This window comes from Phascolarctos cinereus, unplaced genomic scaffold, assembly GCF_003287225.1.
Source record: "Phascolarctos cinereus isolate Bilbo 61053 unplaced genomic scaffold, phaCin_HiC Scaffold_726;HRSCAF=1367, whole genome shotgun sequence".
Taxonomy (NCBI): Eukaryota; Metazoa; Chordata; class Mammalia; order Diprotodontia; family Phascolarctidae; genus Phascolarctos; species Phascolarctos cinereus.
The window spans coordinates 408866798-408926504 of NW_027556098.1; the positions used below are offsets into that span (position 1 = coordinate 408866798).

General features: G+C 55.7%; 5 protein-coding genes across 12 annotated transcripts; 2 read left to right on the forward strand and 3 right to left on the reverse strand.

Moving 5' to 3' along the window:
• Positions 1–6014: 6014 nt before the first annotated feature.
• NUMBL (NUMB like endocytic adaptor protein) lies at positions 6015–17162 on the reverse strand. Of its 2 annotated transcripts, XM_020979191.2 has the most exons (11): positions 16909–17162; positions 16388–16631; positions 15418–15505; positions 14924–15063; positions 13822–13896; positions 13328–13402; positions 12721–12861; positions 9299–9488; positions 8705–9019; positions 7487–7609; positions 6015–7405 (listed from the first exon to the last, which is right to left on the reverse strand). In XM_020979191.2, exons 2-11 carry the CDS (start codon positions 16583–16585, stop codon positions 6783–6785), a joined length of 1968 nt encoding a protein of 655 aa, XP_020834850.1. In that variant the 5' UTR covers positions 16586–16631; positions 16909–17162; the 3' UTR covers positions 6015–6782. The 2 variants fall into 2 exon arrangements, with proteins under 2 accessions (XP_020834850.1, XP_020834858.1); XM_020979199.2 differs by lacking the exon at positions 16388–16631.
• A 1158-nt stretch (positions 17163–18320) lies between these two features.
• Positions 18321–34256, reverse strand: COQ8B (coenzyme Q8B). 6 transcript variants are annotated; one of them, XM_078145820.1, is made up of 15 exons: positions 34166–34256; positions 33273–33509; positions 33022–33088; positions 30367–30441; positions 29685–29765; positions 29473–29592; positions 29220–29305; positions 28989–29129; positions 28811–28892; positions 28480–28573; positions 26964–27105; positions 26665–26772; positions 26506–26571; positions 19110–19196; positions 18321–19031 (listed from the first exon to the last, which is right to left on the reverse strand). In XM_078145820.1, the coding sequence occupies exons 2-15, from the start codon at positions 33504–33506 to the stop codon at positions 18747–18749; spliced, it is 1668 nt and encodes a 555-aa protein (XP_078001946.1). In that variant the 5' UTR covers positions 33507–33509; positions 34166–34256; the 3' UTR covers positions 18321–18746. The 6 variants fall into 6 exon arrangements, 5 of the variants coding, with proteins under 5 accessions (XP_078001946.1, XP_020834869.1, XP_020834871.1 ...); XM_020979210.2 differs by having other exon boundaries at positions 29473–29595; XR_013482586.1 differs by lacking the exon at positions 18321–19031 and adding an exon at positions 20790–20939 and having other exon boundaries at positions 19109–19196; positions 29473–29595.
• Positions 34257–38801: 4545 nt separating this feature from the next.
• On the forward strand, positions 38802–45525 carry ITPKC (inositol-trisphosphate 3-kinase C). The gene is made up of 7 exons (XM_020972490.2): positions 38802–39494; positions 41667–41766; positions 41998–42211; positions 42483–42687; positions 43203–43304; positions 43666–43737; positions 44190–45525. The coding sequence occupies exons 1-7, from the start codon at positions 38802–38804 to the stop codon at positions 44391–44393; spliced, it is 1590 nt and encodes a 529-aa protein (XP_020828149.2). The 3' UTR covers positions 44394–45525.
• ACTMAP (actin maturation protease) lies at positions 45513–49873 on the reverse strand. Its single transcript, XM_020979238.2, is given in 7 exon segments — positions 45513–46148; positions 46707–46777; positions 46895–47024; positions 47158–47282; positions 48136–48204; positions 49294–49342; positions 49345–49873. Coding segments are annotated over 7 exon segments (1008 nt in total). The 5' UTR covers positions 49475–49873; the 3' UTR covers positions 45513–45714.
• A 228-nt stretch (positions 49874–50101) lies between these two features.
• On the forward strand, positions 50102–57033 carry SNRPA (small nuclear ribonucleoprotein polypeptide A). 2 transcript variants are annotated; one of them, XM_020979245.2, is made up of 8 exons: positions 50102–50200; positions 50528–50700; positions 53152–53247; positions 53408–53580; positions 55201–55377; positions 55692–55865; positions 55963–56051; positions 56666–57033. In XM_020979245.2, exons 3-8 carry the CDS (start codon positions 53175–53177, stop codon positions 56823–56825), a joined length of 846 nt encoding a protein of 281 aa, XP_020834904.1. In that variant the 5' UTR covers positions 50102–50200; positions 50528–50700; positions 53152–53174; the 3' UTR covers positions 56826–57033. The 2 variants fall into 2 exon arrangements, with proteins under 2 accessions (XP_020834904.1, XP_020834911.1); XM_020979252.2 differs by lacking the exon at positions 50528–50700 and having other exon boundaries at positions 50139–50200.
• The last annotated feature ends 2674 nt before the right edge of the window (positions 57034–59707 follow it).

Below are 59707 nucleotides of genomic sequence, written 5' to 3' on the forward strand. Positions count from 1 at the left end.
CTAGCTTTGCTTCTTCATTCTCTTTTACATGAGGCTAAGAAGGTATCATGGAATGGTAGATAGGGCCAACCTCATAGCTGTGAAGTCATACTCAAGTCCTTCCCTTGGTATAAATGACTCTGTGACCTTGGACAAGTCACTTGCAGCTCTCTAAGTCTCTGAGCTGTACAGTGGGTTCACATCTGCACTAGCAGAGGGAGTTTCCTTTACTGATTAAATCATAGGTTTAGACAAAACATTGAGTTAAGGGGAAAGGGGACAAGCATTTATTAAGCTACTACTCTGTGTCAAGTGCTCTATAAACATGATCTCATTCCATCCTCTCACAACAACCCTAGGAGCTAGGTGCTATTTGAATCTCCATTTTACCGGTGAGGAAAAGAGGCAGATGAGGTTAAATGACTAGCACAGGATCACACAGATAGGAAGCCGCTGAGGCTGGATTTAAATAGCTGTCTTTAGGTATTAAAACCTACCTCCCTAGTTTCCCACTTACTGGCGACCTCCAGAGGCTCCTAGATGGGAGAACCAGAAGGGATTCTAGAAGTCACCTTTCATTTTATTGAGGAGGAAAATCCAAAGACACAGTAGAGAAGGGATTTGAATCCAAGATCCCTGACTCATCTAGTGCACCACACAGCCCTGATACATCCTGAGGAGTTAGGACCGGCTCCCTCGTGCTTGTCTCTGCCTATCCCCGTACCCCCGTCAATCTCCCGTGCCCCTTTCCCCGATGGACTTTCAGTTGCTTGCAGCCAGGAAATAGCCAAGTCTCCTCTTTTCCAGGTTAATTATCTCCTGCTCCTTCACAGGACTGAGCATCACTGTGGCTGTGGAGCTGGGAAAGCGAAAGGGGTCTCCGGGCCTCAGAGATTGTCCCCTAGAAGCCTGGGTTCTTCCCATAGCTCTATTCGAGCCGGCCTCGCCGTGGGATTCTGCGCCATGTCCCCTTTCTTCTCGGAGCCTCCTTCCTTGCTGTGTCCGTCCAGGGAGCGAAGGGAGACGGGCCCCGACCCTCAGACTACCCAGCAGGAAGGGCCCCTCCTTTCCAGATGAAATCTACACGGGGAGGCTGGAGGAGAGGGCGGAGGTGGGCAGCGGGGTGAGGTTCTCGGGGCAAACCGAGCCCTCGCCTGCCCACACTAGCCCCAGGCGCCCAGGAAGGTGGGGGCGGGGAGGAGAGCCGCTTCATTGGGAAGAATTAGCTCCTTCCCGGAGAGCTCTTCGAGCGCAGTTCCCTCCCCGCCCCCTCAAAGGGCTTGCTGCTCAACCCAGATCAAAAAAAAGAGAGAGAGAGAGAGAGAGAGAGAGAGAGAGAGAGAGAGAGAGAGAGAGAGAGAGAGAGGAGAGAAGAAGAGAGAGAGAGAGAGAGAGAAGAGAGAGAGAGAGAGAAAGAGAGAGAGAGAGAGAGAGAGAGAGAGAGAGAGAGAGAGAGAGAGAGAGAGAGAGAGAGAGAGAGAGAGAGAGAGAGAGAGAGAGAGAGAAGGGAGAGGGGGAAGAGGGGAGCTAGGCAGGGCAGCGTAGGGCGAGGCTGAGCGGGGCTCTGGTAGCTCGGAGCCCAAGCCACTGTTTCTCTTTTCCCAAGTTATTCTGTAAACGTTTACCAAGCACCTCCTATGCGCCAGGCTCTGTGCTAAACCCCCCCACCTGCCAAGCAGCTTCGCACCTGGCCCAGTTCCGAAGGGGAGGAATGTCCCACCGCATTCCGTGAGGATCTTAACAAAGGACCAGGTCATCAGTGTGAGGCAGTCACACTAAGCTCTTAGGGAACATTAGAAAGGGGAGGGGGTCATGCAGAGCTCCAGTGGGGCCTTAGGAAAGGACAAAGCCATCAGGAGCAGGGGGCGGGTGTCATACCGCATTTGTAGGAGACATTAAGAAATGGTACAGCCACTGGCGGAGATTGTAGCCGCCTGTTTCCAAAAGACATTAATAATGTTAATTAATAATAATAGCACTGAAGGTCTGCAAAATACTTTTACAAATATTTCATTTTGTCCTCACAATAACTCAGGGAGGTGTTATTATCCCCATTTGACAGATAAGGAAACTGAGGCATATGAAATTAAGTTACTTGCTCAGGGTCAAACAGCTACTAAGTGTCTGAGGCTGGATTTGAACTCAGGTCTTGACACCAAGGTCGAGCCCTTAATCCTTTGTGCTACCTAGCTGGCCTCATTAGAAAATGATGAAGCTGGGGCAGCTAGATGGAAGTGAATGGAGCACTGGCCCTGAAGTCAGGAGGACCTGAGTTCAAATCTGGCCTCAGACCAAACACTTGACACTTACTAGATGTGTAACCCTGGGCAAGTCACTTAACCCCAACTGCCTTTTAAAAAAAGAAAGAAAAGAAAATTATGAGGCTAAAGGGATTGGATAAGTGGTGCAGCGGATGGAGTTCTGGGTCTGGAGTCAGGAAGACTCATCTTTCTAAGTTCAAATCTGACCTCACTTGAGCTGGGAAGGAAATGGCAAACCACTCTGGTATCTCTGCCAAGAAAACCCCAAATGGGGTCAACAAAGAGTCTGACTTGACTGAAAAACAACTGAACAGCAAAGAGATTGGGAGTTGGGGGATGGGGAAGGAATGTCACACTAAGGTCTTAGGGAAAGGACTTGACTATAAGGAGAAAAATGTCACACTCCTTTGGAAGTGAGATTTTGGAAAGCAAATGGACCGATCAAATTCATTTCCACTTAGGAAAAGGAAAGAAAGGAAAGACAGGAATCTGGGTATAGGCTTGAGGTGGGCACAGGCAGGGTTGGTCCCTGGACTTCTGGGGCATTGGCTCTCTCCCCCTAATCCCTGTTCCCATCTAGTTTGACTAGTCTAATATCTAGTATTAGATATTATTAGTCTAGTATTAGTCTAATATCTAGATAATCTACCTCCAAATGGTTTAAGACTTTAGGCAAGTTCTTCTGTCTCTGGGTTCTTTCTCCCTTGGTGAGTAAGGGGTTTGAAGAGGAGCCTTTCATCCTCTAAATGGCTCTTCTTCAGATTCACTGTGCTTTGGGAGGCTTCTGTAAACTTCATTTTCCTCATCTGTGTGGACCTTTCCTGACTCTCCCATTTTGTGAACACCTGCTCCCTCTTGAAATCATTTTGCATTTACTTATCTGTAAACACGTTATTTTCCATTGGAGCTAGCATTTGTACGGTGCCTGCTACGTGCCAGACGCTTATATAATCTCATTTGATCCTAACAACAAGCCTGGGAGGCAGGGACCATCACATTTCTCATTTTCAGCTGAGTCTGAGAGAGGTTAAGTGATTTGCCCAACGTCACACAGCCAGGTGTGTATCTGTAGCCAGCATTGAACTCGGGTCTTTCTGACTTTAAGCCTAGCGATTGATTTGTTCTCTGTGCCACTTCACCTAGCTGCCTGTAAGTAGACTATTGGCTCCATGAGGGCAGGGACTTTCTTTTTTCCTTTTTTGTATCTCTAGCATCTACTACCCACCTGGCACATAGGAAGCATTTGGAGCTTAATGAATGCTTATTGAATTAACAGTAAGGTTTCATTATCTCAGGAGTGGTTGGTCAGTCAACAAACATTTATTAATACCTACTATGTGTCAGGCACTGTGGATATCAGTCATGGTGGAGGGCTGGAAAGGGCTTTGGGCCCTCATCCCAGCCCTAATCTTGGGCAGCACTGTCCAAGAAAGAAAAGCTAATGCTGACTGGACTGAGTGTGTGACTGACAGTAAGCAAACCCTCCCTCTCTTATTCCTCGGGGATCAGGCTGCGTGCTCCACCTCCAGGACTGCTGTGGGGAAAGCACCATGTGGGGTAGCAGCGAGGGTGCTGGGCTCTGAGGCACTTCCCAGCTTGGTGACCCTGTACCTCCCACTGTAAAATGGAGAGAATACTTCTCTCGGGGTCCTTATGAAGAAATAGGTCTGCAAGCCTGCAAGCTCTAGAGAAATGTGGATTTATTTTTTCATTAAGGAGCTCTAGAAAGGGGGGGTTGTAATTCAGGGGCATTGGGGTCTTTCCTTCAAGAGCGCAGATTTCTTTGGTACTTGCATAAAATGGGTCTTGAAGCATCTGGAGGAGAAATGGCCACGCCCTCTGGGGCAGAGCCACGGCACTGGAGGGGGGCGCCCACACAATGCGTGCCGGCGTTTTAGGGAATGCCAAAATATTTTGGAAATGGCCGTGGGTAAACAAGCGTCTACCCCAGTCAAGCCCCAGGGAGGGCTCTGCAGGCCAGCATGGCCTTAGCCTCCTCCAGCTAGAGCCTTGAGGCATCTCAGATCTAGCCCAACCCCTACATTTTACAGATGGGGAAACTGAGGCACTGTGAGGTTCAGTGACTCACCCAAGGAGCAAGAGGCAGGGCTGGGGTTTGCTCTGGACTCCAAATGCAGGCTTCTGCCTGCTGTCCCACACTGGACAGGAAAAGAAAAAAAAGGGATAGTTCCTCTCTCCTCCCCCTATACGGTGTTTCCCATAAAGACAGAATGTGGTTTTAGAAACAGTATAGGCAGAGTGCCCCCTGTGATGGCAATTGGCATGTAAACTCCATGTTAGAGTTTGCAAGGCCCTTTCCATGCTCTTATTTAATCCTCACAAAAACTGAGGTCTGGAGGGCAGGCATTGTCATACTCATTTTTTAGATGAGAAAAGTGAGGCTGAGTGGCCCAGGGACAGTGGGTGCTAAGCCTCAGAGGGGAGTGCTCCTGCCTCCAGCTAGAGAACCAGCCTTGGACTTAGGAGGCCCTAGGCTTTCCATCCAGCCTCCAGCACTAGCTGTTTGACCCTGAGAATGCCAATTAACATCAGCCTCAGTTTCTTGGACTGTGAGAGCACCTACCTCCCAGGTTGTTGTGAGGCCCAAATGATAAAGTCCTATGTAAAGTCCTCCTCAAACCACAATCTGTCACTTACGAGGTGACGGACCAGGAGTCACAAGGCCCTCAGAGCCCAGTTTGTCCATTTTGCAAATGAGGAAACTGAGGCAGGGAGGGTAGTTGATTTAGCTGAAGTAAGCCTTGGTGGATAGATCTGAACTCGGGTCCTTTGTCTCCGAGGCTGGTCCTCTAAACACTATACCCCCTCTTCCATACCACTGACCCGACCTCATGAGGGCGTTCTAGCTCTCCAGGGCCAAATGGGGTTAATGTCAAATATTCATAGTCCCGTGGAAAAGCCTAACAGTCCAAAGTGATTTAGAACTGAGAGAGATGGTAGAGACCTTCTCTCATCTAGCTGGGGTTTTTTAGATAAGCAAACTGAGGCTCAGTGAGGCCCTTGGGTCACACAGGGGAGGCTCACTCCATAAATCCGCAGAGGATTTCTTCCCAGGCCCCTCAGAGGAGCAGGGCAGGGATTTGACCCCTCTTTGGAAGGTCTCTTCAGGGCTCTTTCCTAGGTAGCACAGGAGACAGCACCTTGGCTTTCCAGGCAGCAAGGCCCAAGTTCAAATCCAGCCTCAGACCCTTACTAGCTTCTTCTGCCTCAGTTTCCTCATCTGTTAAATGGGGATAATAATGACACCTACCTCCCAGGGTCATGCTGAGGTTGCGGTGAGGTGACATCCACACCTAAGGATTTGGCTCCAGGGCCAACATGAAGCCTTCTCTGATTCTCAGCCCCTTTCTTCCCCTCCTCAATTGCCTCCTGTGTATATTTATTGATTGGTGCACAATGGCCTCCTCTGATAGAATGTAAGCTCTTTGAGGGCAGGGACTGTTTGATACCCCCAGCATCTGACACAGTGTCTAGAGGTGCTTAAAAAATGCTGGTTGTCTGATTGCTCAGATAATATCCTAACCTCCTCCTTTCTACCTCTCCCGGCAGCTCCACCGGGGACTTCTGGGTCTGCACTCAGGCCTTCTTCCACCACGCCATGCACTGTTAAGTAGACCCTCCCAACCTGCTCCATGGAGGCATGGTCCTGGGGTTCCAGGAACCTGGTTCCCTGCCTTTTGACATCTCAACCTTCCTGCCCCTCCCCCCAGGCCTGGACATACACAGACAGGATTCCCCCCCCCTCCCCCAGGCTTCTTTATATTCCTCCTTTATTGGCTCTCATTGTATAATACAAATCTGCAGGTTTAGATAAAAAAAAAATCTGGAGATAAAAGATAGAAAAGTCCAGGCGGTGATGGGCGCAGCCCCTGTGCCCGCCGGGCATCCATTCCCTGCTCCCCTCTTGCCTCAGAGGCGGGCACAGAAGTGAGGTAACTGAGCAGCTTTCCCCGAACCCGCCCAGGCTCTGTGCAGGCCCCATACTCGCTTCACTTCTCCCTCTCCCTCACCCCCAGCCCTGGGCAAGAGGGGGAGGCCTGGATGTCCCCTGGGCATTGGCAGTGGCAGCAGGCTGGGCTGGGGGGGGAGCCCCTTGTCTTGTGCTCAGGCATGGACCCCAGGGGCAGGCATCTTTCCCCTCACACACCATCCCTCCACCCCCAGGCCAGGGGAGCAGACAGAAGAAAATAACTCTTACTTGTGAGGGGGGGACAGGGAGAGGAGAGACACAGCCCCTGTTCCCCCAGGACATCAGAAGAGAAGGAAGGAGGGCAGTGCTAGGCCAATTTTGTGTTCTAAGGGGCAGTGACATGGGTCCATCCCTGAATTACACCCCCCCCTTTGCCACCCAAGACCCGAATATGAACTCTTCCCTTTGGACAAATGTGGGTAGAAGGGAGAGGAGAGGACGAGGGTGGGAGGTTCAGCCCCAGGGAACATGGAGCTGGGCAGATGGAGGGGGGAGATGTACAGAGATACTTGGGCTGGACAGAAGGGTGCCCACAGGCTTAGGCCCCCAGGCTACAGCTCAATCTCAAAAGTCTTATGGAGGTCTCCGGAAAAAGGGTTTGATGGCCGCTCAGACTGGGGCTTCCCCTCCAGTGCTGCCCACTGAGCCTCGAAGCGGTCCGCCTCTGGGGCTGGGGGTGGTCCAGGCTCAGGAGGCCAGGGGGCCCCATTGGGTCGAGGGGGTGGCGGTGGGGGGCAGGGGGCAGCCTTCCCAGCCAGGGCCGAAGGCTGGAGCTGGGTGGCCGAGGGGGCAGCAGCGGAGCAGAAAGCATTGGCAACCATCTGGGAAGGTGTGATGCCCACCACGGGCACCTGGGGCACCGGTTGGTAGCCCAGGCCTGGATAGGTGGGCACAAAGGCAGGCTGCATGTGGGGGGCGGGCAGGAAAACCGCCATGGGGGCAGGCGCAGCGGGGAAGGGCTGGAGAGCCGGCGGCAAGGAGGCGGGTGCAGCAGGGGGCCTGGGCCCTGGCAGCCGCTGCTGCTGCTGCTGCTGCTGCTGCTGCTGCTGCTGCTGCTGCCTTTGAGCCTTCGCCACCTGGGCCACCTCCTCCAACCACCGCTCCGCCTCCGAAGGTGTCCTCTTGTGCCCCGATGGTGGTGCGGGCAGAGCTGGCTCCGTCCAGGTGGAGGTCCCTGGGGAAGGAGGGATGCAGGCAGATGGGCACAACGGGGCAAGGCTCAGGGCCCCCCCCCCCAGGTGACACGAGGCGTTACCTGCAGCTGAGGGCTGGGGCCCCGGCAAAGGGGCACCCGTATTGGCAAAGGAGGAGCTGATCTGTGTGCACAGGGCATTGATGCCGTCGCTGTCACTGGCCCCTGGGGGCTCCATCTCCAGCACTGCCAGGAAGGGACAGAGACAATTAGCTACATATTCAGCCTTTCAACAAGCATCCATCGATCCCCTCTTAGGGGCCAGGCCGTGTGCCGGCTGGGGACACAGAGCCCAGGGCAGAGAGAAGGGGGACCAGGAGGACTCTAAGCACACGACTCCCTGTGTGCCCAAGAGACAGCTGTGCCTCAGTTTCCCCCTTTGTGGAAGGAGGGGGAGCAGCTAGGTGGTGCATTGGATACAGCACTGGCCCTGGAGTCCGGAGGACCTGAGTTAAAATGTGGCCTCAGATCAAACACTTGACACTTACTAGCTGTGTGACCCTGGGCAAGTCACTTAACCCCAATTGCCTAAAAAAATTTTTTTCAAATGGAAAAAAAAAAGAAGAAAGGAGGGGACTAGAAAGGAGCCTCAGTCTGGGAATCAGGAGAGTGAGGTTCTAAGCCCTGCTCTGCCTTTTCTTAGTAGACCATCTACAGCACACCCCTTGCCTGCTCTGACCTCATCTGTGCAAAGAGGGCAGGGTTGGCCTGAAAGCTCTAAGCTTCCCTCCCAGCTCCAACATTCTCTGTTTTGGGGCCCTGATGGCTCTGGGGCCCCATTTTTCTTGGCAGAGATATTGGAGTGGTTTGCCGTTTCCTTCTCCAGCTCATTTTACAGATGAGGAAACTGAGGCAACCAGAGTTAAGTGACTTGCCCAGGGTCATGCAGCTAGGAAGGGTCTGAGGTTGCATTTGAATTCAGGTTTTCCTGACCCCAGGCCTGGTGCTCTGTGCTCTATGGTGCCCCCTAGTGCCTTGACTGGGCATACAGCTCATTTAACTTCTGACCTCAGTTTCCTTATCTGTAAAATTAATGAGACAACCTTTAAGATCTCTCGAAGTCTTTAAGTCTGTGATTCTTCGGCCCTCTGGTCCACCCCTTCCACACCCATGCCTGTCTCCGAGCCCTCCCACCTCCCAGGGGTCCCTCAGCCTCAGCCTCTCCTCTGGCCACCTGGCCATACACCCCACCACTTCCCTGCCCCCCAGCTTCTCTCTCTAACCACTGCCCCCCGTGCCCAGCCAGGTGCCCCATTCTGCTGGGCACAGCCTCCCTCTCACCTGTGCCTTTCACCTGGAAGTCCGTGCGCCGCTGGAGGGTGGAGGGCAACTCATTGAGCCTCAGAGACAGCTGCCTTTTGAAGGGCGAGTTCTTCTGACTGAGGGCAGGGAAGCCCCGGAAGGAGCCCTGGCGCACCAGCTGCTCCAGGGGCGCGTGGCGCCGAGGGATGGCAGCGGCCGCGGGGCCCGGAGGAGCTGGCCCTGGCGCACCTGCTTCTCCCTTCTCCCCGGGTGATGTGGCCGCAGGGGTTGGGGACATGTGACCTGGCTGGGCAGGGCCTGGGGTGGGCACGGCGGGCACGGCGGCTGCCTCCGCTGTCGTGGGCATGAGGCAGAGGGAAGTGAGGTGATCCTCTAGCCAGCACCCCCTGAGACTCTGCTTAGGCAGAACTCTGCCCCTTCCCTTCTCACATGGATACCTTCCCGTCTCTCTCCTCTCCCAACGTTCTCGGGCCTGCAGGGCTCAGCCGCTGCCTTGTCAGGAAGGCCCCCAGCTTCTCTCTCCTGCTGAACTTCTCTGACACTCCTCCCAGGAAGGCCACCCCCCTGGACCTCCCAGTATTCCTGGCTCATTTCCCAGGCCGGGCCACCCACCTTTCTTCTTCTCTGGTAGCTGCCGCTCAGTGGGCCGGCTACCCCCAGTGAGGCGGAAGGAGCCCTCCCGGGCAAAGCTGGTGCGGCTGGCATCAAAGGCAGCTGTGACCCCACACTCCTTCTCCCTCCTCTGCTTCCTCTCCAGGCAGGCAGCAAAGGCACACCCCACAGCGTGGCTCAGCCGCTCACCCTGCAGGGGCCCAGAGAAACAGGGGAGAACCAGGGTCAGGGAGAGGCCAGGGACCCACAATGGCCTCATTGGAGCCAGATGGGACCTCCGTGGCCACCACTGCAGCAAGCTTGGCCACGACCAAGACGCCCCTCTGCAAAATAATAAGCGATAGCCCTGAAGCCTTTCCTGGGAGACTGCTACTGGCCTTAAGGCGGCCTGGGAGACGCCTCCAGTAGTCACCTAGCTTGTCCTTTAGCTATGCCAAGGGCTGCCTCTTCTCTCTGCTCAGCCGTTGCTCCTAGCTCTTCCTTCCCTTCGAGACCAGGCAGAAGCTGAGGCCTTGGGCTTCTTGAACACAGCAGTCTTGGGGGTCCTGCGCCAAGACCCCAGCCTGGACAAACAACCCACATTCTTTCCACTGGTCCTCAGGAGGCCTGGGCTTGGCGCTGGGAGCCCTGCTGGCCGCCCTCCTCTAGATGTCCCCAAGCCTGCCTCGATCCCCTCTAGAATGGGTCCTTCAGCACCGAATGCCAAGCTGCCACAGCCCATTGCTGACTTGGGTGGCATCTGTAGTCTGGGAGAGTCTGCAGTGCTGTCCAACCATACCACAGCCATAGTGGAAAGGGGAAATGGATTATTGGGAAGTCTAATAGAGGACTTTATATTGATTCTTTTTCGGTGCTGAGGGGGCTAAGCAGAAGGTGAAGAGAATGATCCTGGAAGCAGTTTGGCAGAGTGAATAGAGTCTCATTCAGAGGGACCTCCATTCAAATGCCTCCTCCGATGCCTTACCTTTGTGACTTCGGACAAGTCACTGTCCCTCCCTAGACTTCAGTTTCCCTTTCTGTAAAGTGAGAGGATTAGACTCCTGGACCTCCGAGGTTCCTTCTAGCCCTACAGCTATCTGTGCAACCTTGGGTGAGTCCCCTCTTCAGGCCTCAGTTTACCCTATCTGAATAATGAAGGAGATGGACAAGGCCTTGGAAGGACCACTCTGGATCAGGCGTGTCTCAGGGAAAAGTCTAGGGTAGAGGGTCTGTCTGGGACATGCTCAGTGGGGTGATTTAAGGTCTGACATTCAAGGCTTTTTTTTTTTTTGCCTGGCACGCAAGGCCTTCTGCTATCTGTCCCTACTCTATTTCCCATACTGCTTTTTCCTCTACACTGTCTTCCAGTCAATCTGGAATTTTGCTCCCCAAAAGAGCACTGTGTCTTCCTATCTTGGCTCATACGGTTCCTATGGCCTGCCAGAAATGTTACCCGCTCCACATTTCATCCCCCACCCCCCCAACCTCAGCTGGCTGAATCCTTTAAAACGCAACTCAGATACAAGCACAGATCCAGAGCTGGAAGGACCTCACAGGCCACTGAGCCCAACCCCACATTAAGGATGAGGAAACTGAGGTAGCCTGCCCCAGGGTCCCTAGGACTTTGCATACCACTCGTATTTGTCCAGTTACTTCTGCTCATATCTCAGCAGCCCACTAGGCTGTGAGCCCCAAGAGGGCAGGAAGCCTATGGAGACTTTGCATCTCCACCCCAAATCCCCCTAACCCTGGGCCATCTAGTGTGGTCTGCGCCCAGAAAATGCTTAGGCTGGGAGGTGGAGAAGCAGGGACAAGAAGGAGGCAGCCCCTCCCTCATCTGTTAGGTGGGGGCCAGGGAGTAGCATGCAGCCAGCCAAGTCAATGCATCAATGAGGGGGCAGGTCGGGGAGCTCCTGGGGAGAAGAGGGCCCCCAGCTCACATCGATGGGCTTGGAGCCCGTCAGGCACCAAGAGATTAAACATCCAGCCCAATAGATGGTCGAGTTGGGGCTCCCACCCAGGCCTCCCTGCCTCTGAGGCCAGTTTGTATGTGCAGTGATACCATGCTGACATTTGCTGTGATACACACATACACATACACATATACATATAATGCATACGTATATACGTATTATTGTTGTTCAGTTGTTTTTCAGTTGTGTCCAACCCTTCGCGACCCCATTTGGGGTTTTCCTGGCAAAGATCCTGGAGTGGTTTGCCATTTCCCTCTTCACCTCATTTTACAGAGGAGGACACTGAGGTAAACGAGGTTAAGTGACTTGCCTAGGGTCACACAGCCAGTCTGAGGCTGGATTTGAACTCAGGAAGGTGAGTCATTCCTGACTCCAGGCCTGGCACTGTATCCACTGTGCCACCTAGCTGCCCCCTACAAATTTATACATATATATGAAATACATATAATATAGATTCTCTATGTATATATGTATCATGCTGTCTCTATGTTATATTGTATCTCTATATATACACCACTCACTGGTATATTGTATCTATTGCATATGGTATCTATTATAAATAATTGAAAGTGATTAAATGGAGGAGGGGATTGGATTTTGGCAATAGATGGCTCTTGAGTTGAGCTTTGGAGAAGCCAAAGGATCCCAGGAATCGGAGGTGGGGATCGAGAGCCCTCCAGCCACAAGGGAAGGTGTGCTAGCCAAAGGGGAGTTGGCCAGTCTTTTAGCCTGGGCTGACCAGAGGCTGCTGGACCCTCACGGCGGCAGTAAAAGCTGCCCACAAGGTAGGAGGTGGGCTCCCACCTCCGTTTCCAGGCTTAACTCAGAGAATTCTCCTCTGTGACTTCTCCAGGCCAGCTAAAGGAGCCTCGTCACTGTACCCCATACTCAGCACCCCGAACAGCTAGTATGGCATGCACTCTCTCCTCTTGTAATCCCTAGCTTGGGGGGTGGGGGTGGGGGGTGGAACAAACATTTATTAAGCACCTACTGTATTCCAGGCATTATGCTAAGCGCTTTACAAACATCAGCTCACTTGATCCTCATAACAACAGTTGAGGAAACTGAGGCAGATAGAGTCAAAGGACTTACTCAGCATCACACAGCTGGTGTCTGAGGCTGGTCCCACTGTGCTACCTAGTGGCCTCTAAGGCACTGTTCAGGTCCCATCTCCTACCCAATGATGTCTTTTCTGTTCCTGCCCCTTTCCAGTTGTTAGTGCCCTTTTCCTCCAGAGATTATTTTGTGTTATTTTGTATGCTCTGTATTTACTTTTCTGTGTACTCATTGAGTCCCTCAAGGTAGATTGTAAACTACTCAGGGGGCTGTGTTTTCATTTTTGTCCTTGTATCTCCCTCCAGCAGGCAATACAGTGCCTTATACGTAGTAGGTGCTTAATAAATTTCCAGAAATTTCCACTGGGATTCCAGGGGGACCAGGTTGGTCTTTTATGGCTCCAGGGCCACTGACCGAGTCCTTGAGTGCCAGGAAGCAGTGGCATATCCAGCGTCGGGTGGTGCCATCCCTGCAAATGTAGGAGAAGGCTTTGTCTAGGTTTCGGTCGGGGGCACAGAATGAGACTTTCTCGATGGTCTGATCCACCAGCAGGTCCTAGAAGGGAGGACAGAGAAAGGTCGTCAGGGCAGCAGACACAGGGCATTTGAGCAAGAGAGGCCCTTAGAATATATGTTTTTTTAAGAACATCATTTTTTTTTTTTCAGAACAAATGGTACATATTCTCTAGAACAGGAGAAGGCCTTAGAGCAATTTTTTTTAAAAAATATCAGGGCTGGAAGAGACTTTAGCAACTAGAATACAAGCCCTGCATTTTACAAGTAGAGAAATTAAGACCTAGAGGAGGAAAGAGACTTGTCCAAGGTCACAGAGTAAGCTGGGCTGAACTGGACACTGTCCTACTGTCCAAGCCTCTTTCCATTAAGTAGACCAGGTTGCCCAGAGAGATATGAGACACAGGTATCAGCTGGAGAGGCGTGGGGAGGGAATCCTTTCTGGGCATGTAGTATCAGGGCCAGAGAGGAGGATGGGAATAGGAACAGGGTGGGGGGGAGGGGAATACCTTGGTTTTGTCATCCACCACACGTAGCCCATCTGCCGACACCCACAGCACAGATTTCACGGATTTCCTCCCAGTCTGAGGGAAGGAAAGGAAGACTAGGATGAGAAGAATAATTGGGATGGGGGGGGCACTGCTCTCCCAGCCTGGCTCTGGGTCATGAGTACTTACTCTCTCACTTATTAAGTACCTACAGTGTGCCAAGGACTCTGCTAGGCCCTGGGGATAAGGACAAAAGTGAGACAGCCCCTGCCCTCAAAGAGCTTACATTCTGTGGCAGGAGACCACATGTGCACACACACATATACATATATGTATGTATAATGTCTATAGACAGCTCTAAAAAGGAACACAAAACAGATCGAGATAACAATGGTGGGAGGTGGTGCCAGGGGCGGGGCAGGAGTTGGGTGGGTGGGGGGGTAGTGTCAGGGACCAGATGGTGACTGAGCTGTCTTTAAAGAAGCCAGGCATGCTAATCAGGGATTCTCACTCACCGCCTTCAGTTTCTTCACGGCATCTTCACACACGTGCATGCCTCGGGACTCTTCCACCTCTACGTGGCCAAGGTACTAGGGGAGGGAGGAAGAGGGCCAGGATGGTACCTCCAGCACGAACCAACTCGGTTCCTGTCTCCCCAGTCCCCTATCCCCTGCTGGTCCATCCTGTCCCTCTCTATTTTCTCACTGCCTTCCTCTTCACCTCTCCATTCCTCCCCATGCCCTAGCTCTTCACGCACTAGGCTGGGAGCCCGTAAGACCTGGCTTCCAATTCTACCTGAGATTCTAACTAGCTATATGACCCTGGGCGGGTGGATTAACTGCATTCAACCTCAGTTTCCTCATTTGTAAAATGGGGATAATAATAACACCTTCGATCTCAGAAAGCTATTGTGAGGATCACGTGAGATAATGTATATAAAACACTTTGCAAAGCTTAATGAGCTATGCAAATGTCATGTAGAGCAATCATCCCCATCTCTCCATCCCTTCATCCCTCCTGCCTCCATCCCTTCATCCCCATCTCTCCATCCCTTCATCCCTCCTGCCTCCATCCCTTCATCCCCATCTCTCCATCCCTTCATCCCTCCTGCCTCCATCCCTTCATCCCCATCTCTCCATCCCTTCATCCCTCCTGCCTCCATCCCTTCATCCCCATCTCTCCATCCCTCCTGCCTCCATTCCCATCTTCCATCTCTCCTCTCCATTTCTTCATACTTCTCTCCATCCCTTCATCCCCATCTCTTCATTCTCATTCTATTTTCCACCTCTTTTCTCTCCATTTCTTCATTCTTCCTCTCTCCATCCCTTCATCCCAATCTCTCCATCCCATCATCTCCCATCTCCTCAGTCCATTCATCCCCCATCTCTTCATCCCTCATCTTATCCTGGGTTGCAGATTGTCAGAGCTAGCAAGGACCCTGGAGTCATCCAGCCCAATTCCCTTGTTTTATATATGGGGAAACTGAGGTCTAACACAGAGAAGGAATTTGTACACAGGACAGGAACTAGACCATTGCTCTCCCAACTCCTCTGGGAGCCCAGAGCTCTTGCCCAGCAGATGTTCCCGTGGCCCCGCCCTGGTGCCCCCCACTCTCACCCTGACTGGGAAGCTGCACTTGCCCTTCCGAACAGCATCCTCATCGGCCTGCCATTGGTGCGGGCGGGAAGCCTCAGGGACATAGGCTGGCTTCCTGCGCCGTAGGCTCTGACGCAGCTTGTTCATGGTGCCAGCGCCGTCTGGGGGCAAGGAGGGTCCTCAGGGTCAGGGGCCAGGGGTTGGAGCACCAGTGTTGGTGAAATGAGGGGCGGTGATTGTGGGGGGTCTTAGTTCTGGGCATGTGGCTTCCGATGGCTGCATCTGCCCAAGGACCACCGGGGAGGCAGCTGAGGGGCTCAGACACCATATGTATCATTTCTACTGATTGGGCACTAGCCTTCCCCAGGTAGGGTGTGAGCTTTTCCATGGGGGCTCTTCCCTATAGACTTTGCCTCCCTCCCGGCTCCCTCCTAAGACACCTCCCTCAGTCTCCCTGGCTGCCATGGGCTTTCCCCAAGCCCTGCTTCCCATCAGACTCTGTTGCACTCACTCACCGGGCTCCGTCCTGAAGGTTTGGGGGGGCCCCAGGGCCAGGCGAGGAGGGGCTGAGGACAAACGCTGATCGGCCCTCCTGGGCCTTTCCTGCCCAGACACAGGACCAAGATGTGAGGGCCTGGGGTTCGCTTATCTCATGGGGCTCCCCTTGCCTGGAACACACTAACCCCTGCTCCACCTCTGTGACCTTTGGCATAGGCCCCTGGAAGGGACCAAGGAGGCCTGCCCCTGCTGCCTTGGCCTGTCTGACTCCTGCCCTGGTTGCTACAGCAGCAGTTACCAGGGAGACCATTCCCATAGTTAAGAGGCCCCAGGAATGAGGGGGTAAGGGTGTGTGGGGGGGTGCTGTACCCTCCTAGTTACCCCAGTTATCTCTCAGGGACACCCCTTTCCATGGGCCTGGCTGACAGTGGCCCATTTAGTTTTTATCTTAGATAGGGTGTGGGCCCAGAAATGAGCATGGCTCAGCCCCTTAGGGGAAAAGAAGGGGCTGGGAGCTTTGGGGGTACAGAAAGAAAGCCTGGGTCTGTTTCAACTAAGACACACCCTTAGCGAGACAGACACTCTCCCAGAGGGACAGCCACACACAGATTGGGTGACAGAGCTGCAATCCCACAGGCACCCACAGTCCCACACAGACAAGCAGTCACACAAACCCAGCACACAGACACAGTTCGAGGCCTGTAAGCTACAACCACCCTGACACACAGCCTTAGCTATTAGCCACACATGATCGCAGACACACAAACATACAGGCACAGACTCCCGCAGGCAGAATAGAGGCAATCACAGAAATCTACAATGATTGCAGCACAGGATACAAGATCACACGTTATCCCTCACACATAGGCCCAGGGAGAGATCACTAAACCCACAGAGGTACAGATACCATCCCAGCCACACAAGCACATCACTACAGCCATGGAACACACACACACACACACACACACACACACACAACACACACACCCCAGGACGATCACACAGGGCACCCAAGAGCAGGCGGAGACATCCGTCCAGCACAGCTGGCTTCGAGGGCAGGGGGCTAGTGATGCTGAAGGTGACAGGTGACAGGGAGACGTCTCTGGTCCCTCCTGTCCATGGGCCTCCCGGGTCGGGTCGGATCGGATCAGACCGGATTGGGGTGGGGGGGAGGCTGGCCCGCATTGTCCGCGGGTGGGGCCCTTACGGAGTCGCCTCCACAACAGCTGGGCTGAAGCCGAGGACAGCCCGGGTAGGGACAAAGGGGCGGGGGCTGGATGGGGAGGGGGGCCGGGGCGCTGTCTTTGCGAAGCCCCCCTCCCATCCACCGGCCTCCTCGCAGCACCCCAGCCTTCGCGTCTCCCCTTCTCCGAGCCCTCCTTGGGGTCCCTTCATCCCCGGGTCCCCCCATTTCATCCCACTCCATCCCATCTCACTCCATCTCACCCCACCCCACCCCACCCCATCCCATCCCATTCCGGCCCAACCCCACTACGCAGGCCGCTTACTGCGCTCGCTCCGCTCCTCTCGGGGGCTGCCGCCGCACTCCGGGACATCCAGGGGCCCCGGCGCCCCCGCCTCCCGCGGACCCCGGCGGGCCCTGCTTCCCTCCAGCCCCGGCCCGGCCCCGGGACAGCTCTGCAGCAGCGGCGCCGACTGACGGAGTCCGGGCACAGGGACGGAGGCCGGGGGATGGTGGGGGCCGCACACGCACGCGCCTGCTCGGCTCCCGGGAGGATTCCATTGGGGGGGCTACCCCCCCCGCCCCAGCCCCGACTCCCCCTCACAGCGCCCCCTTCGCCCTCAAAACCCCGCCCCCATCCCCGCCCATTGGCCCGCCGCCAGCTCCATATGCAAAAGAAGACCTAGCCCTCCCCGCCGCCACGTCCGACCCAGCCGCCTGGGCACGCCCCGTACCCCCCACGTTGGCCCGCTGCCCGCTCAATCTCCCCAACAGAGCCCACCTCCCCCATACTGGCCCACCGCCCACTCAGTATGTAAAAGACACCGCCCGTTGGCCCAGCGCCTGATCAATATGCAAAACAGTCCCTCCTCCCCCTGCGCTCCTAAACCCCGCCCTGGGCCGCCCCCCGAAAATATTTGTCAGTAACAGTTGCTTCTTCCAGGCCTTGCCCAGCCAATCCCTGGGTTCCGCTCCACTGTGCCCTTTGACTCCAGGACTCCTCGATCGGGAAGTCCACAATAGCTTCTCTTGTCCAGCCTCTAACCCCGAGCTCCCCAACTTGGGGGGGGGGCGGAGACTTGAGGGCACATTTTTAGATGGCGGTGTGGATCAGGGTTCTGGGAATCTTTCTGGCCAAGCCTGATTTTAGGGCCCTCACCTGCTCCTGCAGCCCCTTGGTGCTTGGGGGAACCTTGGTCGTGGGGGAATATGTCTGGAAAAGGCAACTTTGAGCCTTTGGGAGGTGGGTGGGGTTGTTTGCGGCAGCTCCGGGGGGCCCCCCTTATCCTGTGGGCTTGGCAACTGCTGCCAGGCCTCAGCATTAAGATCCATTAGCAGGCTGGCCTGTTCAACCAAGCTAGCTCCCTTTGGCCAACAGCGAGCAGAGAAGGGACCCTGCCTTAGAGGCCTCCCATTACACCCCCAACCCTCTTCCTCTTCTCTAGTCCCCAGGGCCCAGCTGTGCCCCCTGTGTGTCCCCCAGCCCCATCAGAGGAAGCTGGGATATTGGGGGGGGTAGGGGCCAGGCTGTCAGCTGGCAGAGCAGGTGGCCAGCACGTGGGGGGCAGGGAGGTTGTCCCTTTGGCAACAGATGGTTGGGGGCTTGGGCTTTTCAGCACTGGGGGGGGGGGAGGGGCAAGCCTGGCCAGGCCATCTGCACCTGGAGTCCCCACTCCCAGAAGCCTCGCCCATCTTTTCAACCCCACTCCACCCCCAATACCAGAAAATGAGAAGGGGTAGGAGAGAGGGAGGGTGGTTCCCCTTTATTTAGGATATCACTGAATGCACTGCCCATTGGGCCTGAAGACAGCTGGTGGGGGTGGGAGGACCCAGGCATACAGGCCATCTGGAACTCCACTCCCTTAGATGGGGGCTGGGTTGGGGCTCAGAACCGGAGGGAGAGAGGGTGATCAGCTAAGTTCCAGAGGGTATGTGTGTGGGGGAGGCCCCTTAGGGGTTCCCCCTGGCCTGGCTGGAAGTAGCTGGAAGCCCTGTGGACCAGTAGAGACAGATGAGTCTCAGACCTAGTAAGGGGCTCCCTGGACGTTTCTGGGAGCTCTTGGGATGGTCCCAAGGTGAGTCACTGAAGGGACCCTGAGGACTCCTGCATCAGGTCCTTAGGTCCTGGAGTGAGGGCTCGGAGTGATTCCTGGAGGACCAGAACTAGCCTGAGGGTCGGAGAGCCCAGTAATGCTCATAAATCTCGTGGAACAAGTCCCCACAGGGGATGTTAGCCCTGAGTCGGGCACAGGCCAGGAAAGCCCCAGCCAGCTTTCGGTGAAGGGCATAGGTCTCCTCTGGTGGGGGGCACAGCCGATGGCGAAGCATTATGGGGACCAGATCCTGCACTCGGCGTGCCGTATTGCCTGCCCCAAAATCATAGGGGCCAGCACTGGCAAAGGGCTCCCCTAGGATCATGACTGCTTCCACATGGGCCTCCGAAAATGCCTGGGGGAGTACAGAAGTTAGGAAGGCTTTGGGGGGCAAGGCACCTGCCTCACCCCCACCTCTCCCAACTACCCTCACCTTGGTTTCCAAACCTGTCAGGAATTTCAGGTCCTGCGATTTCTTTAGGACCCGAGCCCGGTCACCATCTGCAGCAGCCTTTACCACCTAGGGATTTGGAAAGAATGACCCAAGCTCAGTCAGAGGGGTCAAGACTAGGGCAAGAAGGGGGGGGGGCCTCTGCTGTCTCTGGGCAGATTATACCTGCCTTCTGAGCCCCTCACTCAAGAGACACCCTGGGCCCAGCCAGGGGTCCTTCCTTCAGGAGGGCACTGCCCCTGCTGACCTCCTCTGGCTTCACAGAGGAGAACCTAATCTAGCCATGGCTCCTCTCCCAGTCTTCCCGGCTTTTGGAGGGCTAGGGAGAGGGGAGCAGGGAAGCAGCTCATCTCCAGCCAGATTGCCCAAATTCCAGCCAAGATCAGAGATAAGTGCAAAGTCCTCACTGATCCAGGACAGAGGGCCTTAGAGGTAATCACTCCAACCCCCTCGTATTACAGAGGAGGAACTGAAGGGACCTGGTCAAGGTCATTCAGACAGGAAAGCCTCGGAATGGGGATCTGACTTGAATCTGTACTTGTCCCCCTGCCCCCTTCCAGAGAACCAAAACTGCATTTCAGAGGTGGGGAAGGGCCTCAGTGCCAGACTAGGCACCCATAGGAACCATGTGAGGGTGGGGGAGTGACTATTCTCATCTGTACCCCCTCTCCCTCTCCACAGGCACCCTCGTCAGCCCGCCCCAACCCCAAGCGTCACACTTAGAGCTCATCATTCACCCTCCCACTTTGCTGAGACAATGAAGGCCATCTGACGGGAACTGCCTTCACTGCCCTCCCATGGCCTCCTCCGCACTCCTTGGCTCCCAGCACCCACTACTTCCGTCTGCCCACAGACAGGGTGCATCATCCCTGCTCTGCAGAGGGGCTCATCCCCCGCCAGCCTGGGGCAAGGCACACGCCATTGGGAGACAGGCCCCGCGCTCCAATGTGAGCTCTGCTACTGGGTCGGGGGGGGGTGTGTGAGGAGGGTACCAAGGGAGGCCCCAGGCCCCCTCAACAGTTGTGTTCATTCCTTGGGTAAAGGCAGGGCCAGCACGGCTTGTTACACATGAAGATAACACAGAACAGGAAGGCAGAGGACCTGGGTTCAAATTCCAGCTGGGCTACCCACATATACCAAGTCCTGTCACCTTGCTGTGCCTCAGTTTCCCCATCTATGAAACAAGGAGGCTAGATTAAATGACAGCCTCTGAGGCTCTTTCTAGCCCTGAAGCTGCCATCCTTCTGCCCCATCTCTCTTCCTCTTTATTAACAAAGTTCTGGATGATGTCTACCACTGCAATCTGCACCACCATCCCCACTCTCTACTGCTGCTACTGAGTCATGTCTGACTCTTTGTGACTCCACTGGGGGTTTTCTTGGCAGACATACTGGAGTAGTTTGCCATCTCCTTCTCAAGCTCATTTACAGATGAGGAGACTGAGGCAAACAAGGTGAAGTGACTTGCCCAGGGTCACACAGATAGTAAGTGTCCGAGGGCAGATTTGAACCCTGCAGGCCAGTGCTCTGTGCACCATGGCCTTAACAACCCTTACAACAACTCTCTGCTCAGGCCCCTGCAATTTAATGTGGCTTTCTCCCTGGCTCCTCTACTGGACACCCTCCCCCAGGGCTTCCCAGTAGGTGCTTAACGAGTTCAGACCTTGGTTTCCGGTGGGCCTTCAGGGCAGTGTCCCTTCAGATCCTGGGCTTTGCCCTCTTGACCCTCCCCTTGCCAATTCCTAGGACTTCAGACTCTGCCCTTTCTGCACATGACTCCGGGAGACTCTCCAGCCACGTCCTCCCTCTGCCCCTATGGATGTCCACATAGCAGTTCAAAAACCCGACCTCACCATCTCTGCCCCCAACACCTAAAGGCGAGAGGCTGTCCCATAAAGCATGGCGTAGGGAAGGTGTGGCAGGGAGGATTCCCACCACCTCTGCTCAAGGTGCATGTGGCTCTCCCTCATGGACGACAGGCATGAGGGGCCTGAGGGCGTTCTCCAGGTCCAGGGATCCATGAAGAACAGTTACAGTGTCGAGCCAGGCAAGGACGCCCTCTGCCAGGGGAGGGAAGAACGCTGTGCCAGGGAAGGGGCAGAGCAGCCACGTGCCAAGGGACGAGCTTGGGAGCTGGCTCCAGGCCTCGGCCTCCAAGGTGGCCCTGGCCAGGCCTCCAAGGCCGCAGGTGCCGTCTGACTGTCCCAAAGGAAGGAGCAGAGGAGGACAAGGAGGGCGGTTGGTTTTTTTTTTGGGGGGGTGGGGGGGAATCTGTGCACCTGAAGGCCCAGCACTCTCTCCACTTGGCCACCTGCTGCCAAAACCATTTCTTGGTGATGGAGAGCTCTAAGCTCCTGGGGATTAATAAAGACCCTCTGGAAGCTGGGGCACCTGCAGCTTCCTTTGGAGGGAGGCATGGAGGGCAGAGATGGCAGGTCCGTGTCTGGTGGGAGCTGCTCCCAATCACAGCATCTTCAGGAACAGCAGCAGGCTGAAGCCAGGTGGGGAAGGCCTCAGGGGCCAAAGCGGGGAGGGGATGGTCCGTCCCAGAAGCAAGAGGCAGGAAGCCACTAATGATTCTCACACAAACAAGAGCTCTGCTTTGGGCGCAGGAATCATGGCTAACTTGTGTGGAGGTCAGTCTGGGGAGGGAAGAACCTGGGAGCAGGGAAGCTGGGTAGGAGATGCACTAACTTGAGGTGACAAGGCCAGTGGAAAGAAGGGGGCAGAGGCGAGGGGTGGAGTGATGTCTGCAGCAGCTTGGCCTGAGGTCCTGGGGGTGTGGCACTGGGGCTTAGGGGAAAGAAGAGGATCCACGTGGACTGGGAAGTCACATACCTAGAGATGACGCTGGAAACCCATGGAAGGAGAACGTATCACTGAGAGGAGGGCCCAGGAGAGGGCCCTGGCTTACATTCCCAGGTGGTGCAGGGATGCCCCGGCTCCAGGGTGACGGAGAACAGACCACTGTCCCCTCAGCCCAAAGCACGGCCTTGCTTTTTATAAGCCACGGTCTGGAAGGCCACCAGGCTTTCATCTTCACCGGGTGCTTGCTCCTTCTGGGCAGTGATGCGGATACCACCTGTGCCCCGAAGAGCTCCCAGCCTTTCTGCTGCTGTACACTCTGTGCCCAGATGAATCACCCAATCCGATAAGGCTTCCCATCTTCTCAGACAGATCTTGGATCTCAGATGCTGGAACTCTCTCTTGCATCACCCTCCTATCCCCTGGCATTGCCCCTATTGACTCGCTCTGGCTTCCTAAGAGGGATCCCTGCTCTTGGGAGGCCAGGGAAGCAGCCCATCCCCAGCCAGACTGCCCAAAGTCATCATTAATCTACATTCATTTTACATAGGAGGAAACTGAGGCCGATCAAGCCTAAATACCAGCCTTTGCTTCTCTTACTTACTCATCTGTCTCCCCCCAGCAGAATGTAAGCTTGCGGAAGGCTCTCACGTCCCCAGTGCCCAGCACAGGGCCAGACACACAGCAGCTGCTGAACTGAATGTCCCTAATGGGGGATTCCTGGAGCAAACAGAATTAAAGGGGCCAGAATCTGGAAAGGAAGGGGGTGAGCTAGGGACAAAATATTTGGTACTGCTCCACGATCACCTCCAGATGCCACAGAGAGAAGCCACCATGTGGAGACACCCAGAATTTCAGAGGAGACAAAATCCAAAAAAGATGCCCGCAACAGAACACCTGCCCTCAGATTTCCAGGCCCAGATGCCTACAGGAAAGCTAACAAGCGAGGTGAGCCAGCGATCTGAAAATGGGAGGCAAATGGGACCTTGTCAGTCACTGAGCCCCATGAAAGGACCCCAGGTCTGGGGAGCAGAGCTGAGGAACAGGAGAGGAGGCGGGTAGAGGGAACGTCAGAGAGTGACGGGAAACCCAGGAAAGAGGAGGAGGAACAGGGTGCAGGGCATTTGGGCCCAGAGCCAAGGAGGTAGAAAAGGTAGCTGTGCCACAGACCACCCGGGCAGAAAGGGGAGGCCGAGGCAAGTTCAGCCCAAACCTGGTGCTGAGGCCTGAAAGAGCTGGGACAGGGGACTTCAATCAGCCAAGGATCTGCCAGGGCATTCTTGCCATCAAAAACAAGTCCTGGCCTTGACAATGACTCTGGCCTGGAAAAGGTGGAGGCAGCCTTAGGGAGGATCTGGTTGCTGGGTGGACATGATGGGAACCTGCGGGAGGGTCAGGGGGCGGACCAGGGGAAGGCCGGCTCCACCACACCGTTGTGAGAGAAAATGGGAAGGCAGAGCAGGGGGTGCCTTCTGGACGAGGAGAGTACAAGGTTCAGGGAAGGGATAGGAAGCCCCTCGTGGACCATGACTCTGTGGAGAGATGGCAACCTCTCAGGAACGGACTTCTGGAGACACAAAGGGAAGCAGGTCCAATGAGGCCAGGAGAGCAACGGCTAAAGAGAACCACATGGCCTCATCCGAAACCTACGGGAAAAGTGAGATTTTAAAGAGAAGACGGATTCCCAATAGAAAAGTGGGCCAAGGATGTGAGCAGACGGGCATCCAAAGAAGAGCAAAATCAAACATGCCCTGGGCTTCACTGCTCTTTCAGCAAACCGGCAAAGACGGCACAAGGTGGGAACGTCAGTCGGCGGTGGAGGGGCCGGGGCAAGGTGGGCGCGCCAGTGCATTGCTGGTGGAGCTGTGCCTCGTGAGGTACGACCCTGCTGGAGAGCAGTTTGGAATCATGGAATCAAAGTGACTAACATGTCCATAGGCTTTGACCCAGAGGTTCCTCTGCTAGGTCAAAAACCAGGCGCCACGTATACCACGATGCTGAGACGAGAACTCTTTGGGGTAAATACAGTCAAAGAAAAAGTCAATGCCCGTCGACAGGGGGATGGCTAAATGAACTGGGCTGTGAAGATGATGGACTAGGACGTGAAGTAAGAAGTGCTGAGGAAATGACGCAGAGAAGCCCGGAGACGCTAACATGAACCGCTGCAGAGTGAAGGGAACAGAGCCGCAGAGAGCCAAACGGATTGTTTCCAAATGAGAATGAGTCGGCTCGGCCGCGAAGGCGAGCTCAGAGGAGCACTGCTGGCCCAGCCACCCGTGCCAAAGGCAGGGTGTGAGGATGCGGAATGCTGCAAAGCATTGTTCGCCTACCCCTGAATCTGAAAGAGTTCTGGAAAGAATGCATGAGCCCGCTTGGTGAAGGGGGCGCGGCTCCTTCTCTCCACGCTTGGGATTCAGGAGAGAGCCATAGCCACATGGCTAAGAGAAGCTGCTGAGGGGGCAATGAGAAAGCAAGGTGATGGAGACAGACTGGGAAACACAGATGTTCAGCAGAATTTGGACGAAGCCAAAACACAAGCTTGGGTGGGCTCACCTCCCAAGTCCTGCATGCAAAACAAGAATGACTTGGGCAGACCCAGGACCTGGGGGAGCCCAAAATACCTTGTAACCATGGCCAGCATCCTTGGAGAGTTAGTGGGGTCCAGCGACATTCTGAGTGCGAACAACCTTTGATCACAGAGGATTGGATTTAAAGAGTATAATAATTTCCCCAAACAATATGATAAATCATTTTTCCTACAAAATTGATTTTGAGGACTTTTTTCGCTCTTCTTCCTCCTTCTTTTGGAGGGGGACAGGGGAGTGAAATGATCACAGCCCTGCCTTGGAAGACTGTTTTTTCAGCTGGGTGTAGACAGTGGTAGTCTGGGCACAGGTGATGATTCAGGCCAAAAATGAGCGGTGACTATGAGTGGGAGGAATGGGATGGATGTGAGAGACATGGTGGAGGAAGAATGGACACCATGTGGCACCTGATTGGGTTAGAGGTGAATGAGGGCAAGGAGTCAAAGATGGCCACTGTGAAATTTCAAACTGAGTGAACGTCTGGAAGGAGAGGGTGGGCTTAAGAGGGACGAGCAGGAGGATGAGGCCTCCATTGGGAATGGGACATCCAGATGAAGATGCACTGGAGGAGGGTGCGGGGGCCAGAGCTAGAACCTGAGATCTGGGAACCACCTACGTGGAGCTGAGGAGATCACCAGGAGGGGCACCCTAAGGGTCATGGAGGATGCCCACAGGCACAGACCAGGGCAATGGATCTGGCAAAGGGGATGGAGGAGTGGCTGGGGTAGGGGTGGCCAGGGCTGCAGCGTTTTCTGGGACATGGCAGATTTCTGTGAGTACGAGGGGATAGGCTTCCAGAGGGCTCAAGAGAGGGGAGGCCTGAGCAGGCTGGGAGCAGGAGGGGAGGGGATGAAGTGGATAGAGGGGAAAGTCTGGAGAATGATTTTCTACCAAGGCAAGGAGTCAGCAGAGGAGGCTGGGGTATGCTAGCATTGCGTGGACCAGTAGGGTTCCCACCTTCAAGAACAAGGGGAGGATGGTGGGGAAAGCTAAGGACGACAAGGTGGGAAAAGCAGAGACCCCAGCAGGGATGGCGCTGCTGTCCAGGGTGGCCTGGGCCATGACCAATGGAGTCAGCTTGGAGGGTTCCCTCTCCTGTTGCTTCTGTTTCCTCTGCCGGGAGAAGGATCTTTGGGTGGAAAAGGACAGGATGAAAATGGGCAACAGGGAGTAGGGTCACCAGGCCCACGTCATCTGCACCATCAGGAAATGGAGGAGGTGGCAGATGGGATGGATGAGGCACTGTGGGTGACCTGCGAGAGACCACGGAGAACAGGAGAGGGAGCAGAGGACGGAGAAGAGCAAACACCAACGTGAAAACGGACAAAGGATGGAGACTGCTCGCTACCCTTCAAGTGCCAGAATCATGTAGTGCCAAGGTTGCCTGCGTCATTCTAACACAGAAGATGGCATACGCTTGTGGCTGGCCTGGATGACAGGAGATCCAGGACTGGCTGGGCAGTCACGTGGAACTAAGGAAGTCTGGAGGTCTGGGCTTGGCACAGCCAATCAGCACCTGAATCACGTCTTTGGATAGAGGCAGCAGGGGACCACTAACCCTTGGTGGTGGTGACCTGGGTTCAAATCTCACCTGTTACTTACTACTTATGTGACCCTGGGCAGTTACTTAACCTGTCAGCCTCAGTTTCCTCTTCTGTAAAATCTATTTACTGTTTCCAGTTTTTCTGTCTCTACCTTCTTTGTTGTCTCCCCATTGTGCTGTGAACACACCCAGGGCACATCGGTACCCTGGTATGGGCAGGCTCAGGGGGCCTTGATTTACCAAGGGCAACACCTGGATGCAGGGTTTGGCTCAACATAATAAGACTTTCTAACGATCAGAACTGCCGCCCAGGGAGACGTCAGTGCCCAGGCTGTGCCCCATCCTGGGGGTCTGTGCTAAAGGGCAGACTGACCAAGATGATGCAGGCAGGAAGAACCTGAGGGGTGAAGGGCAGGGAGCCCTCCACCCAAGTACCTGAACCTCACCTCGATGTAGTGGTCTGTGAACTCTGACCCAAACTCCCGGCTTGCCCCAAAGTCCAGCAGGGTCACCTATGGAGGCAGAAGGCAGAAGCAGAGGCCAGGGGTTGATAAATGACACGGGCCCCAGTGCCCCCTTCGTGAGCCAGGTCTTGAGGCACCCACCTTGTGGCTGGAGCGATCATACAGGAAGTTGGCCCAGTTGGGGTCCGTCTGCATGAATCGGAACTCAAAGAGTTCCTGCAGGCAGAGCCGCAGCAGCTCCCGGCAGATCTGGGGGCCAAGATGGGGAGGGGGTGACCCTAGGGATTCTGCCCTCGCCTTGTGGTTACCCCCCCAATCCCTGCCAGACCTGCACAGCCCCTCCTCCCTCAGGGGGTCCCAGAGTTGACTGTTGCCAAGGACCCTAAACGAGACGTCCACAGGCCCACAGGGTTCAATGGGTCTCCCTCGGTCCCCCTTACCTGGTTCCGCACATCTTGGCTCAGGTGCTGGCACTGGTCCAGGGGCACCCCACTGGCGAGCTCCATGGCCAATACCCGACCTGTGCTCAGCTCCTCGATCACGGCGGGCACGTGGAAGAAACAATCCTCTTCCAGGAGCTGCCTGTGGGTCACAGGGACAGAAGGTGGGAAGAGGAAGGGGCCTGCTCTCCTCTGAGATGCTGTGTGACCTGGGCAAGGCCCTCCCTCCCTGGTAAAGTAAGGGTTTAGACAGGAGTCTGGTGATCTCCGGCTCTGCCCGCAGTGACCTGGCAGACAGCCTGGGCTCTACTTCTTAACCCCTGGGTGCCTTACTTCAAGGCCGAGGACTCTCCCAGTCACTCCCTCGGGAGCCAAGGCCTCCTCTCTGGACATAACACTGTGTGTGTCTTAGCTGGCTTCCTCCCGATAGAACGGGAGCTTCTTGAGGCCAGGGCCCAGCACAGTGCTTGGGATTTCCTGGGGTACCAGCCTTGAGGTCACAGTCTTAGACTTGCCCCGGGCATAGGAAGGTGAAATCCAGGCCTTCCTGACCCTGTGCCCAGCTCACAGTAAGCGCTTTGTAAGTGCTGGGTGAAAAAGAGCTCGAGGCCAGCCCCTGCCCACCCCCTCTGCGGGGGGGGGGGTCCTGGGCATGGGGCACTGCAGGGAACATCACGTTTATCCGACACACTGAGAAGCTTGCCTGGTTTTTTCTCGTTCTTCCTTCAAAATCTACTCTTTGTTCTACGTTCTATGATCTGTCCCTCTGGGAAGGAAGATGGGAGGAATACTGGAGAAATTCTGGCTCTCTTACCCACCCAGATGTGTGGACTACACCAGCTCAAGAGTCAGCAGGTCCTGGATTCGAATTCTGCCTCAAGCACCTACTGACTGAGTGACCAAGGTCACCCAGGGTTCTGCCCTTTGGGTGGACTCGTGCCCATCCCAGAGATGGCGTCTCCAGGACCAAATCTGGGATCCTCTGAGTGAATCCCTCCCATGTGACCTCCCATCTCTGGGCTTCCCTCCCCTCCCCTCTAAAACAGTACATGTGCTGGCCCCCTCTCGCAGCCCCCAACCCCAGGAGGCCACAGCCCTCCGCCTGAAGACCGCTGGGGCAGAGGGAGGCTCATGTCCACTTCAGGCCAGCTCTGACCGCCAGGACCCCTCTGCTATTTCTGCCCACTGTTCTCTGGGGTGAAACAGGACGAGACAAGCCCCACAAACGGCTGTGATCACGCCCTTCCTGAGCCTTCTCTCCTCCAATTGTTCCTCAGGTGACACAGACTCAAGGCCCCTCCCGTCCTGGCTGCCCTTCCCTGGGCACTGTCCATAAGTGGGCACAGTGACCCAGACAGACGTGGAACAGATGAGGGGCCTCCTGGTTCTCGGAAGCTCTGGTGCGTGCGTGTGTGCGCAGGCCTCGCCTGCCACCGCCAGCCTGGGCAGTGTGGGGCCACAGTTGGGGAGAGAAGCCTGGTTAGGGCTCAGGCAGCACCCAAAGCCTGCTGCTCACCTGAAGGTGCGGGCACAGGCAGCCTCCCGGCGATAATCACACTCCCACGCCAGCTCCTGCTGCAAGGCCTGGAGACTCTGCTCAGCAAAGAGGCCTGTGAGGAAGGGCATGACAATCAGCCTGTGCCAGGCCTTAAAGGGGTGCAAAGAGCTTTACAACTATGATCTCATTGAGCTGGGAGGGAGGCGGTATCATCACCCCCCATTTTACAGATGAGGAAATGGAGGCTGAGGGTCATGTCAAAGGCAGGACGTGAATCAAGTCTAGAAATTTATCCCCTGGGGGGGCCGAGGATTCCAAGGGCTTCAGGTCCCCCTCCCTCCAGGCTCACCTTCGGGCAAGGATACACTCATCTTCAACACGGCCAGCAGATTCTCCACATCACTCTGGATGCTCTGGGCCACACCTGGGTACTGTGGGGAAGGGGCACATGTACCACTGGGACACTTGACTCTGCTGCAGGCCCAGATGCCTTGGCCCCCCCCCCAACGCCTGGCCCTGTGGCCTACCTGGATCTTCACAGCCACCTCGGTCCCATCTTGCAGGACACCCTGGTGGACCTGACCAATGGAGGCCGCAGCAAAGGGCTTCTCTTCCAGGGAGGCCATCTTGGTCCGCCAGTTCCTGCCCAGTTCTTCCTCCAGGACTCTCTGCAGGTGAGGTGGGCCATGGGGTAGTCCGACAGGCAGCCCTGGCACCACCCCTTGCGAGCTGTCCAAGGCAGCACCCCAGCCACTCACCATCGTCTGCCATTGGGGCATGAAGTCGGCGCTCTGCCGGACCCTCTCAAAGATGCGCTGCAGCTGGGGGCTGATGAAGCTGTTGTCTGGGGATGGCAGGGAGGAGCTTGGGGGGGGGGCCAGCGCTGAAGGGCTCAAGAGTGTGTCCAGGGCCCTGGGGACGGGGCTCAGTGTCCGGGAGGGGGACAGGCTATCTTAGGACTGGGCTAACTGGAGAGGCCTGGGGCTTAGGAGGAGGGCGGGGGGGCCATACCCTGGATGCTTAACATCTGGCCAACCTTGAGCGCTGCTCCTCGAACCGTGCACAGAGTCTTCACTATCCGCTCAGCATTGGCCTCAGAGAGGAAAGGGCTGGGGCCCACAACAGGGCCACCTTCTAGGGAAGGAATGGTGGGCGTGGACGGACGGAGTGCCTGCAGCCAGGGCAGCCCAGCCCTGCCAGGCCCTCCAGGTGTCCTTACTTACCCCCTCGCCGTGCCTGCCCTCCTGACAGCGACATCTTGGCCACTTCAACCAGGGCACCGAGGCTCAGGCCCACTGCTAGTCCTGGGGCAGGAGGCAGAGTTAGGCACTGCCTTGGTCCCCCACCCCCACCACGTCCCTCTCCTTGTCCCGTCTGTCACGCTCGCTTCATCTTTCCCTTCGGCTCTGGCTCTCCCCATCCTGCTTCCCTGCCACCGTCTGTCACAACATGCAATTTCAGAGTGAGAAGGGCCTTGGAAGTCACAAGAAAGCCAGTGAGGGCTCTGTGTGCTGGTCCCGCTGCAGGCCTCCCCAGGTGGCCGGGCCCACTTCTGCGCCACTCTTGCCATTACCCACGAGGCTCTTGGCAGGCATCTTGCGCTCCTCCTGTCTTTCTAGAATGGGCCTCTCAAGCTAGGCTTTTTCCCTGTGTTTCAGTCACAGGCTCAAAGCTTCAAATGGGAAGGGATCTCAGGTGCCATCAAGTCGATCCCTTCAATTCACAGGCAAGGAAACTGAGGCCCAGAAGGTTAAGTGATTCTTCCCAAGTCAGACGGGTCCTAAAGGGCCCAGCCTCCCCCTCGTCCCCCCGGCTTCTCTTTCTGGCTCGATTTCCCATCACCTCCCTTCATGGCCTCTATGGAATCCACCTGCTCTTTCCCCAACTTCACGTTCCGTCTCCCACCTCCATGCCTTTGCATAGGCTGTTCTCCACCCGATAACCATGACCTTCCTTTCAGGCTCAGCACAACGTCCTCTCCTATGGGAAGATGTTGCCGACTCCTCAAACTTCCTTTATCAACTCATTTCTATAGTACTTCCAAATACTTGTTCACAACACATTAGAGCAGTATTTACTGAGCATCCACTGTGTGCCAGGCACGGAGACAAAACCGGAACAGCCCCGCCCTGAAGTCTGCCAGGGGAGCACAACAGCTATGTAACTAAGTCCAAAGCAGTGCCAAAGGGATTTCCAGGAGCAGACTCTAACTGCTGGCAAGGTCCTCGTGAGCCTATGGGAGGGAAGGGCCAAGCTGCGGCTCCTGAGGGCCAGGTGAGGAGAGACGGATTGCCAGGAGCATGTATGTGTGTATGTGCATAGGTCCTGCTTGGGCAAAGGCTTGGAGGTGGGAGATGGGAGGTTCTGTACAGGAATCAGCTAGCTGGCCAAATTGACTGAGAAGGACACAAAAGAAGACTGTAGGGGAAGATGGGAGACAGACTTTGGAAGGCTTGAAACGCCAACCTCAGGGCTTTCTATTTGATCCTGGAGGCAATAGGAAGCCGTGCAGATTTTATTTTGGGGGGCGCAGGAGACAAAGTCAGATTTGTGCTTTGGAAGCCTACGGAGGGTGGACGGGAGCCACTGGAGGCCAGGAGACTGGCCTGGCCCAGGGCAGACATTCTGTGCAGGAGACAGATGTGATGGAAATAGCACTGACATGATTTGGCAACCAACTGGTCAGTGAGAGAGGGCAAGGAGTGGAGGCTGACTCGGGCTGTGAACCTGGGCATCAGGAGGGACGGCAGTGCCCTCAGCAGGCAGACGGATGCTGGGAACGATGGGTGAAGACAATGAGCTCCACCGTGGAGGTGCTGAGTCCTAGGTTTAGCCTGTGGTGGTGAGTGGAGGGGAACTTCCCTCTCCCTGGGCCTGGAGTCAAGAAGATCTGAGTCTAAATCTGGCCTCAGCTACCTACTAGCTGGGGGACTCAGGGTGCATCATTTAACCTCTGCCTTAATTTCCTCAACCGTAAAATGGTAACGATAACAGTGCCCATCAGCCAGAGTTGTAAGGAACAAATGAGGTATCTCTCTGGCGCAGGGCAGGAGCTACACAAACGTGTACTCTCCTCCCCTCAGTCAGGAAGATGGTAATAAGGATGGCCCACACTCAGTTCCCTTTGCTGGATCTTCCTCCTGATCATGCCCTCTGACCCTAGGTGTCCCCCAGCGCTCTGTCCTGGGCCCTCTTCTCTTCTCCCTCCATAGGACTTCACTGAGAGATCTCATCAGCTCCCACGGATTTAATGACCATCTTTCTCTATGCTGATGATTCGCTGATGATTCTCACATCTACCTTCCAGGCCCCAGTGTCTCTGCTGACCCCCAATCTCTCATCTCCAACTGTCTTTCAGACATCTCAAACCACAGGTCCAGTAGACATTTCAAACTCAACATGTCCAAAATGGAACTCATTATCTTTCCCCTTAAATCCTCCCCCTCCCCTAAGGTAATGGGGACAGAGCACCACCCTCCTCCCAGGCCCTCAGGCTCCCAATCTAGGAGTCATCCAGGATTCCTCACTATCTCTACCCCCCTACCACACCCCCCTATCCCCTATCTAATCTGTAGCCAAGGCCTATGGATTTCACCTTTGTAACATCTCTTCAATACACTCCCCCCATATGGCCCCCACCCTGGTGCAGGCCATCATCACCTCACCCCTGGATAAATGCACTAGCTGCTGGGGCTTCTACTGGCCTCAAGGCTCTCACCACTCCAAGCCATCCTCATTTCAGCCACCAAAGGGATTTTCCTGAAGAGCACGTCTGTCTGATCATGTCACCCCCTACTCAACAAACTGCAATGCCTCCCTATTGCCTCCAGGAGCAAATACAAAATGTTCAAAGCCCCTTCCTCCCTTTCCAGTGTTCTTACACCTTACTTTCTATGTTCTCTTCAATCCAGTGACCCTGGCCTCCTGGGAGTTCTATGAACAAGACATTCCCAACTCTTCCTGCCTCCAGGCACTCTGTTTGGCTGGTCCCCCCCCCCCACCGGCCTAGAACACTCCCCCTCCTCCACTCCAGCTACTGACACGAAAGCTTCCTTAAAGTCCCAACTAAAATCTCTCCTCCAGAAAGCCTTCCCCATCCCCTCTTCATTCCAGTGCCTTTCCTTGGTTAACTATCTCCTATTTATACTGGAAGGAGCTTGCTTTGTAGATTTGTTTACATGTTGTCTCCCCTGTTAGACTGTAAGCTCCTTGAGCACAGGGACTGTCTTTTGACTCTTTGTACCAGGGTGCCTTTAAACATAATACTTGTGGACTAGCCTAGCTTGCTTGGCCATTTCTCCTGGCTTGCCTTGTCTCCCTCACGTGATTTCACTGTCACAAATCATGGAAGCTTGGTGTGTGAAGGGACGTGAGAAATAATGGGTTCCAACTTGTGCCTGAACAGTAATGCCTGACATCTCCTGTCCCTTGAACACTTCCAGGGATGGGAACCCTGCTACCTTCTGAGGTGGCAGAGTGTTAGCCCATGACTCTCATGCTTTCATTCTCTTGGCCTGTCTTTCAGACATCTTGCCTCCAGCTGCACAGGGTGGTACCTACCCCCAAAGTTGGCCAGGCGACTGATTCGAGAAGCAGGTACCTTGCGCTCCCGGGCACGCTCACTCAGCTGGAGAAAGAGGGGAATTGGGGGGGTAGTTGACCAGTGAGGCCAGGGGAGGGGGCACTGTGGGAAGGGGCTGGGGCTGAGCCAGTGGGAGACATCAATCAGGAGATAGTACAGGGTACAGTAAGGGGCAAGGCCAGGGGACAGACAGTGTGGGCACAAGGGAGGCCTACAGGGGTGGCATTACCTGGGGCCTTGGCCCCACTCTGGGCCGGGCTGCTTCCCGGGCTCTCCGGATGTCTTCTTCGCTCAGCCCAGAGGCTGCGGCTGGCCCCTCACTGTTCTGAGCCCCGGCACGTGAGGCATTGTGGGGGTGCGAGGGTGAGGCTGGGGGCCACTGACAATTCCCTCTTGAGACAGCAGTGGGGCGCAGAGCCTGGCCCAGTGTCCTAGCCGTGCCTCGGAAGTGTTCAGACCACATGGCCTAGAAGAGACAGGAGAGGAGGGGTCTGAGCTCTCCCCTCAATGTGACTAGGGGCACCTCTCCCTTTCCTCTTCCCTTTTTTGGGCTCAGGGGTCTTTGCCTCCCATCTCCTCTTTCTCTGCCCCCCACTCTACATCTTCCTTCTGCTTTCTTCCCTCTCATATGCTGCCTTCTTTCTCCATTCTCTCTTCTCTTTGCCTTTCTTTTCTCTCTGGGGCTCTTCTCTACTGCCCCTCCCCCTCCTCAGCACCCTTCCTCCCTCCTTTCCCCTCTCCCCCTTCTCTCTCCTCTCTGACCCCCCTCCTCTACCTCGCTGGCCCCTCTCTCCTCTCCCCCTTCTCTCTTCCCTTTGGCCTCCCCTTCCCTCTCTTTAGCCCATCTCTCCTGGCCCCCCCTTCTCTCTCCTCCCTGCCCCTCCCACCTCTCTGCCCTCTCTCTCCTCCCTGCCCCCCCCACCTCTCTGCCCTCTCTCTCCTGGCCCCCTCCCCCTACTCTCTCCTCCCTGGCTCCTCCTCCTCCTCTCTGCTCCCCCTCTCCTCTCTGCCCCTCCCCCTTCTCCCCATCCCCTTTCTCTCTCTGTTTCCCCCTGCCCAGCATTGTTTCCCGCCCCTCATCCCGCCTCTCCTGCCCCCCTTCCTCCGTTGCTAGGCACCCACAGCTCCTTCTATTGCAAGGCCCCCCTTCCTCCAGGGCCCGTCCGTAAATTCAGCACCACCCCCCCAACTTCCGGGAGACCCCGCCCCTCTACTCGAGCCTGGCCAATGACAGGGCGGGAAGCCGCGCTGACTGACGGGAGCCCGAGTCTCTAGAGAGGAGGGTTGGGGTGGGGCGCGCGCGTGTGCTGAGGCGGGGGCGGGGCCAGGGCCAGGGCCTCGGGGCGGGGTTAGGGGCGTGGCTGAGTGTCTCGCTGCTCACGCCCCTTCTCGTCCTCCTCTCCACTCTAACGCCCCCTTCCCACTCTGCACACTTTCCGTCTTCCCCAACAGGCGTCTCACTTCTGTTCCCCAGTCCTGTGCAGGGCCCCCCATCTCTGCTCCCCTCCCCCTTCCTATTCACGATCCCTCACATCTGTTCCCCCTTCCTTTGCACGGTCTCTTACTTCTGTTCCCCTTTCCTTGCAGACCCTTCACTTCTGCTTCCCCCTCCTTTACACGGGTCCTCACATCTGCTCCCCCTTACTTGCAGACCCTCCACTTCTGCTCTCCTGTCGTATCGTCCCCTCCTTCTGCCCCCCTCACCCCGCTTTCCTTCCTCGTCCCGCAGCGCAAGTTTGGAATCAGGGAGACCTGGGTGTCCATCCTGCCTCCATCACGTGATAACCGTGTGACTCTGGGCGAGTCGTTTAACCTTCCTGAGCCCCAGTTTCCCCAGTAAGGATATCTACCTTGGGCAGCAAGGGTTCACCTGCATCCTAGAGTCTTTGACTTAGTTGCCCTTAGGCTCAGAGGAGATGAGGTTAAAATACCGGGCTGTTCTTTATGGGCTCTGTATAAATACGAGTTCTTATTTCTCCCTGACTCATCCTCCTCTCTATTCACTTCACATCCTCAGGCTTAGTTCTACCTGGGCTTCTCTCTTGATTTACTTCCCTCCTCCCTCCCTCCTGCTTATCAGGTTTGAGGAAGCGAGGAGAACCTGGGGGAGGAGGAGGGTGCTGTGCCCTGGATGTTGATAAGAATGAGATGCAGAATCTTGGGGACCTGAGTCAGCCCGGGCATTTTAAGAAATCCGAGGTGGGGGTAGTGGGGAGGAGATTGGGGCCACCAGCTGCGAGGGCCTGGGAGAACTCCAGTTTCCACACACACAGCCCAGGAATGAGCATAGCTGACTCATCCAAGCACCTGTCATTTCTTCCTAGTCCCATTCTCCCTAGGGGGCTAGAAAATGGGGTCCCAGAAACCTCCCTACTTTCAGCCTGTTTCCTTGTGACTCACTCTAGGCTGCACCTGACCCCAACCCCTCCAAGTGACTCAGTTTTAGCTGAAAGTCCTCTCTGTGTTTTCATCATCCCTCACACTTGATTGTAGTGAGTCATCGACCTCTGAGTCAGGTGGTGGGCTGGTGAGAGGTCCTATCTAGGTACAGACATCTGGACCCAGACATCAGGAATCTCCTATTCCAGGGGAATTAGGTGCTTGTCCTTTGTCCCCAGCTCCACCCCCACCGCACACTGTCTTGCCTTTGAAATTACCTCACAGTGACACACACACACACACACACACACACACACACACACACTGTATATGTCTTGTATGAACATTGTTACTCATATGTTGTTACTCCAGCTCTTAACACAATGTCTGATACATAGTAAGGGTTTAATAAATGCTTATTGCTTGAGTAGACTGACTTTTGACCCAGCTGAGGGACCTGTGCATTGGGTGCCTTTAGCCTTTACAAGAATGATCATTAACCTTTGTGCTTAACTTTAAGGCTGATAAATTGCTTTCAACACATTTCACCGGAGGCTGTAAACAGCTCTGTGTGATATTGGCTGCAGGAATTGTTATCCTATGATAACAATGATAATGTTGCAATATTTTTCAGGGTCCATACCAGCTACTTCCCAAATGAGTAAACTGAAGTTGATTTACTCAAGAGCATGACACACTCCATCCATCAGTCTCACAGTGCCAAGGATGACATATACATATGTATGAAGGGACATATAATTTCTCTCCTCCCAGCTACACGACCCAGCTAGAGAATAACAAAAGAGAAGGTGTGTTTCTTACCTAGAAGTTTTGTTAAGTGGCGGTTGGGCGTCCTAGACCTGAAAGCTACTTATTATTAAAACTAAAGAGAATGCTTAAATTGTTATGAAGGAAAGAATGTCACTTTTTAGCATATCCATTTACCTTCCTAACAGCCAATCAATCAATTAGCATTGTTAAGGCCTTGCTTTATCCGAGGGGTTAAAGAGATTGATGTCTTTGAACTCCGGAGGTCCTCCCAGCTTTCTGGGGTGGTCTTAAAGGGATTAAGGAAAGGGAACTAAAGAAAGAGGCTTGTTTTGCACAAGTCAAAGAGGCATCATCCCATGGAAAGAAAAATAGCAAATACAGAACAAAATGGAGCGTCAGTTATGTTCTCCCCAAAATCCGCTTTCGACAAAAACAACAACGATAGCTAGCATTTGTTGGTAAAGTATTTACGTATGTTAACTCGTTAGACCCTCACAACCACCCTGGGGAGGTCGCTCTTTTATTATCTCCATTTTACAGATGAGACTGAGGCTGAGAGGTGGTCACTTTTTCTAGATTAGGACATGGAGGGAGCTCAGAAAGGCTAAGATGAGTAATGTAGAGCACCTGGGTCTTGTAGACCCCGACTCCAGTTTCGGGGCCTCGGCTGCGCCACGCCCCGGATGTTTGGAAGACGCTTGGAGATGCTCCCGGGACTGGCCGGTTTCGGTCTGGGCGGTGGGGGGTGGGGCCAGGGATTTCCTCCCCCTAGTACGTCGCCGTACACGCAGCCTGGGGCGGGGCCCAGGGCTTCCCCGGGGAGGGGCGGGGCCGGGAGGAGGCGGGGCCTCGGTTAACCCCTTGGTCGCCGCGGTCGGGCCGGAAGGAAGCGGCGGCTGCGGAGGGAGGGAAACCCGGAACCGCGGCGCCCGGGGCCGGCCACACCCCCGGCTTTAAAGGGGCCCGAGGAGGATCCCGGGCCGGGCCGGGCCGGCCGGAGCCGAGCGCAGCGGCCTGCGGGAGGGCATGCGACGCTGTCCTTGCCGGGCGCCGCCGGCCACGGAGGCGCGGAGGCGGCGGAGCCGGGGCCCGGGGCCCGAGGGGGGCGGGCTTCCCCCGCCGCGGGATCGGCCGGACGCCGCCGGGGCCCGGGGGACGCTGGACACTGCGGGCGTCCGGGCTGGGCGGGACAGAACTGGGCCCCAAGAAACACTAGACACCGCCGAGGCCCGGGGGACGCTGGACACCGTTGGGGATCCGCGGGACGCTGCAGGCCCCCAGGGGACGCTGGACACGGCCGGGGCCAAGTGGACACCGGACACTACCTTGGCCGGGGATCAGCTGGACGCACAGGCTCTTGAGTCTCAGCTGCACATCGCGGGGACCCAAGATCAGCCAGGCAGAGCCGGGCCCCAGGGGCCACTGGACACCACCAAGGCCCGAGTGGACACTGCTGGGATCCAGGCTCAGCAGAGCAAAGCTGGGCCTCGAGGGCGGCTGGGGATGCTGGTCACTGCTAGGTCCCAGGATCAGCCTGATGGGGCTGAGCCATGGAGACAACCTGACATAGACGTCTCTGAGCCTCAGCTGGACAGAGAAGGCTCTCAGGGATGGCTGGAGGGTGCTGGCCCCTGGAAGCTGCAGGACAGAGCAGACCCGCAGGGAGGGCCCTGTAGAGACAGCCACAGAACAAGGCTAGAGCAAGAGAGCTCTGGGGATCAGCCCAACCAAGACAGCCACCAGATGATACCTGGCAGAGCCGGGTCCTGGGTATGGAAGGATGGAGACAGCCCTCAGGGACAGATGGACAGAGCTGGCCCCTGGGATCACTGGGTAAGGCCAGAAAAAGCTGGTCTTGGGGGAACCACCAGATACTGACGACTATCAAACAGAATGGACTGGTGATCACCATTCCACTGCAGGGCAGCCAGAAAAAGATGCCCCAAAGCCCGAGACTGAGAGAGCAAGCCTGTGGGGACAGTCGGACAAAGATATCCCCCAGGTAAGGCCAGGGAAAGCTGGTCTCTGGGGACAGCTGGACAGACGCTACTCAGAAGCACAGCCAGATGGAACCATCTCCCAGCTCAGTCCAGAGAGAGATGGCTTTTGGGCACTGAACAGAGACAGCCTTCAAGGCTGGCTGGACAGAGATGATCCAGAGAGGGATAACCTTTGGGGTCAGCTGGATGGAGAGGGCCTTGCATCTCGGCCAACTGGTGAGGATCTCCTGGGAAGGCTGGACATTGAGATCACTCTTGGGTGGCCTAAGAGAGACAAGTTGGAGGCACAGTCAGAGAGACAGGACTGCTGGGGACAGTTAGACAGACACTTCTGTGCACCACAGCCGGACAGTGGAGGAGGTCCTCTGGGGAGGCTGGATGGTGGCATTTCCCAGGGACAGCCAGCTAAAGACTGCCTAGCAGTGAGGACTGAGAAAGACAACCTCTGGGGATGGCCGGGCTGTCCAGGCAGACGCAGCCCTGTACCACAGCCAGAGAAACAGGGGAAACAGGTTCGTGATGTCCCCAACGATCAGCCCAGTGGAGATGGGCCTCCCACGGTGCCAGAGAAAGCTGGCTTCTGGGGACAGCTGGGTAAAGATGTCCCCATGGGACATTTGGACAGAGACAGCCCCCAGTTACCCATGGACAGGGATGACTCCCTGGTGAGGGCCGAGAGACCCAGTACCTGGGCACAGCTTCACAGATACAGCTCTGAGCTACCTTCAGGAGGTGGGAGTCTGCTGGAGCAGCTGGACAGCAAGGTCACTCTGGGGCATCCAAGCAGAGATGGCCCCCTGGTGGGGACAGAGCAAGATGGCCTCTGGGGGCCAAGGGACAGAGATGTTGGCACTGTGAGGCAGCTGGACAGAGAAGGCCCTGAGGTGGGGCTCAGTAGAGATGGCCCCATAGGAAGGCCAGAGAGACCTGGTATCTGTGGACACTTGGCCAGAGATGACTGTGAGCCTAGGCTGGTTGCTCTGGACAGTGGCTTGCCCGTGGGGGAGCTGGAGATGGGGAGTCCAGAGGAGGCTCTGGAATTCCTTCTGCTGGAAGAACGGTGCCACTCCCTGCTCTGTAGGGGCCCCCAGAGGCCTGTGCCCCGGGTGATCATCACCTCCGAGCCCGGGACTGGACTGCTGGGCCAAGAGCAAGGAGGCCCTTTGCCCCATCCTGTGGGGTCCCCAGCCAGAGGACCTGGTGGCAGCGGAGGCCTTTCATCTGCTTCTTCCTTTGATGAGTCTGAGGATGATGTGGTCATCGGGGGTGGAGGCAGCAGTGATCCTGAGGAGGGGTCCAGGGTAAATGGAGCCCCGACCACCCCACTTGTCCCTGCTTTCCACACAGCCTTCCCTAGAACAGTCTTACTCTCCTCCCTCATCCTTCCAATCCCATTCTGTCCTCCCTTATCCCTACCAGCCCTGGTCTGTCCTCCCTCACCCCCACTGGTCCTGGTCTACACTCCCTCGTTCCCATTGGCCCTAGTCTGTCCTCCCTCATCCCCACTGACCCTGGTCGGTCCTCCCTCACCCCCACCAACCCTGGTCTGTCCTCCTGCATCCCCATATGTCCTGGTCTTTCTTCTCAAGAAGGGTCTTCACTCAACCTGTTCTTACCCCTTTCCCCGTTCCACATCCCTCAAAAACATGGGGTGGGGCCCCTGGTGAATCAGGGCTCTGCCTGCCCTCGCCAGGCTGGTTTGGAGGAACTGTGGGCCAGGTGTATGAGTGATGGAGGAGGAATTTTTTGGTCAGACACCTGGGGGTTGGGGCAAGCTACCGGGCTCTGTGAGGACAATGCCAGCTGGGGCTGCCCCACTCCCATCTCCTCTCAGAGTGTGTGTGGGGGGGCTTCTTGGAAGAGGGAATGCTGGGAACAAGCTTCAGCTGAAACCCCTCCCCTGCCCCTGCCCCCCTCCACTAGGGCAGGAAGTGCAAAGGAAGTCCAAATTCGTGCATAGGCATGAAGGTACAGGGGCCAGGAGAACGTAAACAGACATGTGAAAAGGACGCGCTGAGACACGCATGTGTGTATAGGAGTCTGGCATGGGTAATCACGTGCTATGTTATGTTACCCTTTGTGTCTCAGACTCACCATCTCTGTCTCTCAGAGTGGGGAAGGACCTTACAGACCCCAGCCCTTTCATGCCAGAGATGGGAACACTGAGGTTCCAAGGGGGAGGGAAATCTCCCAGTGCCATCCAGTGAGTCAGGAAGGAGAGTCCCAGGGGTCCCGTCTCTCAGTCCGGGTTCTTTTGGCATCTGTCCCTTTTGCAGTGGTACAGGCCACTTACATTTGTCCTGGACATCACTCATCTCTTTCCCCACCCCTCCTGCACCCCATGAAACTGTACCTCCAGCAGCCTGGGGCAGGCTTCATTGAAACCTCCCATGTTATGCTCCCTCCCTGTCCCCAGAACAGGCATTGGGGGGCATCCCAGGAACGTGGTTTTCTTCTAGCGTCGCTCCCCACCTTCCCAAGCTCCTTCTAGTCCCCTCCTTCCTTGGTCATCTTCCCTCTCCCTCTTTTGTCTCTACCCCCTCTCATTTTGTCTCCCTCTCTCTTTCTGCCTCCTTTTCTGTCTCCCTATCGGGTCATTCCATCCCTCCCCAGCTCTTTCTTTCTCCTTGAAGTTTTCCCTTTCTCACTGTGCCTTACTGAGAAGGGCTGATCTGACAGTCGCTCGGATCCCTTGAGAGTGGTGAGGAGGTTGTCTTCAGTGGGGCCATCTCTGGAGGGGGGAGGGTTTGCCCCATCCCTCTGGCCTCTTCCCCCCTTTGTCTGTGGGGTCTTCCCTGGAGGGGGGAGGGCTTCCCTCATCCCTCTGGCCTCTTCTCCCCCCTTTGTCTGTGGGGTCTTCCCTGGAGGGGGGAGGGCTTCCCTCATCCCTCTGGCCTCTTCTCCCCCCTTTGTCTGTGGGGTCTTCCCTGGAGGGGGGAGGGCTTCCCTCATCCCTCTGGCCTCTTCTCCCCCCTTTGTCTGTGGGGTCTTCCCTGGAGGGGGGAGGGCTTCCCTCATCCCTCTGGCCTCTTCTCCCCCCTTTGTCTGTGGGGTCTTCCCTGGAGGGGGGAGGGCTTCCCTCATCCCTCTGGCCTCTTCTCCCCCCTTTGTCTGTGGGGTCTTCCCTGGATGGGGGAGGGCTTCCCTCATCCGTCTGGTCTCTTCTCCCCCCTTTGTCTGTGGGGTCTTCCCTGGAGGGGGAAGGGCTTCCCTCATCCCTCTGGCCTCTTCTCCCCCCTTTGTCTGTGGGGCCATCCCTGGAGGGGGGAGGGCTTCCCTCATCCCTCTGGCCTCTTCTCCCCCCTTTGTCTGTGGGGCCATCCCTGGAGGGGGGAGGGCTTCCCTCATCCCTCTGGCCTCTTCCCCTGCCTTTGTCAGTGGGGTCTTCCCGGGAGCGGGCTGGGTCTGCCCCCTTTGTCTGGCCTGGGGAGCTCTCCTTCCCCTGTTAAATGCCCTTCTGCTCTCTCGATCAGAATGTGTCCTGGAGGAAGCTGAAGACGGCTGTGCGCTGTGCACCGTTCGTCGTGTCTTTCAGAAAGCACTATCCCTGGGTCCAGCTGTCGGGACACAAGGGTATGGGCTGGGATTGGGTGTGGGAGGTACAGACCTGCTCTGGCCTCAATTGGCAACTGTCCCTTCTCCACCTTGGAGAGAAAGGGAAACTGAGGCAGGGAGCAGAACTGAGGTGGCTGTGGGCCAGGGCTGCCAAGATTTCTGATCTCTAGGCATGGTGTGGGGAGGAAGGCGGGGGCCTCTCTCTGCCCCAGTTCTGGCCCCTTCAGAGAGTTGCTACTTTGCTTCCAGGGAATTTCCAAGCTGGGGAGGATGGGCGGATCCTGAAAAGGTTCTGCGAGAGCGAACAGCGGAGCCTGGAACGGCTGATGGGCGATGCACTTCGTCCGTTTGTGCCGACCTATTACGGGGTGGTGGAGCAGGACGGAGAAGCCTTCAACCAGATGGAGGACCTGCTGGCTGACTTTAGCACGCCTTCCATCATGGACTGCAAGATGGGCACCAGGTGGGCCTTGGCAGTATTGACAGGGCTGCTGGGTGGGCTCCTTAGCACCAAATCATTCAGGAGAGCACCGGAAAGTGCTGGGGGAACCAGGGAGAGCTAGGGGTGTCTGGGGCAGGGCTGACTCTCTCCTTGGGACTCTGTGGGATCTGAGAAATGCCAAGGGCTTTAGGGCCCAGTTGTTTGAGGCTCCTAGCCTGACACTGGCCTGAAACAGCTGTGTGGTGTGGAGGGTGGCAGTGCCTGAAGCCCTCCCCCTGGCATCTCTCCCAAGGACATACCTGGAAGAAGAGCTAGCAAAGGCCCGAGAGCGTCCCCGGCCTCGTAGGGACATGTATGAAAAGATGGTAGCTGTGGACCCCAGTGCTCCCACCGCAGAGGAGCATGCCCAGGGTGCCGTCACCAAGCCTCGCTACATGCAGTGGCGAGAGACAGTGAGCTCCACGGCCACTCTGGGCTTCCGAATTGAGGGCATCAAGGTGAGAAGACCTCTGGGTGAGAGTGGTGTCCCAGAGGCAAGGGAGCCCGAGTTCTCCGTTAGAGCTTGCAGCCATTTGCCTAATGACTCAGCTTTCTCATCTGTAAAATGGGGGTTTGTACGTGCACTACCTATCTCAAAGGGCGGTTATAAGAAAAACTGCAAACTTTAAAATGTTACAGAATTATGAATAATCATGTCTGAGGGATGCTAAATTGGGGGGGCAGGTTTCCTGTTCTCTGACTAGAAGGGTCCTTAATGTTTTTGCATCTTGGATCCCTTTTCAGAAGATGATTTTTAAAGACATAGAACATACATGATGACAAAGGAAACCAATTAGTATTGAAATTCACTTATCAAAGTAAAACAGAACTCCTCCTTCCCATGAGGCAGGTGCTCCTGGCCCCCAGTGTGAGGGTCTGGCTGGGGTATGAGGGACTATGCCTGGAGGTGGGATTGTGTGAGATGGCCTCTGATGTAGTCTGACCCCGCCATACCTCCTCCATGCTCCCTCAGAAGGCGGATGGCACCTGCAACACTAATTTCAAGAAGACCCAGGGGACAGAGCAGGTCACCCGAGTCCTGGAGGACTTCGTGGATGGCGATCGGAACCTCCTGGTCAGTGAACTATCTTCCTTCCCATCCGTTTCAAACCCCTGTCCTTTCCCCTTGGTTCAAATCCTGGTCCTAACACCCACTAATGCATCGAGTTTAGTTGGGCCCTAACACAGTTACAGACCTCAGTTTCCTTATCTGTGAAATGGGTTGAACTCAGTGGTCTCTAAAGCCCCTTTCAGTTCTAGAGCTCTGCTCCTGACTGGATACGGTCAGAATCCTAGGGTCCTTCTTGGGGAAGCAGGAAGGAGTCTGGGCATCTTTAGAGGGAGACTTTCTGGGCTTGGGGGAGCAGGGCAGGCAGGAATGAAGGCGTGCTCCTACCTTGGGTCCTGAGAAGTTGACTGCTTCCCCATGTCCACAGAGGAAGTATGTGAAACGGTTGGAGGAGCTTCGTGGAACCCTGGAAAACTCCCCCTTCTTCCGCACTCATGAGGTGAGCCCTGGACCCGAGTCACACGGTGGTGGTGGTGGAGGAGGAGGAGGAGGTCGGCCTTCCAGCCTGCTGTGTGCACGTTATTTCTATGCCCTGGCCCGGCACTACAAGGGCACCCGTGAGGCCCTTACCACAGGGCTTGATTTCCTCTAGAGGTTGGGGTGCAACAGCTCCCGGGAGAGGGCTGGTTCTCCGTGCCTCAGTTTCCCCATTCTGTTGGCCTGTCTTGGCCTCTTGTTCCCTCTCCCCTCACCACACTTCCTCAGGAGATTGCTTTGCCAGCTCCCCTGCCTCGTTCCTTTCTCTGATGCCTTGCTTATCCGTGGAGGGACCTCTGGCCAGTCCCTGTACCATCCCTGTGTCTTTGGGCTGGGAGGGTGCTGGCCTGCCTGCTTGGCCTCTGCTCTCTCCTACCCTCCCTAATCTGACCTTCCTGTCACCTTTTTCCCTAGGTGGTGGGTAGTTCACTCCTCTTTGTCCACGACCAAACCGGCCTGGCCAAAGTCTGGATGATCGACTTTGGCAAGACCGTCCCTCTGCCTGCACCCCAGACCCTCAGCCACCGGCTGCCTTGGGAAGAGGGTAACCATGAGGACGGCTACCTGTGGGGTCTGGACAACGTCATCCAACTTCTGGATAGCTTGGCTCGGAGCTGAGCCAGAGACTTGAGGGGCAGGACTGAACTTGGGGCTCCCACCTTGGGATTTATTTATTTAAGGTATTTAAGCTGTTGAGACAGGAAGGGGGCAGAACCCAAAGGAGGGCAGCAGGGGGTGGCATCTGAAACAGGACCATCCCCAGTGACCCCGGCTCTGAGGAGGGGGACCCATGCTGGCTGCAGGTGCGCCCCCCTCAGTGCCAGGGTGCAATGGGCTGAGCATCACCCCTCGAGAGCCGCTTCTGTGTACAAGATGCTACGATGCTTGCTGTGCCATGGGCTGACTCAGGGGCAGAGAAGGCCCTCTCACCCCAATACCAGCACCAGCTTTGGGGGGGAGTGTCAGGGCCAATGTTAACACTGTGACTTCTACTTTCTTCCTCATCCCCTCACCCCCTGGTGGTGATGGTATATCATCTGACCTCTTCCTGGCTCTGGGGGCCAGCCTCTGCCAGGGTTGTTGGGGGGAACCTTTTTTTGTCCTGCTCTTCCCACCAGAGGCCTGTTCTTCCCAGCTTCGGATTGGAGGGGAGGAGGCTAACGGGTGGGGATGGCCAAGTGAGCCTCCCCTGCCCTCCTCCCAATAGAAGGTGTGACTACCACTGCCTATAATAGAGGTTGCCAGGACTGTCAGCTCAGCCTTCAGCCTTTGGGGGGGGGATGACATGCTGGCAGTGTCCAGTGCCAACTCCGGCCCTCTCTGAGCACATAAACCAAAGACTACTCCATCCATGCACCCTGAGGGTGAGGGAGGCAGAGAGGAGAAAACCCTGGCCCCTTATTTGTCTTCCAGCTCCCCAAGGAAGAGCTGGGGAGGGGCCTGGCTTTACCCAGGAACTTGAAGAGGCTCTAGGGAATGATCTAGTCTCATTCTCCACCCACAGCACAGGAAGTGGCAGAGCTGAGGGTTCAAGGCCAGACCCCCCCCCCCACATACCAGCTGCCTCCCGAGCGCCAGCCTTACTGAAGCATCCTTTCCTGGCCCTGGGGTGGGGATGGAGAGAGAACAGGGGTATACTCTTTCTCCTTATTTATAAAGAGGAGTGGGCTGATGCTGGAAGGGATGAGATGGAGCAGGGGCCTCACCACTCCCTTAAATAAACAGAGACGGGCAAGATGGTTTTCCACAAGTTTTGAGTTCTGATGAGTTCCCTTCAGAGGGGAGTCTCAAGGAATGCTGAGTTGGCAGATGGAAAATGATGACAGCAGGACACTCTTCTCACACCGGCAGGGCTGTTTATGAGCCCTCACATCCTGTCACTGCACCCCACCGCACAAGGGGAGAACTAAGGTCCAGGGATAGGTGCCAGGACTAGGACTCAGCCTCTGGTCTCTGGGTCCAGTGTTCCTGGCAGCTCATCTGGGCCTCCCAGCACCTCCGTGGGGCAGGCGGGACAGGGAAACTGAGGAGCAGGCAGACTGCCGGGCCGGCCCGAGTTGTAGGGCCGCAGCAGCAGGCTTTGGCCGCAGAGGCCAGCGTGCAACCCGCCAGGAGGTACCACGTACACCTTGCCGTCCATGGTCCTGACTGGGGCCAGGTCAGTCAGCTGTAGGTTGCTCTCACAAAGTTGTTCGTAATCCCAGAGCTGATAATGCCAGCTCTTGCCCTGCTTAGAGAGGAGGTAGATGGCCTCTGGAGGGTCCTCAGGGAGGAGAGGGGGCTTGTCAGACGCCGGGTAGAACAGGCCCTTCAGCTCTGCATCCTCCTCATAATCTGGGCTCAGTGCTGGACTAGGAACCCCGAGCAGGATGCCTGGATGGGGAGGGGAATGACTCTGCTTTGGTCCCTGGCAGCTGGTGGGGCCTGGAGTTAGGATACGTCCCCACATACTTCCCTCCTGTCTGCCTCAGCTTCCTCATCAGTAAAACAGGGATAACAGCACCCACCTCCCAGGGTTGTTGCAAGGATCAAATGAGGTAATGTTTTCAAAGTGCTTAGCACAAAGCCCTGCACACAGTTTATTATCATCGTCATTGTTATTATTATTATTATTATTATTATTATTATTAAGGCTCCATCTAAATGCCTAGCTATTCTCCTTGGCCTTTCCCCAGACAATGTGAAGTCCAGTCCAAGGTGGGGGGAGTCCTACCCTTTCCCTTCCAAAGATGATGAACCCAATGCTGAGGGGGAATATCTTGACCCCCAGCCAGGCCCCCTGTATGCTGGTGGCCACTACTAGGCCTTAGGCACAGGAGTACTGGGGAAAGGTGTTTGCTGCATGCACCCCTGCCCCTGTTAACGTAGCACAGCTCTGTGCTGAGGCTTAAGGGCAGGGTGGCCACACCCCCAAAACAGACCGAGAGTTACCTGCACCAACTGCCCAGTGGGCCTTGTGCCCCCTCTTCTTACATGGCTCGTGGTTGTAGTCCTCATCGTAACTGGCCAAGGGCAGTCAAGGCCAAAGCCCGGAGGACAAGGAGGCACAAGTCCCTCTCTTGGTCCACACCATCCCAAAGGGCATGTCAGTTCCCACTGCTCTGGCACATAAAGGATACGGGACCAGCAGTGGGCAGCCTGAGACGAGGTGTTGGAGGACGTGGCATCGATTGGGCTCATCCAGGCCCCCAGAGAGCAGCTCCACCTGGCACCCAAAGACCTCCTCGGCCAGCCTGGCCATGTTTGTTGCTGTAGCAAAGAAGGGGAAGGTGTCAGTCGTAGGTAGACCTGGCGCCTCCAGTCCAGCCTGGCTAGATCACAGCTTTGGGGGGTCAGCTCCTGGCCTGTAGCCAGCCTCAGTACCTCCTCTGCTTTCACTGACCTGAGAACATCTCTCCTTGAGCTGTGTACCCTCTCTCTAGAGCTACAGCCACAATCCTCTCCAAGGGGACGTCCTGGGGGAGAGCCAGCAGAGAGCCCGCCATCCACAGCGCCACCAGCCCACACCTGAGAGGAGATGGAGGGCAAACGAATGTCACTCCAGCCCGTAGGCGCCTTCCCAACCTCCAACAGAGGAAGGCCTGTCCAGGACAAGAAGAGGAGGGACTTCCACATAGGCAGCTTTCTGAAGAGACTAATGAGAGTTCTCCAGACCAGGAGGAAACCCAGGGCTAGAGTTGGGGGCTCATTGTGGGAGAAGAAATCCTAGACCCTAAACCCTTCCTGAAAATGAGGAGGGGGCCCAGTGAAGTTTGGCAGGATGGAGGGGCTGAGAAGGCTAGTGAACTGCCTGGGCCGGTGGGGAAGTAATCCGGCTTGTGTCAGCCTGAGAACTCGACCAGACCAGCTGGGCTGGGGGAGCCATGCACCAGAGAAAGGGGCCAGAGGAGATCTCCCCAAAGCACAGCTGGGGACCTGGGTGCTCTCTCACTCAGAGGCTTTCCGTCTCTTCTGACTCTCTCTCCTTCCTTGCCACTGGAGAACATCCTCTCTGTGGACTCTCCTCTCACTAAGGAGCATGGATTAGTCACTTTATAGATGAAGGGACTTAGCTGCAATTCAAACAGCCCCATGGCTCTTTCCAATGGTACCCGCTGGGTGTCGGGATCCCTGGACCCCTGGACTTGGACCCTGGCTGTGGGCCTCTCTCTGTTCTTGGCTATGAAAAGGCCCCTCCCCTCCAGCTCTTGCTGAGGCATCTTCTGACGCCCAAGTTCTTCCCCCAAACAGCTCGCTGGTCCCATCCACCACAGTCCATCTCAGTTCTCCAGGGTGGATGAACTTTGTATCAAGTATCCCTCTTCCCTGCCCCACCCTGGGAGAGTCTGAAAGCAGCAGGGAGGGGGCCAGGGCTACCTACTGAGGCCCTTCTTGGATGAGGGAGGGCACGTCCGAACAGAAAAGAATCCACTTCAAATCGCTCCTGAAACTGAAGACACGTCATTGCATCATTACCCAGAGTCCCTCGGAAGCCATACTGGCTGCATCCCAGGGATCAGTCAGGGATGGTCCCAACAGGATGACCAGAAGGCGGGAACCCATTTCCTTCCCTTCTCATCATCTCATCTCATTCTTCTCAACACAGGAGTGGTGCTCAGTGGCCTCAATGGCATCCCATGCTTGTATTTTATGTTTTTAGAAAAACAGGCAGAGGCTCAGATTCTTAAAATCTAGCCCATTCGAGGGTCACAAATGTTCAGATTCTGTAAGACACTGACCAACATGGCGAATCCTTAATAAACCTTGTCTTTGGCTGAAAGGAAAAAAAAAAGAGGCAGAGAGAGAGACCCAGAAAGAGGGCCAGAGCTGGGGAGACCAGGCACACCCTGGCTCTGCTCTTTCCCAGCCATCCGCCTCCCAGAGCTAGGAGCTCGAAGGATCACAGAGAATCGTCACAACAAGTCCAGGAGGCCGATGTGCAAATACTAAAGTCCCCATTTTACAACAATAATGTTGGTAGAGCACCTGCTATGTGCCAGGCACTGTGCTACGCCCTTCCCAATTATAATCTCATTAGATCCTCACAACAGCCATGGGAGGCAGGGGCTGTCATTATCCCCGTTTTACAGATCAGGAGAATGAGGCTGACGGAGGTGCCGTGACTTGCCCAGGGTCACATGGCCTGTGGGTGTCTGAGGTCGAATCTGAACTCAGGTCTTCCTGAGTCCAGGCGCCACACCGACCGCAAGCTTCTGGCCAAGTCCAGCAGAGTTTCCTCCCAGAAGCTGCAGACAATGTGGCTGTGAAGGCTGAGGCACAGGATGCTGAGCCTGGGGACAAAGGGGAGAAAGCTGGGCCGGGCCCAGGAGCCTTGGGTCACGGCCCTTCCTTGCTCCCGGCCTCAGTTTCCCCATCTGTAAAGTGGGTCGGACTGAATGGCCCCTAAGGGCTGCAATGGTGACGGATCCGTGAAGCGCCCACGACCCAGTCTGGGGCTCGGGGGCCATGGCTCAAACACAGATGCCCCCCGCCCCCAGCGAGGGCAAAGCGATGCCCTGGCGCCCTCCCCGGACCCTACCGGTCTTTCCGGAGCCTCAGGAGCCGTCTGACGTCCTCCCGGGCCCCCAGCCCGGGTCCGAGCGGGCCAGGGCTTCCTTCAGGAGCCGGCTCTTCTCGACGCCGAAGACGTGGGGGGGGCCGCCAGGGGGGGCTGGGGGAGGGGGCAGCGGAGGCGGCGGGGGGCAGCCCAGGGCGGTCATTGTGAGGGCCAGAACCTCGGAGGGGTCAGGATGGGGAACAAAGAGAAGGGGGACCCAGAAAAGGCCCTGGGGAGTTTGAGGGGTAGGGGCCAGAACAGGTCCGGGGAAGGTGACTTTTGAGCAAACCAGTTCAAGTTTGGGGGTCGTGAGAGCTGGGGACGGCCTCTGGAGCAACAGGGAGGTCCGAGGGCAAAGGTCAAGTCCATCCCAGTCTAGAAGCCAGCAAAGGTCAGGGGTCAGGAAAGGAAGTAGGCTCAAGGGCCGAGGTCGGAAGGGCAGGAGCGCAGGGGGTAGGGCGAAAAGAAGGCTCTCAAGGCCTAAGTTTCCACGCTCCCGCCCACGCCCCAAACGCCACCTTCTCAAGATGGCTGCCGTCGCCGAATCACGTGACAAGCCTCCTTTTCCCTATCCCCGCCCCCCAATGAGACTCCAGGATATGCGAGCCGCATAATAGGTCACGCACTGCACACTAGGGTGTGGCGAGGGAAAGAGACCCTCCCCTCCTCTTCTCGTCCATTCCAAGACAAGGCGGGAGTCAAAGATGCGTTCTTATTGGCGAAGAGTGCGCATGTGGGGCAGATATATCTCTGATTGGCCGGACGTCCAGACGTCCCGCGTCTAGATTGGGTCTGCTAAAGATGGAGGGCGGGGCCTAGCGCTGCTAAGCCCCTAGGAGGAGGAACCCACCAGAGAGCCGACGGCCCGACTCGCGGACGCACGCCATTAGTAAGTGTTCTCTGGGGGTGGCAGTCTTCGGGCCTGGGCAGGCGGCGCGCACCGCCCGGGACGTTCCTCCTCCCTGCTCCTCCGGCTTCTTGCCCGGCCTCTGGTGCTCGGGGCCCCTCTCAACGGCCCCACTCCCTATTCTGCTCCCTCCGTTCCCTACCGGCCCCCCCACTTTCCGAGGCTCTTGTCCGCGACGGGGGGGCGGGGCTACACGAACGTCCACCAATGGCGGCGCGCCGGCCCGCCGTCAGCCACATGGCCGGGAGCGCGTGGGGCCGTGCGAGGCCTCCGCTGGGACCCTCCCCACCCCGCTCTCCTCCTTCGCAGGCTCAGCCTCCGTCGTTCTGTCGCTCCTGCGGCCGAGCTCCGTGGGGGACCCAGGAAAGCTGCTGCTCCGGATCAGCCGCTGGGAGCAGGCGTCGGGGTGCGGTGGCCGGAGCCCTGGATTTGGACTTAGAGCCGACAGGCGCAGACACCTCTCTGCTTCCCGTGGGAATCGGGCAAGTGGCTTGTGGGGACTCGGCTTGCATCCTGCCCCTCCATTAGAGCATAAGCTTCCCGAGGGCAGGCACTGGCTTGTGTTTGTTACCCAGCGCAGCGCCTGGCACGAGCTCATTGGTCCATAAGTGGTTGTTGAGTTGGCCAGACCCAGTTTGGAAGGTTCTCTGGACCCTGGTACGGTGGATAGCAGTGTAGGGCTGGAGAGTCAAGAAGACCTGTGTTCACATCATGCCTCGGGGCTTTCCAGCAGTGTGAACCTGGGCGAGTCTTCCCTTTAGGCCTCACTTTCCTCCTCTAAAGGAAGGGTCCCGGCTAGGTTCAATTGGACGTTTTATACCTTCTACATTTTTCCGCTGGGCCCCCTTGGAAGAGGCACCTTCCATCTCGGCTCGGGGTTGAATGCCTTTTACCCCACCCGCCACACCTCCTCCGACATCCGTTGTTCCCCTTGGTCTCCTTGGTGTCGCTCCTCTGGCGCTTGCCATCACCACCGTTTCTCAGTTTGCTCCGCTTTGTTGTCCTTACCTCTACACTGTCCTGGCCTCCTTACTCTTGTGCAGTCTATACGTCCAGCCCTCCTTTACAGAGCTGCACTGCTTCTTGGGTACATCCCTTTCACACGGCCAAGTCACCGCATCCAGAATGGGACTTGTTCTCTTTCTTCCCTGAAGTCATTGGTTTTCTTTAGTTTTGCAAAGAGTGCCACGCAGTCATTGTCCAGGGTCGGCCCCTCGGAGTCATCCTAAGCGCTTCATTTGCCTTCGTCCCCCCGTATCCTGTCAGTTGTAAAGCCCCATCCATTGTAACTCTGCGGCATATTCCACACTCTTCCTCTTGTCTTAATGCAAACGGCTGCCACCGGCCTGAGTTATTGTATTAACCTTTGCCCCATGCCAGCAATTTGCTCCCTTCTTAACTCCACCTCCTAGGCTCTTGAGTGCCTTTTAGGGCTCAGCTGTAATGCTGTCCCAGCCTCCTGTGAAGACTGTACTCCTCTGGTTACCTGGCATGTGCTTCTTGGCCTGGGCTTGTCCCATTTTCTCCTCATCAAAATAGTAGTTCTTTGAGAGCAGGGACTATTTGAACTAGGTCCAACACATAGCAAGCTGAAATAAGTGGTGATTGGAGTGATTGGAATGGATGTTGGCCTGAACCACAGGCTGGGTGAAGAAGATTAGGAGATACTTGAATTTGGGCCATATTGGAAGGCCTAGAATGCCACATGAAAGCAACAAGGGATTAAGGTTTTGGAGCAGAGGTATTGATGTGCCTTGGAGGCACCTGTGTAATTGGAAGAGCCCTAGGCTTGGAGTTACCACTTGGCTTTGAACCTGGGGGGGGGGAGAAGACATTGAGTCAAATCAGGGTTAAGTGAGTTGCCCAGGGTCACACAGTTAGTAAGTGTTTGAAGTTGAAGGCCTTCTGACTCTGGGGCTGGTGCTGTATCCACTTCACCATCTAGCTTTGAATCTTAATATCACTGAGCTGTGTGACTGTGGGTCTCCTCGGGCTTGTTTGTTTCCTCAACTAAGAAATGGGTGCGATGGCATCCATCTTTACCTCACGGGGTTGTTGGGATGAGAGGACATGACAACGTATTTGAAAGCACCATCCGTATAAACCTGTTATGACCAAAGAAGTTCATGCTTGGTTTGGCCTCTGGTTTGGCCTGGGTGGGAGTTTCCTCAGGTTAGCCAGATCAGCAGCTTATCTGTGACTTAAGAGATGTACTTGCTTGTGTCTCTGAGCTCATGGGACTGGCCAAGGGCATCTGAGGCAGGCAGGACTCAGTTTCCCCAGGCTTCCCCTTGAGCCTCGGTGCCAGGCCCAGCGACCTTCCTCTCCTGTAGTTCTTTTACTCTTTCCTGTCTGGGAGGGGGCTTGGCCATGGCCCCTTGTAGCATTTGTGGTTTTCCCACATCCTTTGCTTCCAACAAGCATTAATTGAATGAAACTGAGAGCCTGCTTTGTGAGGGCCAGCCATGAGATGGTAGGGCTACCATTCAATTCAATAAGCATTTCCTTGCTGCTCCGTGTGAGTGGGGTCTATATCTTGCTGCTAGGAAGGTGTCTAGGAGTGGGTTGGTGGGGTCTCTTCCTTCCCTCCACTGCCCCACTCTCCTTGAGAAGTTCACAGGAGACAGGTCAGGGTGGGGAGAGGAGTCAGACTTTTCTCTGCTTGAGTCTAGAAGGCAGGACTAGAACTGGTGGGTGACAAGTTGTAGGGAGGCAGACTTTGGCCAGTTGTAAACAGCAAGTTATGAATGTTTAGAAATGTCCCAGAGCCCAGTGGGCTGCCTCATGAGGCCTTCTCTTACCAGAGATGTCAGAGCAAAGAAGGGGCTCTTGCTGTCTTGGCCCTGGACCTAGGCTGTGGCCCTGGGATTCTTGGGAAGAAGCAGCTGAAGGAGGCCTCAAGCCAGACTAACCCGGGCCCACTGTTCTTTCAGGCCAAACTCAAGAGTATTCCGTCATGGCAGTGCCCGAGTCACGCCCCAACCACACCATTTACATCAACAACCTCAATGAGAAGATAAAGAAGGATGGTGAGTCTGTGAGGCCCTCCTGCGTGGGGCAGCCTGTCTGAGGCCTAGGAATGAAGGCTGTGCCTTGGCCTGGGTCAGCGAGTGTGGTGGCTGGGGCTTTGTCTTCTCCCTGAGGGAAGCTCCTTTCTAACAGCCCCTTCTCGGGGCCTTCTTTCCCCAGAACTGAAGAAATCCCTCTATGCCATCTTCTCCCAGTTTGGCCAGATTCTGGACATCCTGGTATCAAGGAGCCTGAAGATGAGGGGCCAAGCATTTGTTATCTTCAAGGAGATCAGCAGTGCCACCAACGCTTTGCGTTCCATGCAGGGTTTTCCCTTCTATGATAAGCCCATGGTTAGCACTTTAACAAATTCATTTCCTTTTAAAACATTGATAAACCACATGTGGGTCAGGGATCTGAAAAAGGGCATGATCCTTCATTTGAAGCGGTAGCCTCTTGGGGATGGAGATAGAACACATGCCAATAAGTGTTAACCCCGAGGCTGAACGTGATGGGGCAAAGGCTGGATCCCTTTCAGTGGGGGAGGTGGCCTGGAGCAGGGCCTCAGTAGCAGGAGACTGGGAGGAGGGGGTGAGTTCTGGGCATGGTGAGAGAGAGAGTGAGTGTGTGTGTGTGTGTGTGTGTGTGTGTGTAGAGCTTGGACAGGACTGGGAAGGTGAGGGTGCATTGGGTTGTCCTGGCTGACCCAATGCTGTATGTGATGTGGGGATGGAGGCTAATGGGAGAAATAGACTGGAGAGAGATGAGTGTTGGGTTATGGAGAGCCACAAATGAATGAAAAGGCATCTACTAATACTCTTACTGTATGCAGTGCTTACCTGAAGATACAAATAGAAGGCTCTTCCAGGGCCCACATTCTAACGGGGAAGACTTTGTAGTTAAAGCCAGTGGGGATCCCTTAAAGCATCCGGTGTGGAACATCTCCCACCTAGAAAACCACAGATTAACACTAACTATGTTCTGTTGTATTTTTGTTTGTTAAATATTCCTCAATCCCATTCTAACCTGGCTCTTGTTTGGCCCTTCTGCCCCTGAGGGGTTTGAGCCAGCATGAGGCTGACCTCCCTGGGATCCTTGGGGGTGGCTTAGAAGGCTGCCTGGGAGAGGGTGGAAACCTCCAAGGCTTGAGAGGTGGTCCCAGGTGTTTGTATGAAATGTAAATAAGGGTCTCTGCCTGTACATTGCAGATATTAGAGCTCTGGGGAGGGTTTGCCTTGTACTTTAGCCCCAAACTGGCTCATAGGCCTAAGGCTGGAAGGGCCTTAGAGACATCTATTCCGGCTCTCATCTCAGAGGAGAAGACTGAGACCCAGTGAAATTAAGTGACTGAAGTCACGCAGCTAGTAAACATCAAAGACAGGGTTTGAATCCAGGTGCTGTGACTCTACCATGGTGGTCTTTCCCAATGCTGGCCCTCATCCCTTAGCAGATAGTGTGAGGGTTGCTGGGGCCATCAAGGGCCAGCTGTGGGGCTGCCTTTGTGCTGGGTCTTTGGGCCCTTGGGTCATGGGGGGGGGTGTCAGCCCTTTCCTCATCCCCAGTAGCTGCCTGGACCAGAGGCCCTAAGGGCCTAGCCTTTTCTTTATCACAGAACCATTTGAATATGGCCCCTCGGGTGCTATCCAGAAGTCTTGTCAGAACATCTGGGTTCCAGCCCCAGTTGTGATTCTAGCTGCATTGAGGCTAAGTCAGTTATTCTGAGCCAAAGCGTTCTCTTCCATGAAATGGGAATAACTATATTTGAACCACTTACCTCATGGAGCCAGTGGTCACTCAGCTAACAGTTATTAAACACCTACTATATGCTAAGTGCCGGGGGTGCAAAGATGGAGACATCATGCAGATAACTTTGTGTGAACACGATCTAGGCAAGATAAACAGTATGCTATCAGGACGGGGGGTGGGAGGGGAGAGGCTGCCCATTGCCCACACTGTCTTTCTGGGTGATTCAGAGAATCCAGTATGCCAAGTCGGACTCGGACATCATTGCCAAGATGAAGGGCACCTACGTGGAGCGTGACCGGAAGCGGGAGAAGAGAAAACCCAAGGGCCAAGAAACACCAGCGGTCAAGAAGACTGTTCCGGGTGGGGCAGCCGCCCCGGTTGTGGCTGCTGTCCAGCCTGTCCCGGTGAGCGTCTCCTGGCTTGTACAGAGGAGTCTGTGGGCACTGTGTTGGTGTGGCCCGATCTCGGCACCTGCGTGTCCACTCCCGCACACATCTGCATACACCCACTTGCCTCTTGGATGCCTCCTTTCTTTGGAGAGACTCCATGTTTCCTTGTTTTTCGCGCTTCTTAGTCCCCTTGTCTCAGACTCATCTTCCCCATTTAATGCCTGTGACTTGGTCTTTGTGTCTTGCCTCCTCACCACGAATCACCTTTTCACCCTGATTTTCTGTTGTAGCTTATCCCGTGGTGACTCTTGATTGTTTCTCTTTCCAAGGGGATGCCACCCATGACCCAGGCCCCCCGCATCATGCACCATCTTCCTGGGCAGCCGCCGTATATGCCACCCCCCGGGATGATCCCTCCGCCTGGCCTGGCCCCTGGACAGATCCCACCTGGCGCCATGCCCCCGCAGCAGATGATGCCCGGACAGATGCCACCTGCGCAGCCGGTGAGCCCACCTTTGTTCCTTTTAGCCGCTGTGGGGGTGGTGGGATCCATCCCGGGAATCTCGCCCTCATGGCTGGCTCCTTCTTTCTTCTTCACAGCTGTCTGAAAACCCGCCCAACCACATCCTGTTCCTCACCAACCTGCCTGAGGAGACCAATGAGCTCATGCTGTCTATGCTCTTCAATCAGTAAGTCTGGGCAGGACAGGGAGACTCGGGTGCGTGGGCATGGCCGCTGTGGACCATCCTCCCCTTCTCTGGAGCAGCTGCCCCGCTCCCCACCACCTGGTGGTCTTGGAGCTGTCCTTCCCCTCTTCTTGCTCAGCCACAGCTGGGCCCTGGGCCTGGGCTGGATGCTCGCTTTGGCTCTGCCCTGGACAGTACATCCCCTTCCCCTCCCTGAGCCATGGTGCCCTCTTGATCCCATTAAGTCTGAGGCCTTCAGGCTCAGCCATAGAGCACATGACATCCTCCCCTCTGGTTCCTGGCTGCCTTCGGAGTTCATGGCCAGGTCACGGGACCTCTTGGGCCTGTTTCACTTTTGAGTGAAATGGAGTCGGACTGGGTGGACCTCCGGTCCCTGCTATTTCTGGCCGTCTGAGAGTAGGATTCCTTTAGCGCTCTGGTGGTCGTCACCTCCCTGATTCCAGGTGGAGGTGGAAGCCTTGCGTTTGAGTCCCGGCTCTGTTAGCTGCATTTCTTCTCCCCTTTGGCCTCAGTTTCCCTTGTGTCAGAAGTGGGGAGGGAGGGTCTGAGCTCCTCTCTAGGACCTTTGCTGAGAGCCCTTGATCTCCCCCTCCTAGGTTCCCTGGCTTCAAGGAGGTCCGTTTGGTGCCCGGGCGCCACGACATCGCTTTTGTGGAGTTTGACAACGAGGTGCAGGCTGGGGCTGCCCGTGATGCCCTGCAGGGCTTCAAGATCACCCAGAACAATGCCATGAAGATCTCTTTTGCCAAGAAATAGCCCCATCCCTGTTTGTTCCCCTGTCCTCCCCCTCCTTCCAGGGTGGCCTTCCCCCTGCTCCTCTTCTCGGGGCTGTCGTACCCTGAAGGTAAGTCCCTGCTCCCTTCTCTCAGCCTGTAGCATAAGCATGCCTGTGCCTCAGCATTGTACCCAGAGTCTGCCCTTCAGACATTGCACCTGGAGCTGGGGGTGAAAATAAAAGTTTTTTCACAACACTGTTGTCCTCAACTCTCTTACCTAAGCACACAAGAGACCCGCTCCCCTCCCACTTTGGGGGCTGCCCAGTTCTGAGATCCACCCAGTGCTGCAGGAGCTTCAGCACCTGCTGTGGCTGGGCTGCTGCACGTGGATGGACAGGCCTGGCACTGAGCGGGGAATGCTCTGTCCAGTCAGCACAACCAGGGCCTGCTTCTGCTCCCCTTGGCCCTGTGCTAGGCTTCTCTTTGTATATAGGGTCAGTCCGTGGCCCCCAGGCACCCTTCTGGCCAAATGGGCATCAGGAGAGTCTAGGCCTGAGTCAGCCTGAGCCAGTGTGTGAGGCCTTGGACCCAGGTGACGGGTACATGCAGACTCACATTTTTCCCTACACAAGAATCTGTGTGAACTGTGTAGCATCTGCCTGGTGGGTGCTCCCCTGCTGTCATCAGGAGTAGGTCTCACTCCTGGGGTCCCTGAATCTCCGCCTTGTGGCTGTCTGCCCCCTGTCCATTGCCTAGGTCCTGGATTGGCGGCAGATGCATTCTTTCTCTCCTGCTGTGAGCTGCAATACGAGTCTGGATCTGGAGTCGGCATGAGGCTTTGACTCATGTCCTTTCGTGTGCTACATGAATTGGGTGTTGGGGGTGTTGGCAAGTGCTTTGACTTCCAGAGCCTCAGTTAACCCCTCTGTAAAACAGGGGCAGGGGCAGCTAGGTGGCACCATAATGCATAGAACACCATGCCTGGCATCAGAAAGACTCATCCCGAGTTCAAATCTGGCCTCAGACACTTACCAGCTGTGTGACCCAGGGCAGGTCACTTAAGCCTGTTTGCTTCAGTCTCCTCATCTGAAAAATGAGCTGAAGAAGGAAATGGCAAGCCACTCTAGTATCTCAGCAAGAAAACCCCAAATGAATTCATGAGTCAGATGCAACTGGAATGACTGAGCAACCGAAGAAGGGTGTTTTTAGCCTTAAATTTGTGCTCCTTTGATGGCAGGAATGACGTGCAGACAGCCATGGGAAAAAGAACAGTGACATCCCATTAAGTTTTGGGTGTGAGGTACTGCTGAGGGTGGGAGAAGGAAGCAGAGGGACAAAGCTTGTGTTTCCCTTTGGGAGTGAAATGTGGGATTGAGCATGCATGCAAGGAAAACATCAAACGCTGTAGGAGGAAAGCCTGCTCAGATGGCTTCTCTAGGATGCCCAAGTGACTTAGGCCATGTGCCCTCAGCAGTGGTCTCATCAGCCCCCACTGCTGTGCTCTCTCCTCTTCTCAGAGAACACGGTTATTTCAAAGCAAGGTGTGGAATCAGGTTGTACGACGTTGGTCTCCGTAAACTAGGAGCCTGGAGAGCGGCCTGTGGAAAGGGATGGGTAGGGCAGCTAGGTGGCACAGTGGATAGAGCACTGAGAACCCGAGTTCAGATATGGCTCAGAACACCTAGCTGTGTGACCCTGGGCAAGTCACTGAACCCTGATTGACTCCAATAAAAAGGGGAGGGGGGGGGAGGATTCTGATCCAGTTTGGCTGGAATCCTGAGGGAAGGCAAGACCTGGGATTTTGTTGGTAACTCCCAGTGAGGAAGGTCAGTACTAACTTAATTGCCTAACTGGGTTACTCATGTTTGTCCAGCATTCCATACCCAGCAGTACCAAAGACAGTCCTGGTATTCGAGGCTCAAGGCTGGCCTTCTCCCGAGTACACAGCCTTCTGGATGGTGGTAGGCTGGATGGGAAGAAGGAGCTTGTGCCAGACAACAGAATTTGTATTTCTTCTTTTGGGTGTGGAGACGAGGTTTTTACTCAGGAATGACATGTTCAAACCTGAGATTTAGGGATATTAAGATAACTCTGGAAGATGGGTTGGGTCAAGGGTGGTGGTGGAAGGAGAATGGAAAACAATTAGGGACCTTAGCTTGGGCAGAGGCCATGTGAGTTGGGAGAGTTGGGGAAAGCAGCAGCGACTCTTGAGAGCTGGCCATGGGAAGTAGGAGGAAAGCCGGAGCCAAAATGGTGAACGTGGTGACTCCCAGAGAGGCACAGGATTTTAGGGGAAAGGTGAGTTCTATTTTGAACATGCCAAGTTTGGAATACCTTTTGTGAGGAGATGGTGATGGGAAGCATGCAGGCCCCCGTGAGGGAAAGACACATGGGTAAAAGAGATGGGGGTGGGAATATATACAGCTTTGGGGATCAAACCCATTGAGCACCTGAGATTGCAGGGAACTGAGAAGGGGGCAGGGGTAGTAACACACCCATGCTTTGGGATCAGGCAAAGCAAGTGTTAGGGAGAAGGTGGTTGACAGTGTCAACCTGCTGAGAAAAGTGGAACCCAGCTGGAGTCAGGGTTAAGTGAATTTTTTAAATGTGTTAGGAGACCTGGGCATGTTTGTAGGTAGAATCGTCAGTAATGGGTAGGGAGAGATAGCTAAGAGGGAATGATTGAAGGGGGAAGTTTGAGGAGACTTAAGAAAGGACAGACAGGGCAGGGCTCCCTCTCCACCCTCTCCTACGTGAGGCATTGGACTCCCAGACTATTGAGTGCTGTTGGGATCAAGCTCACTGCTTGGGTGATGGTGGCCTTACCCTCCTAGTGAGTATGAGGTCCTGCGTGGGGGAGCTGGAGGGGATTCCAAATCTACTTCTATCTGGGAGAATCCCAGAAGTGTTCAGGTTGGAAGT

Excerpts from the sequence above, each read along its gene's own strand:
- COQ8B (XM_020979210.2), bottom strand. The coding sequence starts at position 33,506 with ATGTGGTCTGAACACTTCCGAGGCACGGCTAGGACACTGGGCCAGGCT. Across the intron at positions 29,766-30,366 it reads GCCTATGCAAAGGCATGGAG|GACTAGCAGTGGGCCTGAGC; the intron begins GTGGGAGACGGA and ends CTCCTGCCCCAG. Across the intron at positions 29,596-29,684 it reads AGGGCAGGCACGGCGAGGGG|AAGGTGGCCCTGTTGTGGGC; the intron begins GTAAGTAAGGAC and ends TTCCTTCCCTAG.
- NUMBL (XM_020979191.2), bottom strand. The coding sequence starts at position 16,585 with ATGCGGGCCAGCCTCCCCCCCACCCCAATCCGGTCTGATCCGATCCGA. Across the intron at positions 12,862-13,327 it reads TGGTGGATGACAAAACCAAG|GACCTGCTGGTGGATCAGAC; the intron begins GTATTCCCCTCC and ends CCTCCCTTCTAG. Across the intron at positions 7,610-8,704 it reads CTTCCAGGTGAAAGGCACAG|TGCTGGAGATGGAGCCCCCA; the intron begins GTGAGAGGGAGG and ends CCTTCCTGGCAG.
- SNRPA (XM_020979245.2), top strand. The coding sequence starts at position 53,175 with ATGGCAGTGCCCGAGTCACGCCCCAACCACACCATTTACATCAACAAC. Across the intron at positions 55,866-55,962 it reads AGATGCCACCTGCGCAGCCG|CTGTCTGAAAACCCGCCCAA; the intron begins GTGAGCCCACCT and ends TCTTCTTCACAG. Across the intron at positions 56,052-56,665 it reads CTGTCTATGCTCTTCAATCA|GTTCCCTGGCTTCAAGGAGG; the intron begins GTAAGTCTGGGC and ends TCCCCCTCCTAG.
- ITPKC (XM_020972490.2), top strand. The coding sequence starts at position 38,802 with ATGGGACATTTGGACAGAGACAGCCCCCAGTTACCCATGGACAGGGAT. Across the intron at positions 39,495-41,666 it reads ATCCTGAGGAGGGGTCCAGG|AATGTGTCCTGGAGGAAGCT; the intron begins GTAAATGGAGCC and ends TCTCTCGATCAG. Across the intron at positions 41,767-41,997 it reads CCAGCTGTCGGGACACAAGG|GGAATTTCCAAGCTGGGGAG; the intron begins GTATGGGCTGGG and ends CTTTGCTTCCAG.